Below are 72,089 nucleotides of genomic sequence, written 5' to 3'. Positions count from 1 at the left end.
GGAAAACAAATCCGGAAACATGATAACAAATTCGGAAACAGGAAAACAAATCCGGAAACATGATAACAAATCCGGAAACAGGAAAACAAATCAGGAAACACGATAACATCCAAAATCATGATAACAAATCTGGAAACATGATAACAAATCCGGAAACATGATAACAAATCCGGAAACACGATAACAAATCCGGAAACACGATAACATCCAAAAACACAATAACATCCAAAAACACGATAACAAAGCCGAAAACACGATAACAAATCCGGAAACATGATAACAAATCCGGAAACATGATAACAAATCCAAAAACTCGATAACAAATCTGGAAACACGATAACAAATCCGGAAACACGATAACAAATCCAAAAACTCCATAACAAATCCGGAAACACGATAACAAATCTGGAAACACGATAACAAATCCGGAAACACGATAACATCCAAAAACATGATAACAAATCCGAAAAACACGATAACAAATCCGGAAACAGGAAAACAAATCTGGAAACATGATAACAAATCCAGATAATTGGTAGGTTGAATACAGTAAATATCACTTTCGGGGTATTTTCCGACCTTCATACATTTTGAATATCTTTGTTATAGACTTATTTATTCAGGTGCACTTTGTTTCATGTTTAAAATGTATATCTAGTTGCAGAATAACTTGTTTGGTACAGAGAGCCAAGGAATTTAACATAGTGCCTCTCGGTCACACCCCATACACACTGTGTCCACTACATTTACATATGTTTGGACATATATATACTATTCACTATCACACACTCTGTATAAAGTCTAGTGAAAGACACACGAGTTAGTATAATAGACTTTATTGTTCTTTCAATAGTTTTGCAAAGACCTGCAGACAGATGGTTCAAAAGAAGATATATCAGGCTCCACCATGGAGGAACAGAACGAAGGATTGCTGAAGATTATAAAAGTGGAAAAATCTGAAGATGAAGGTTACCTCGGTAAGACGACAGAACACTAGAGATGTATGAATGATACGCCATATTGCCAAAAGTTTTGGGACACCCCTCCAGATCATTGAATTCAAGGGTTGGGCTCAGCCCCTTAGTTCCAGTGAAAGGAACTCTTAATGCTTCAGCTTCATACCAAGACATTTTGGACGGTTTCATGCTCTTTGTGGGAACAGTTTGGGGATGACCCCTTCCTGTTTCAACATGACTGTACACCAGTGACCAAAGCAAGGTCCATAAAGACATGGATAAGCGAGTTTGATGTGGAGGAATTTGACTGGCCTGTACAGAGTCCTGACCTCAACCCCATAGAACACCTTTGGTATGAAGCTGAAGCATTAAGAGTTCCTTTCACTGGAACTTAGGAGTCGAGCCCAACCCCTGAAAAACAACACCTGAATTCAATGATTTGGAGAGGTGTCCCAATACTTTTGGCAATATAGTGTATGTATAATCAATTAATTATCAAGAAATCTACATGTTTTCTATATTAAAATTTTTGGCCATATAGTGTATGTACCTGTCTATATTCTAACGATATTGTGGGATTTTTGTTTTTTTAAATTCCAGGTCAAGGGACATCCAGCTCTTTGGGGCATGACATCACTGAAGACCAACAGACGAAACATGTTAAAGAAGAGCCTGAAAATGATGATGAATATCTCTGTAAGACAAAACCCAATGTCGTACTTAGCATGTTTACATCTTTAATACTAATAGTAATTCAATACAAATTTATTGAGTCCTAGATCGGACAATTGAGATGGCTAGTACAGCCATTTTCCTGTGTTGATTTGCATATATGGTTACGGTCATTATCTTGTTAAACGATCTCCATCCTGGTGGAGGCAGCAAGGTGTGGGTTTTATATTCAGTCATTTTTCAAACCATTTTCACTCTTTGTTTCTTCAAGACTGTGAGGATTGCAAGTCCTTCTACATCAACAAGTGTGAGTTTCATGGTCCAGCTGTTTTCATTCCTGATACCCCTGTTCCACTGGGGGTCACCGATCGAGCCAGACTAACCCTTCCTCCTGGTCTGGAAGTTCGACAGTCTGATATTTCCTGTGCGGGCTTGGGCGTGTTTAATAAGGGAGATACTGTTCCAGTTGGTGTGTATTTCGGGCCATATGAGGGTGAGCTGGTGGACAGAAAGGAAGCCATGAACAGTGGCTACTCCTGGGTGGTGAGTAAGTTTTAATGTAGAAAAATTTATAGATTTCTTGATAATTATACATGATTATACATATACTATATTGCCAAAAGTATTGGGACACCCCTCCAGATCATTGAGTTCAGGTGTTGTTTTTCAGGGGTTGGGCTCGGCCCCTTAGTTCCAGTGAAAGGAACTCTTAATGCTTCAGCTTCATACCAAGACATTTTGGACATTTTCATGCTCTTTGTGGGAACATTTTGGGGATGACCCCTTCCTGTTCCAAGATGACTGTACATCAGTGACCAAAGCAAGGTTCATAAAGACATGGATGAGAGAGTTTGGTGTGGAGGAACTTGACTGGCCTGCACAGAGTCCTGACCTCAACCCCATAGAACACCTTTGGGATGAATTAGAGCGGAGACTGTGAGCCAGACCTTCTTGTCAAACATCAGTGCCTGACCTCACAAAAGCCCTTCTAGAAGAATGGTCAAAAATTCCCATAAACACACTCCTAAACATGTTGGAACAGGAAGGGGTCATCCCCAAACTGTCCCCACAAAGCATGAAATTGTACAAAATGTCTTGAAGCTGAAGCATTAAGAGTTCCTTTCACTGGAACTATGGGACTGAGCCCAACCCCTGAAAAACAACACCTGAATTAAATGATTTGGAGAAGTGTCCCAAAACGTTTGGCAATATGGTGTATTAATGAGATGATAAGATGATGTTTTATTTTTTAAATGTATTGGTAAATTTAAATCTTATGGTTCTCAGAGTGGCCCTAGGACTAGTAGACAGATCAGGCAAGGACCAACCACCAGCTTGATAAGGTCTAGGGAACTAGAACATATTGCACATGATGCGTTATTGCACGTGGTATGATGGTATGATTTCGCACATGATATGATATAAACGTAGGTTGTAATCATTGTGAAATTTTAACCCTTAGGGGTCGACGGCATTGTCGACGATGCCAATCACTTTTTTTCTCTTTGAAAATGTTCTTGTAAATGAAATTATATTGTAGCATCCCAGAAAAAAATGTGTACAAAAATGGTAGACGGTTGTCTTTCCAAAAAGTTTCTTGCCAAATAAATGTTTGTTATTAAATTAATGTTAAAAATAAAAAACAAAGGTATGTCAAATTCTCGTCTCCACACTCACCAGAGACCCGAGCCCGCACTTAGTGCTCCATTCACATGCAAGATTTATGTAAACGACTCTATTCAGATGTAAGTAAATGCTAACTGCTGTGTTGTTTGGGGGGAGTGACGTGCTGATGCCCGTGTCCAACAGAATAAACAGGGCTTGAAAGAAGAAACAAACAAAAAAAATCTTCAATATCGAGAATCTTCCCCCGAGAAAATGGCTTGTCGCATGAATCCGCAAGAAGCGCTTCAGGCTTTTTCTGAGTTAGAGGACAGTCATGAAGAAATTTCATCTGGACCAGAAGATTGTGACACTGATGAAGAGTTGTGTCATTTTGAAGAAAGAATTGATCCAGTCGAAGATGAGCTGAGTGATCAGTAAGTTGATTTTCTTATAACTACTGTCTTGTTTTTGCAATTTTGCATTGCATATATTTTGCAGCCACTTCCACTTGCTGTGGCCAGACAATAATGGCGTGTTTGTTTCGCAGTTACAGTGGCGAAGACGCATCTGGCCCGAAGCTCGGACCATCTGTAGAGTTGGATCATGAAACCCCAAGGTGTGTACAATTTCAAATAATTGTAAAGGAACATGCTTTTTTTGCTGTTTGTGTCCAGCATCGAATAATTATTTGACCGTGAATGTCTGGAATGTGGTTGTGAATTTATGACTGAAATAAAGCTGCTCACTTTGATGCGCGCTTTCACTTTGCAAAAGGCAGCATTTATTTAGCGAGTATATATTTGTGCTATGTTGTTTTGCTAAGCAGACAAAATGTAAAATCACTAATAGTACCACAGAAAAACAACATAGTACAAATATATACTCGCTAAATAAACGCTAAATAAAAGTGAAAGCGCGTGCCGATGTGAGCAGCTGTATTCCAGTCATCATATAGTCAGATCACCCAAAAAAAAATAAAAATAGCACAATGCACGTTGTCTGTGAATGGATGGAATGTGGTTGTGAATATGACTTTTAGCAAATGTTCTTTTTGCAAATGTAAAATGTTCTTGTGAACCTGCCAGCTATTAGCCCCATGGTTATTCAGTGCATTGGCAAGGCTGTTTTGTTTTGTTGGTCTGTTCTTGCGAAAAAGTGTCTGCAAATGGCTGCAATCTCGTCATAACATTCAACTATATATTTTTTATTCCATTTACAGGGATGCAACTCCAAGATGTATGAAAAGACATGGAGCTTCACCCCCTGCAAAGAAATGCCGCAGCTTCCTTGCTCCACAACCACCTTGGCCTTCTATTCTGTCCTGGAACTCTGAAGAACATGCTGACATGGATCCTCCTGACATGATGTTTAAGCCCACCCGGCCACCAGGAATGCAGCTAAGTTCAGTAGACTGCCACACACCACTGGACTTATTCAAGATGTTTGTCAGCAAGGAATCTGTAAAAACAATATGCAAGAACACCAACAAGCGTGCAGCCCGTCATATTGCTGAGGGGAGGAAATACAAATGGACAGATGTGACTGTGGAGGAGTTCTACAAATACATCGGACTTGTTTTTTACATGGCTATGGTGAAACTGGACCAAATAAGGGACTACTGGAGACAAAGATCAATTTTTTCCCAAGCCTTCCCAACAACAGTAATGAGCAGAGACAGATACAGGACAATTTCATGGAATGTACACATGAGTGATCCTGATGAGGACCTTGAAAACGACAGGAAGCGAGGAACATCGGCACACGACAAACTGTTCCGGGTGAAGCCTCTCATGACTGCAATCCAGCATGCATGCAAAGCGTTCTACCATCCTCGAAGGAACCTATCAGTGGATGAAAGGATGGTAGCAAGCAAGGCAAAGACAGGAATGACCCGGTACATGAAGGCAAAACCAACAAAGTGGGGATACAAGTTGTTTGTCCTTGCAGACTGTAGTAACAGATACACGGTGGATTTTGCTGTGTACACAGGAAAGAACACCTTTCCTTCTGGACAAGGACTTTCATATGACTCTGTTATGTCACTGGTAAATCGTCCCTTTTTGGGATCTGGGTACCATTTGTACATGGACAATTTCTACACCAGCCCAAAGCTTTTCAGAGACTTGTTCAGGCTGAATGTTGGTGCTTGTGGGACATACAGAGACCAAAGGAAGGAGTGTCCACGAACAACAACTAATGCCCTAACAAAGAAGTCTGAGAGAGGAGCATTCAGATGGATCAGAGATGGTTCATTGCTTTTTGTGAAGTGGATGGACACACGAGAGGTATCTGTCTGCTCCACAGTCCACAAAGCCTTCACTGGGGACATGGTACAGAGAAGAGTGAAGTCCAGAGATGGCATCTGGTCTACCATGACTTTTCCTTGCCCTTCTCCAATCTCTCAGTACAACAGGTACATGGGAGGTGTTGGCCTTTCTGATCAGCTCATTCAATACTATTCTGTGCAACATAAAACCATGAAATGGTACAGAAAGCTGTTTCTACATTTCCTGGACATTGCTGCTAGTAATGCCTACATTCTACAAAAAGAACTGTCTGCAGTTGCTCCTCAGAAGCCTCTGACCCATAAGTGCTTCATGGAGGAGCTTATTGTACAGCTGTGCAGTGCTTCCACTCAACATGCAACCCAAAACAGCTACCATCTTCCAGTTCCAGCAAACCCTGTGAACCCAGACGCCAGTAAAGTAGCATCATATGGCCGTAGGACTTGTGTGCTCTGCAGAATGGATGGCAGGAAGCAAAACACGCCTTGGAAATGCAAGACATGTGATGTTTCACTCTGTTTGCAGCTGACAAGGAACTGTTTTGAAGAGTGGCACAAAAAGGCTTGAAACTTGTTGTTCTGTCTTTTGAGTTTAGTTTAAAGATCCTTTACAGTGTCTGTCATGTTTTGTTGTGCCATGGTTGGTTCATTTCTGTGTGGCCTCTACCAGCTGAGTGGTTGAAATGAATAAAAAAATATGTTACATATATTTTTGCTGTGTAGTGTTTTTTGTGTGCATAAGAATTGCATTTCAGTGAAAATTTCAGAAACCATGCTTTATTTTTTGTTTCTCTCAACAAAACCTGGCCTCAGTGTACCCTGTTTTTGTATGAGGAATCTGAATGTATAGGTACGAACAGCTGAGACATCAATAGGAGTCCTGGGGAAACCTGGTGTCACCTGAGCCAGGTGTCAATAGGTCTTACATATTCATGAATAGTCATGGATTATTCAGTGAAACAGAGGCTCTGCTAAAAAAAAAGTTAGGCACATCAGTCACTTTACCCCAAATAAAAGGTCTTTCTGAGTGTTAGAATTTAGCTGTTTTTCTAGGGGCCACACCCAAGACATTCATGAACTCAGTCCTGTGTTCAAAACAATCTGCCAGGTTTGTTTATTCTCCATTATTCTCCACTGTTTTTCTGCTAGAGTTCAAAGTTGTATTTTCGTATATGTGTACTTTGACATAAGCTTAAAAGTCGCACATGAATCTAACATATTTACATCAGCCCCATTATGAAATCCCAGTTTGTGTTCTATGTAAATATGTATTAGCTACTACATTGGTAAAGATTTGAAATTTACACAAATTTAAGAAGAGCCCCGATTCACTGCAGGTCTTCAGAAAGGCCTCAGACCCTAGAGGGTTAATACTGTCAGTGTTCATTTGGTCAGCTCTGCCCCCTACTGTAAGAGTTTGATGGCCGCTGGTAGGACAGACCTCCTGTGGCGTTCTGTGGTTGTTTTATGTTATGTTTTAGTCCATGGTCATTTGCATTAATGTATAAAATAATATTTTTTGCAGATTTACAGGAGCAGGCAGTGTAACGAATATATAGATGCCAAGAAGGAGATCCATGCTAACTGGATGAGGTATAATTGTTGATTTTTCTATATAAACACTTATTTGATAGACTTGACCTGTCTTTCCCCTATTACTGATTACATCCATCATTCTCTCTCTCTCTCTCTCTCTCTTTTTCTCTTGACTTGTTTCTTTATTCTCTAAGGTATGTAAATTGTGCTCGTAAAGGTGAAGAGCAGAATCTTGTGGTGTTCCAGTACAGAGGAGGGATTCACTACCGTTGCTGTCAGCCCATCAAATCAGGACAGGAGCTCTTGGTGTGGTATGGAGAGGAGTACCCCAGAGATCACGACCTTGAATTCAACTGCCTCTGGAATAAAAAGTCCTCCATACATGGTTATGTCCATATATTGTGATTTTTTTAGCATTACTACTCACTACACCTAATGTGGTGATTATAACCCTCTCCTTTTCTAATCACATGCTTTAATTCAAGCAAGGTCCCGGTGTCTACATACTTTTCGTCATCTTTCATTTTTATTAATGTTTGTTCAGTTCCTAAAGCAGGAAAAGTCTCTAATACTTTTTTTCCTTCAATGTTCCAGAACTGAAAGATGGCCTGGCGCAAGTCTTCTCCTGTTCCTGGTGTCACCTTTCATATACGTCCCAAATTTATCTCCAGAAACACATCCGAAGAAGCCACTGTAAGGAGGATTTAATAGATTTTCCCACTCCAATTCAGAAAACACTTTCTGGCTCTCTTCAAGATCAAGAAGAAGCCCATCACTGTCCAGACTGCGGGAAGAGTTTTACTCAGCCGGGTGATTTCCAAACGCACCAGTGCTCCAACACGGAGGAAAACCTGTGTAATAGCTCATGGTGTGGAGAGAGTTTGACTCACCAGAATGATCACCAGCACATTCCTGTAGGAGAAAAAAATCTCCATCAGTGCTCTGGCTGTGAGAAGAGTTTTGCTTTCCTTAGCACCTTACAAATTCACCAGCTCCTTCACACTGGAGAGAAGCCGTATCCTTGCTCACAGTGTGGCAAGAGGTTTAGACGACAGAGCAATCTCCAAACACACCAGCGCATTCACACGGGAGTCAAGCCCTATCACTGTTCGCAGTGTAAGAAGAGTTTCAGACGGAAAAGCCATCTGAAAACCCACCAGCGCGTTCACACTGGAGAGAAGCCGTATCGCTGCTCGCAGTGCGGCAAGAGTTTCGCACACCAGAGTTCCCTCCAGACGCACCCCTGCGTCCACGAAAGAGAAAAGCCGTATCGGTGCGCACAGTGTGGGAAGAGTTTTACTCAACAGAATCATCTCGAGGCACACGAGCGCATCCACACTGGAGAAAAGCCGTACCGCTGTTTACAGTGTGGGAAGAGTTTTACCCGACAAAGTAATCTCCAAGCACACAAGCGTATTCACACCGGAGAAAAGCCGTACCATTGCTCACAGTGCGGCAAGAGATTTACCCGACAGGGGAACCTCCAGGCACACCAGCGCATTCACACGGGAGACAAGCCGTATCGCTGCTCGCAGTGTGGGAAGAGTTTTACCCGACAAAATCATCTCCAAACTCACCAGCTCATCCACACCGGAGACAAGCTCTATCAGTGCTCGGAATGTGGGAAGAGTTTTACTTTTCAGCGCAGCCTCGAAATACACCAGCGCACTCACACGGAAGAGAAGCCCTTTCGATGCTTACAGTGCGGGAAGAGTTTCGCTCACCAGAGCAATCTCTTACGGCACCAACACATTCACACGGGAGAGAAGCCCTTTCATTGCTCGGAGTGCGGCAAGAGTTTCACCTACCAGAGTAACTTACAGATACACCAGCGCATTCACACAGGAGAGAAGCCATATCACTGCTCGCAGTGCGGGAAGAGTTTTGCTCACCATTGTGCTTTCCACGTGCACCAGCGTCTTCACACGGGGGAAAAGCCTTTCCATTGCTTACAATGTGGAAAGAATTTTACTCATCAGAGTCACCTCCGACAGCATCAGCTCATCCACACGGGAGAGAAGCCCTACTGCTGCTCACAGTGCGGGAAGAGTTTCAGACGCCAGAGTAACCTGCATATACACCAGCGCATTCACACGGAGGAGAAGCCGCACTGCTGCCCGGAGTGCGGGAAACGCTTTACCCGAAAGAGCACCCTAAAAACGCACCGGCGCACTCACGGTGGCGAGAAGATTTACATCTGCTTACAGTGCGGGAAGAGCTTTCCTTATGAGAGTCATCTCCAAGTACACAAGCGCATCCATACTGGAGAGAAGCCCTATCACTGCTCGCAGTGCGGGAAGAGCTTCGCTCACCAGAGTCATCTCCAAGCTCACCAGCGCATTCACGCCCAAGAGAAACCGCATCAGTGCTTGCAGTGCGGCAAGAGCTTTAGCCGGAAAGGTACTCTGCAGCTACACCAGCGCATTCACACGGGAGAAAAGCCCTTTCACTGCTCACAGTGCAGAAAGAGTTTCAGACGACAGAGCCATCTGCAGATACACCAGCGCATTCACACGGGAGAGAAGCCGTATCACTGCTTGCAGTGTGGGAGGAGATTCCCACATTCAAGTACACTCAAGACGCACAAGTGTGTGAACGTGGAGCCGTCAGTAACTGTGGTCGTGTGAACACCAGATAACTTCCTGAGGTGGAGAATATCACCTGGGTTCCTGCGTGTGGGCTCGCATATCAAGATCTTCACAAAGTGTTCTCCTTCACCGTTCTCTCCATAGAACCTTTTGTCCACGCTTCTTCTGAATCTGCAGTAGGTCTAAAACAGAGAGAACCCAAACATTTATCTCTTACTTGTAGAACCCCGGTTACTAGCATTATATCTCACCTTTCCAAACCTCCATGTATGGAGAATATTACCTAGATAATAACACTGTTCATGTCTTCAGAACCTGGCTAACTGTCTGAAAGGTGTGAGAGGTCATGTGTAACATGTAGAAGAACATCCAGGCACTTTGTAAAGTGGAATTTTTCCATAAGGGCTGGATATTTGGTCAGCCTTTAGGCCTTATCACCTCTATCCAGTTCCTCAAGGTGCGTACTGTGTAATAACAAGGAACACTATGCAGTCTCATCCTCTGTGTTCACTGTAAGGTCAATCGATTGGTTAACAAACTTAGAGAATGTAGCACGGTCAGTTTCAGTGTTAGGGAGCTGGTCTCTGAGATCGCCATTAGACCAAGACCCTGGATGCTCTTTCATGAGCCAGTTATTACAACTATAATGTATGATGCCTCTGATTATCAGAGCTTGACACGGATGTTTAGGGTCTGGTCCACTGGGGCAGCCAAGTGCCTGCTCTGGACCTGAGAGTGGGTTTCTGTCTGTTTTAGAGTCCAACATGTGGTCAGTGAACCGTAGAAATGGGCTGGGACAACATGAAGATGTGACATGGCAGGTTCTCTGTGGCTGATTCCACATTTCTGAAACCTATACTTGTCAGAAGGCCCAATGAGCAACATGACAGGTTTCGAAGGGTTGATTTGTTCCTGCGCCAAGGCTGTGCTACCCGTTTTAAAGGTGATGATGCACTTTGCACAATAGTTGCACTAGCAGCTAGTCAAAAGGTCTCTGCTGCAGCCACGAAGCTGAGACCTCATTGGTTGAATGGAATTGGAATGAAATCCAAGCAGTTAGACTCCATCAATCGTAGGTATACTAGGTGTATCAAACCTCCATGGCATGCACAGTGGTGAAGAGTGTGGTATGATGAGAGAGGACCATGTGACCATGCTAGCAGTACATATTCACAGGCCTGTGGGTCGAACCGTAGACAGAGTGATGAAGGAAACCCCACCTGTGACACTTTATAGAGTAGTGCGGTGAATCGAACGATCTTAGCACGTTAAAGAGGAAACCCAGCTCAAGCTAGCAGGCAAGTTGATGATGGAAGATGATAGGAGTCTATAAAAAGCTCTACAAAGCAGAAGCACAGAAATACACCCTACTGCTGGTGAATTATTGTAAATACGATGACCAGCATCTTAGAAGAAACACATATTAGCCTTCGCAATCCCTGCTTATTAGCTTTCATGCTAAATGCAATGTCCAAATTGGCAGAAAATTGGGTGAAAATGTTATACTTTTAAGTGAATTAATATTTTAATAATAGAAAATGGAATAATAATTAAATAATACCACATAACTATTTTAATTACGAACATATTTGAATATATTTCATCCTTAATATTGGCATAGTTAAATGACTGAAAAATGACAAAACCTTATTATTTTTGAATAAATTATTTTTAAACTAAGACACATTTTTAATCCCAAAGATTTTAACAGCATTGCAGTATACTAAAGATGGCTATTGTGTTGGCCTGGCCTGGAGAGGCCAAAAAAAAAGGAGTTTGCAGGAGTTCTAGATACGCTGTCAGTAAAAACAAGGCTGTTCATTGTACTGGAGTTACAGTATGTGTACAAACCGCTCTTGTTAAAATGCAGTGAAACATATTCATAGAGTAAACTGAAGAGAATGACCGGTAGTGTTGTTCTTCTGGAGCTGTAGCCACTCTAAAGCAGCAACAATCAGCACTGAAATCGGTTTCATCCATCACTTCCTGGACACAAAGTCCAGATATAAACCGGACACAGCAGAACCTCAGCCTCATGTACTTATACAGAAACACTACTTCCTGAGTGCTCCTGTGTTTAAACTTGACTCTAAGATGAATTAAACCCTCATAATTCAGTTTATACACACATACACCAGATCAGGTATAACATTATGACCACTGTCAGGTGAAGTTAATAAGACTGATGATCTCCTCATCATGGCACCTGTTAGTGGGTGGGATATATTAGGCAGCAAGTCAACATTTTGTCTTCAAAGTTGATGTTAGAAGCAGGAAAAATGGACAAGCGTAAGGATTTGAGTGAGTTTGACCGAAAGGGCCAAATTGTGATGGCTAGACCACTGGATCAGAACATCTCCAAAACTGCAGCTCTTGTGGGGTGTTCCCGGTCTGCAGTGGTCAGTATCTATCAAAAGTGGTCCAAGGAAGGAACAGTGGTGAACCGGAGACAGGGTCATGGCCAGTCAAGGCTCATTGATGCACGTGGGGAGAGAAGGCTGACCCATGATCTGATCCAACAGACGAGCTACTGTTGATCAAATTGCTGAAGAAGTTAATGCTGGTTCTGATAGAAAGGGGTCAGAATACACAGTGCAGGACAGGTCAGGGCTGTTTTGACAGGACCAACACAATAGCAGGCAGGTGGTCATAATGTTATGCCTGATTGGGGAGGAATCGCTTTCGACCAATCAGAGCTATTCATTGCTTCATACACGTATAGGAAAAGTCTCACTGTTTTGTAGGACAACCTCCAGCACAATTTTCCAACTTGCACACACACACTCACTGTGACCTACAGATGTCAGTATTTTACTTCTATTCAGAGGAACACACTCGGCTTTGTGTGCTGCGCTGCCATAATGCTAGCTCAATTAAAGAGTTTCTGTGTAAGCTGTGTGTCTGGTTTTCTTCTTCCAGCTTAATAGTGTGTGTGTGTGTGTGTGTTAATTGTATTTTGTCGTGTGTGAGAGACGCTGTTCTTTAGTCTGTATCGTGTGTGTGCTTAGTTTGCTTTGTATATATTTTTTTGCAATGTTTGCTGTTGAGAATTAAAAGATGCGTCATATTTTTTTACACCATGTTATTTTTTTGGCTCCAATGACATTTTCCAGGCGAAATCACTCGGGGAGATCGACCCATGCTTAATTTTCCTCAAGGGAAACTCCAGTATGAACAGCACAGTTGTGTATCTTCCACCATCTTCCTTCCCCTGAGGACCACACCTCCTGAAGTTTGAGGGTGTGATTGGGACAGAAATCGTTTGTTTATCTTTAACACTATTTTCTCCCTATTTACTCCCCCCCCCCACACACTCACACTTTTTTTTGCACCAGTGGTCATTTTCAGAGTGTACCCTTTTGTTTTTACAGCAGCAGCAGGGACGAGTGTATTTAATACAGCAGCACAAAATCACCACATGGTGGCACTGATTTACCCAGCCATCCTACTGCGTCAAAAAAATTAGGAACACAATAAAAGTCTACATTTACAGAAACATTGTTTCATATATTGTATATTAATGTATTCATCATGCCAAGCTTTGCATAAAATTGTATACAAAAAATCCGTTTAAGCAGCGAAGATGCTGTAACCTTGGAAGAGAAATCATCATTACAATAGCCTTCCCTTCCCCCCAAACAGACGGATATATATTTGTGTCCAATTGAAACCACTGCTTCTGATACAGTTACCATAGTGATCAGGGCAGAAAATAATACTTTCCTTTCAGTATCGTCGAGCGTGTGTTTAACTGAGAGTGACAGGGACTCGACATTCCCGCATGTCTTTAATGATGTTGTGACATTTCATTGTTCCTCAAACTTCAGAGCTCACTATAGAACGTCCGTAAAAAGCAGGCGTATGAGCAGGAATGCGGCAATTTCTTCTTCTTAACCACTTCACCTCGTCAAGGTTGAAGTGAATGGGACGCCGGTCCGTGCGTTCACGACTTGAGACACAGCCAGTGAACTCGTTACTGTGATTTTAGGAGATGGAAGGAAACCCAGACACCCTGAAGAATACCACATGGACAATAGGAGGTTCCTGGAGCTGAAAGGGATGCAACTTCTGTGTATCACACATCACCATAGCAACTCTCAGAAGTCTCCCTTTTTCAGGAACAAAAAAACATTTTTCTTTTCCAGATAAAGAAAATCCTGAGTAAATTGTGTTATTAAAAATAATAAATAGTTCTGTAGAAGAACTGCACTTCAGTACAGCCGGACGAACCTGCAAACCAGCACAACTCTGCTGGCGCTTAAAGGGTTAAAGGGCTGTTTTCTTATTAGAGCACATTCCGAGTAGAGCTCTTTCCTGGAAGCTAAGAACCCTTAATTATCCTGTGAACACTTACTGGGCCTTTTTATGAGTGTACCTGAGAAGATTGATACCCGTTTTAAAGACAAAGAATGGTCAGAAACAACATGAATTTGGTTTTAGATTTTTTGTTAAAATTGCCTGATGTATTTTATATCATTTATTTATTAAGATAAGATGAAATATCGTTTTATGAAATCATTTTATTTTATTTATAAAATTCACTATTTTTCATTTCACATCAAAAGAACTTTGCTTTAAATAAATAAATAAATAAATAAAATAGTGGTAAAGTTTGGTGCCATAACATCTATCTTTCATAAATATAAATTTTATTTTCTATTTCGTTTTCATCAGAAAAATTCTCCCTTTCTCATATCATGTTTCACATACAAATAATCCTAACATTAAAAAAATGACATTTTCAGTCAATATAAAAATGAGACCATGATGTAATCTAACAGTTCCTGCATTTATACCGCGGTGCTCTGGACGAATTCTCAAATCTGATTGGTCAGAAAGCAGGCAGGTTCGTATTAAGTGCTTATTTTTAATAATGTATTGTTTTTATATAAACAGCTCATACACAGGGATGTGCATGGTGGATGCTTTACAGAATTGAAGATGAATAATGGACAGATTTAGAATACTGAGAAAAATGTGCAGTTTTTCATGTATGTTGTCGGGTGTCAGCGCTTTTTAAAAGTTTCTCAGCATGGAGAAAGTCTTCAGGACTCTTGGTAACATTGCAAGAGAGAGAGAGAGAGAGAGAGAGAGAGAAGAACTGAGAGCATGAAGCCTTTATTATCACCACACATACAGTACAATACTTTTCTTTGCGTATCCCAGCTGAGGAAGTTGGGGTCAGAGGGCAGGGGCAGCTATGTTACAGTGCCCCCTGGAGCAGAGAGGGTTAAGGACCTTGCTCAATTGCCTAACAGTGTAGCTTGATAGTGCTGGGGCTTGAACCCCAATCCTCTGATCAACAACCCAGAGCCTTAACCACTCGAGCCACCTAGAAAGAGCTGCGTGAGGGAATAAATGTATATCATTGTTACAAAGCAAGTGCTAACAGGAGTCTCCAGAACATTCCACAGCATAACTATAAACTCTTTATACTCAATGTGATCTTTATTAATAAACCACTCTGGTATTAGCAAAAATAACAAACAAGGTCATTTGCATATTTCTGTGATTAAGGGTATGTCGTCTCCTGGCGTCTTTTCACCATGATTTTTTTTCTTCTTATCTATTTTCCTTGGCAACGCCGTGCACAATACAGTATCTAGCAAGAGCATTCATTCTTTTCTGCACCTCACCCACATCTCCCCTTACACTGCCATTGAAAACCTTTGAACAGGAAGCAGTGTGGACTTCAACGCCTGCCTGGGGTTTGTTGTAGACCAGAGGTCATTTCCCGTGACCAGAAAACTGTTGTATGGAACCGAATAGACTCTGAAAAGAAGTGTTTTATTAGGAAGTGATGGCAGGAGGGATCAGGAGAAACACCTCGTATAAGATTTGGGAATCTCCATCCTTACCCTCACCAGAGTAAATGACCCGCTGTAGGTAGGATGAAAGGATCTTCACGAGGTGTTTGAAGGTCACCAATTAGCATTCTGCAATCTTCTAATAAACTACATGAAAGAAATTAAACGCATTCTGTCTCACTCTCGCTTTGATTGTTAACCCTGTAACCTTGGAATATATATCACCACTGCCTTCCCTTCCCCCAACTATTCACACACCCACCCACACACACACACACACAGCAGTCCCAATGAGGCCACGTTAACTGCTTCTGATATGGTTGCCATAGAGATAAGGCACCAGAGATCAAAAGAATAGTTCCTAATGGTCGGGGTGTGGGCAGTGGTTCACGAGTTTTAGAGCATTTTGGAGATGTTTTTTTGCTGAGTGTGTGAGTCTTGTGTTTTTAATTCTTTACGGGGAACGTTTTCCTAAATTTTTTTATTTTAGAATAATAGGTAGCTTTTGTATGTAACTGTGTATATTCTTTTGAAACATCATTCAAAGATATAGCACTGAATATGTATGAGTGATTTGTTTTCTTGTAGCACCATGTCCTCTTACACCACAGCAACTCAACAGCTATTACAGTTGATTTATTTATTTATTATTATTTGTAATTTTTTTAACCATTTATAGTTACTTTTAATGTTATGGGACGTCCATGAAACAAGTTAGTAAGACAAAAAGAAAAACTAACAAAACTACAGCTGTTACACAGCAAGCTAACAAAAATACATTTATATATGCTCATTATACCACATTTATATGCGCTTTATACCACATTTATATACGCTTTATACCACATTTATATGTGCTTTATACCACATTTATATGTGATTTATACCACATTTATATACGCTTTTATACCACATTTATATATACTTTATACCACATTTATATACACTTTATATACCACATTTATATATTAGCTTTATACCACATTTCTATATATTTCACACCTCATTGTTAGTAAAGTGCTGTTGATTGACTTTGCTAACAGCAGTTCGTTAACCAGGAATAAAAAGTAGACCTACAGTGAAAGCGTGTCTTTTGTTTGTTCTGTCAGATCACATAACGCTCATAAAAAGCTCCTTTCTGTACACTTTTACACTCACACGCCTGAGCGGCTAGTGCTTCTGTTCTACTACACTGATCATTAATACAACACATTGAAACAGAGTAGAATAGAGCGAGTAGCTTAGCAACAAGCTAGGCGGTTAACGTTAGCAATGATGTTCTAGAGTTGATGAGTTGATGATTACGGTCTTTAAACAGGGATTAGTTTGGTCAGTGTTACAGATTTAACCCAGTAGTGTGTCTGTACATTGACTGATCTCAGAGATCAGACATCTCAGGCTGTGTGATCCTGATGACATTCCTTAAACAGAGACCAGGAAAAATTCCTCGTACATGATCACCCACAGTACATGGAAATAAATCTGACTCTGACTCGGATGAAGACTAGCACAAGCTGAAACTGATAGTTGTGTGTTCTGTGTTTTTAATCAGCTGTAGGTGGGGAATTAGGATGGTCCGTGTAATCTAATACTAATAAATACTAATAACTAGACGAAGAAAAGGGACGAAACCTCATTATAACACATTTATATGCTCTATATATTTCATTTATATATGCTTTATACAACATTTATATGCACTTTATAAGACATTTATATGCTCTTTGTACCACATTTATATATACTTACATTGTGCTTTATACCACATTTATATATACGCTTTTCACAACATTTATATAAGCTTTATATATGTTCTTTATACCACATTTATATATGCGCATTATACCACATTTATATATGCTTTATATCACATTATATATACACTTTATATCACATTTATATATATGCTTTAAATCACATTCATATATACGCTTTATATCACATTTATATATACACTTTATATTACATGTATATATACACTTTATATTACATGTATATATACACTTTTTATCACATTTATATATGCTTTATACCACATTTATATATACACTTTATATCACATGTATATATACACTTTATATCACATGTATATATACACTTTATATTACATGTATATATACACTTTTTATCACATTTATATATGCTTTATACCACATTTATATATACACTTTATATCACATTTATATTTACACTTTATATCACATTTATATATACGCTTTATATCACATTTATATATACGCTTTATATCACATGTATATATACACTTTATATCACATTTATATATACACTTTATATCACATTTATATATACGCTTTATATCATGTATATATACACTTTATATCACATTTATATATACGCTTTATATCATGTATATATACGCTTTATATCACATTTATATATACGCTTTATATCACATTTATATATACGCTTTATATCACATGTATATATACACTTTATATCACATTTATATATACGCTTTATATCACATGTATATATACACTTTATATCACATTTATATATACACTTTATATCACATTTATATATACACTTTATATCACATTTATATATACACTTTATATCACATTTATATATATACGTTTTATATCACATTTATATATACACTTTATATCACATTTATATATACGCTTTATATCACATTTATATATATGCTTTATATCACATTTATATATACACTTTATATCACATTTATATATATACGTTTTATATCACATTTATATATACACTTTATATCACATTTATATGTACTTTATATCACATTTATATATACGCTTTATATCACATTTATATATACGCTTTATATCACATTTATATATACGCTTTATATCACATTTATATATACGCTTTATATCACATGTATATATACGCTTTATATCACATTTATATATACGCTTTATATCACATGTATATATACACTTTATATCACATTTATATATACGCTTTATATCACATTTATATATACGCTTTATATCACATTTATATATACGCTTTATATCACATGTATATATACACTTTATATCACATTTATATATATGCTTTATATCACATGTATATATACACTTTATATCACATTTATATATACACTTTATATCACATTTATATATATGCTTTATATCACATTTATATATACGCTTTATATCACATGTATATATACACTTTATATCACATTTATATATACACTTTATATCACATTTATATATACGCTTTATATCACATTTATATATACACTTTATATCACATTTATATATACACTTTATATCACATTTATATATACACTTTATATCACATTTATATATACACTTTATATCACATTTATATGTACTTTATATCACATTTATATATACACTTTATATCACATTTATATGTACTTTATATCACATTTATATATACGCTTTATATCACATGTATATATACACTTTATATCACATTTATATATACGCTTTATATCACATTTATATATACGCTTTATATCACATTTATATATACACTTTATATCACATTTATATGTACTTTATATCACATTTATATATACGCTTTATATCACATGTATATATACACTTTATATCACATTTATATATACGCTTTATATCACATGTATATATACACTTTATATCACATTTATATATACGCTTTATATCACATTTATATATATGCTTTATATCACATGTATATATACACTTTATATCACATTTATATATACACTTTATATCACATTTATATGTACTTTATATCACATTTATATATACGCTTTATATCATGTATATATACACTTTATATCACATTTATATATACGCTTTATATCACATTTATATATACGCTTTATATCACATTTATATATACACTTTATATCACATTTATATATACACTTTATATCACATTTATATATATATATGCTTTATATCACATTTATATATACGCTTTATATCACATGTATATATACACTTTATATCAGATTTCTATATGCTTTATATCACATTTATATATACACTTTATATCACATTTATATATATACGTTTTATATCACATTTATATATACACTTTATATCACATTTATATGTACTTTATATCACATTTATATATACGCTTTATATCACATGTATATATACACTTTATATCACATTTATATATACGCTTTATATCACATGTATATATACACTTTATATCACATTTATATATACGCTTTATATCACATTTATATATACGCTTTATATCACATTTATATATACGCTTTATATCACATTTATATATACACTTTATATCACATTTATATATATACGTTTTATATCACATTTATATATACACTTTATATCACATTTATATGTACTTTATATCACATTTATATATACGCTTTATATCACATGTATATATACACTTTATATCACATTTATATATACGCTTTATATCACATTTATATGTACTTTATATCACATTTATATATACGCTTTATATCATGTATATATACACTTTATATCACATTTATATATACGCTTTATATCATGTATATATACACTTTATATCACATTTATATATACGCTTTATATCATGTATATATACACTTTATATCACATTTATATATACACTTTATATCACATTTATATATACGCTTTATATCACATTTATATATACACTTTATATCACATTTATATATACACTTTATATCACATTTATATATATACTTTATATCACATTTATATATACGCTTTATATCATGTATATATACACTTTATATCACATTTATATATACGCTTTATATCACATTTATATATACGCTTTATATCACATTTATATATACACTTTATATCACATTTATATATACACTTTATATCACATTTATATATACACTTTATATCACATTTATATATACTTTATATCACATTTATATATACGCTTTATATCACATTTATATATATACTTTATATCACATTTATATATATGCTTTATATCACATTTATATATACACTTTATATCACATTTATATATACACTTTATATCACATTTATATATACACTTTATATCACATTTATATATATGCTTTATATCACATTTATATATACGCTTTATATCACATTTATATATACGCTTTATATCACATTTATATATATGCTTTATATCACATTTATATATACGCTTTATATCATATTTATATATATACTTTATATCACATTTATATATATATATACTTTATATCACATTTATATATATATATATACTTTATATCACATTTATATATATACTTTATATCACATTTATATATATATACACTTTATATCACATTTATATATACGCTTTATATCACATTTATATATATGCTTTATATCACATTTATATATATGCTTCAAATCACATTTATATATAGGCTTTATATCACATTTATATATATATATACTTTATATCACATTTATATATAAGCTTTATATCACATTTATATATATATATATATATATATACTTTATATCACATGTATATATACACTTTATATCACATTTATATATACACTTTATATTACATTTATATATATATACTTTATATCACATTTATATATACGCTTTATATCACATTTATATATATGCTTTATATCACATTTATATATACGCTTTATATCATATTTATATATACACTTTATATCACATTTATATATACACTTTATATTACATTTATATATATATACTTTATATCACATTTATATATACGCTTTATATCACATTTATATATATGCTTTATATCACATTTATATATACGCTTTATATCATATTTATATATATGCTTCATATCACATTTATATATAGGCTTTATATCACATTTATATATACGCTTTATATCACATTTATATATACGCTTTACATCACATTTATATATAAGCTTTATATCACATTTATATATATATATATATATATATATACTTTATATCACATGTATATATACACTTTATATCACATGTATATATACACTTTATATCACATTTATATATACACTTTATATTACATTTATATATATATACTTTATATCACATTTATATATAAGCTTTATATCACATTTATATATATATATATATATATATATATATATATATATATATATATATATATATACTTTATATCACATGTATATATTTATTATTTATTTATTATTTATTTATATATTCATGTATATAAAGTATATGCTTTATATCACATTTATATATACACTTTATATCACATTCATATATACGCTTTATGCCAGGGCATTGAAAATGGGTCATGGATGCAAAGAGGAGTGGGTCCAAATTCCTTGAGATGTGAGATGTGTGCAAACCTGGTGGCCAACTACAAGAAATGTCTGATGTCTGTGATTGCCAACAAGGGTTTGCCACCAAGTACTATCATGTTTTGCAAAGGGGTCAAATACTTATTTCACTCAATAAAATGCAAATCAATGTAGAACTGTTATGAAATGTGTTTTTCTGGATTTTTTTTGTTGTTATTCTACACTTTATATCACATTTATATATACGCTTTATATCATATTTATATATACGCTTTATATTACATTTATATATGCTTTATATCACATCGTTAGTAAACAGCTGTTGCCATTCAGGAAATTCGAATAGTTAGTGAACAGTTAGTGGGAGCCGATAAGAGAAATAAAAGGATGTTCTGCTGGAGGAGAAGAATCATCTTCAGGATCTTCACAGGGTCCAGAGTTGATGATTTTCCTGTCCCAGCTGGACACTGAGGGATTTATTGCTTCACTAATTGGCATTGCTTCTGACCAATCAGAGATAAGAAATGTAACATGGATTAAACTGTCCTCCATTTTTGACGGGTTTTGAAATGTGTGTGTGAGAGAGAGAGAGAGAGAGAGAGAGAGAGAGAGAGAGAGAGAGTGTGTGTGTGTGTTTTCACTGCACTGCTCCGGTTCCGCTCCTCCCGCGGTGTTGACGCGTGTCAGTCTTAGGGGCGCGGGGAAGGCGCGTGACGTCGCGCGACGTCAGGCTCGGTAGAAGGGGGAGCGGGGCGCGCGGACGGGCGGAATGGCGACGCGGTGCTGCAGCGCGAGATGTTCGGCGGAACGGAAAGGGTTCCGGCGCGAGCTCGACTCTTGGCGGCACAAACTCATCCACTGCGTCGGTAAGAGGAAACAAACACAAACAAACGAAAATAACGGAATGCATGCACGCGTGTATTTGTTTGGTTTTATTTTAATAAATAAATCGCAGTCTTTATAAAGTGGGTTAGAGAAGCGGCGTTGCGGCAGAGCGAGAATTACAACGGCGGCGGCTTAATTCTTTTTTGTGTGTGTGTGTGTGTGTGTGTGTATTAATGAGCTCGCGCGCTAACATGCTAACGTGCTAAGGTAACACTTTCCACAGCTCACAATAATCTTAAACGGATGACATGACTTTACATCACATTATGACAAGGTTCCAGTTCGGGTATAATGCTAAAGACAGAACGCTTGAATGTGTTGTTGTTGTTGTTATAACAGCGTTATAATAGCTTCATAACAACAGCAACTGAGGCGGCTAACGTCTTAACCCCTGTGTAAAGAGAGGGGGACAGACCGCTAGCAAAGAGCTAGCTCGCAAATAAAGGCCGCGGCTAGCTCGGGAGGTTTTATGTTAGCTAGCAAGCTAGCCTAACCGATAATTAGTGTTTTTTTTAGCATAGCTGATAGCACAGATTGTCAGGATTAGCATTAGTTAGCATTAGCAACACCCGGCTGTCCAGTGCTGGCTCCATTTTCTTTTGTCCTTCGGCTTTTTATCTTTTGATTCGTGTCCCGAATAATATCTATCTATCTATATATATATTTATGTCATTTTTAAGCACCAAAATGTCACTTTTAGTTCTCCCCAGCTAAGAATTAGGTCACAATCTGAGGTGTTTTAAAACATGAAGAGAGTGACAGGATTGTGAATTAATTTTTATTGCTCCTTTTTTCTCTGTTCATCAGTTATGCTAGCGTTATTACAGCAGGCTAAAGGCTAACAGCCTTGACAGCGGGTTATTATTTATTTAAAAAAAAAAAAAAAAAAAAAAAAAATATATATATATATATATATATATATATATATATATTTATATATATATAAATATATTATTTATATATATTTATATTTATTATAAATATATTATATATATATATATATATTAATATATAATCATTTCTGACATTAATCTAAAACTTTATACACCGTGTGGGTGTTTTTATATCTGAATAACGCCGTGTTGTTCTTTATATTTTGTTAATGTTGTCCTTTTTCACTCTTCATGAAGGAAATCGATACTAGAAAATATATGAATTTTATATAATTATATATATTAATATATCATATTATATATATATATGTTTTGTTTTATTTTATATGTTTTTTATGGTTGTTACAGCTTGAAATTTTATCACCAATCTGTAGTAAATGAAAGGAAAAATGAATTATTATGAAATCTTTATGCAAAAGTGACTCGGTATTTCATGGTATGTGTAACAAAAAAAAACCCAGACTTTTCTGTAAAATCTGATGCGTTATCAAATTATTATCATGATGTTGTTGTTGAAAGCTGATGAGAAACAGAGAGAGAGAGAGAGAGAGAGAGAACTGATTTGAGGAAATGCTTCACCCCAAACTGACCACCTCATAAAAATAGATAGCTGTTTGGTTTATATCCTTTCCTTGTGGTCAGTTTGATAGCCATGACATACGACAAAGTTATGGAAACGCTACAAGGTCACGCAAAAGAGACTACAACTGTGAAACCCTGGTGTTTATAGTTTATTATAGTAGCTTTAGATTCAGGTTCATGGTTCAAGTGAGTTACTTATTATAGACGGTTATAACATTCATCGTAAATAAGTCTGTGGAAAATGACATTTCGATAGACGATGTGCAAGGTGTTTTTATTTGCGCAAGTTCTCTTCTTCTTCATCTTCATCTTCTTCTTCTTCTTCTTCTTCTTCTCAAGCCCTATTCGGGTCAGATTAGTTTATCATAAGGAAGCCTGCTATACATTTTTTATGACACGTTTCCTCAGAGATGAAAAACCCTCGCATCCGGGCAGCAATAAATCTGACCACAGGATGAGAGGGGTTTCCATTTTCTACAAAACCTGGACGTCAGAAACACGCTGGTCAAAAAATATGGCTAGAGAAAGGACAGAAGATTTCAGTTTAGAGTGGACAATACAACATATATGAGCATACTTTTTTGCGGTTTGTAACTCAGGACTTGTTTATCTGGAGGAGGGGAACCGAAACGTGTGCTTCTCGATTAAATACGTACATATAGTATTAGCGGTCAGATATCTGGGGTTTTTTCCCCCAAACATGAAGCGTGATCTGTGGAGAAACTTGCGGACATCCAGATTTAAATTATTAGCCCATCACTAAGTACAGTAAAAATCTTCTGCAATTTAGCCTGTAGTATTCACGGAGGAGGATGGAGACAAACACAACATTTGGACGTAAATAGCTTCACGTGAAAACAGGAAATTATCCCAATTAATGAATCCCATCCGAATAGGGCTTAAGAGCATCTCTAACACATTGACATGCCTCAGTGTTTATTGTTGCACAGCTGGCATCTCTCATTTAGTTAGCTCTATAAATACGCTCTACTTAACACTTTGTTTCATGCCTGTTGACGAGACAAGGCCAGTTGCACGCGGTTACACGACTCGGATGCTTAAAAACGATCCAAAGCATTCGTACATGCTTCTTGTGTGCATGCTACATGTTTTTTGTATAAGCTAAATTTCAATGGACTTTAATGGAATGTTTATTTAAAAAACACCCAGGTTTCCACGGCAATCTGAAATTATGAATTGATCTAGTGTGTGTGTGTGTGTGTGTGTTGGGGGGGTCATTTCTAGCTAACTTTGTTTTGTGGAACATTAGTATTGTCAAGATTAACGCATGTTGAGTAATATAAAAATATATATTTTTGTTTAAAAGGATGAGATGCTTGGTTCAGAAACAAAGATGTCTACTGAAATCTATATAATCATCCATTATAGTGCAGTTAGTGTTTTTTTTTTTTATAAAGACACACACACACACACACACACTGAAGAACAGACCTGCCGACAGTCTGAAACTCACTAACACACACTTCATGTCATCTGTGTTGTAGTGGGTGTGTGTGTGTTTTTTTTTCTTCTGCTATTGTGTTTCTCAGGTATAATTGTTACTGTGGTTACGCATAGCTAGTTCATTTACACAGGGCGTGTGTGGCTTACTCGTTAGCGCCGGGTAATGTCTTAAAGCACAGGTGTCGTGCTTAAAATATCACTTTCTGCTTTATTGTATTCTATGTATTATAATAGTAATGTATGTGTGTGTGTTTCAGGGTTTGAGAGCATACTGGAAGGAATCTATGGGCCGAGGCTGTTGCAGGATCTCAGCATTTTCATCAGTGAGTTATTCTTTATATATTCAATATTACGTATTAAAGGCATTAGAACAAAAGAGCTCTGTCTGTTAAAAATGCTCTCGTCCACTTCATTGTCCAGATTCTTCTTCTTCTCCTCTGCTTAAAGTCTGTTTCAATGAAGAACTGAGATTTTAGACCTGAGGAGCAGTTAAAAATGTACATGGCAAAAAAAAAAAAAAAAAAGTAGCTTATACGTCTAATCCATAGCATTAATTGTGTTTCTCCGACTCTGCCATCTGTACATTAAAGCCAGAGCCGCTCCGCTCCCCACTGCTAACGAGTCAGCGGTCAGACTTTTGAGTTTGAGTGCTGACTGATCTCCTTCCTGCTACACCCCCCCCCCCCCTCCTCCTCCTCCTCTTCTTCTTGTTCAAATGACCTATGTGATCTATGCAGAGTTTTTTTTTCTTCTTTTCACTGCAAATTGACAAGGGCGCTAACATGCTACAGAAACGCAGCAACAAATTGTAATTCTGCTCAGGGGGACGAGTCTCGCCTTTGCTATTTTTAACGTCGGCGAGTGTGTCTCTGTGGGTGTGTGTTTGCTTCTCAGATTGTGAGCCTGAAGCCACTGCCGATTGGTCGACCGATGCGCGCTGCTCCTTCTGTAACTTACAGCTCGAAAAAATCAGTGTAAGTGTGTGGTAAAGGTTTACACAGTCCTGTGTCCTAATCCTGTGTGGTTTCTGTGTTGTCATTGATGCAGATCTCATCCTTACCTGGCTGTGCTTCAAACTTAACTGATAGCTTTTTGAACATTCTTTGTTTTGATTCTCTATCCTTAATTCTCGTCCATGAAGATTTCTCAGCGTTTATTCAAGTTTAGTGAACCCTATCTCTGTCTGTTCTTGGAACAGGACCGCTTGCCTGACTCGCCCCCCCATGCCGAAACCCCTCCTCAGGGCATCAACACCTCAGACACACTCCAGTGCCAAGCAGACCAATTTCTGCATGCAGTCTTACACAAGAAAGGTAATAGACACTATCCCACACACACACACACTCTCATGCCTCAGGCGTCGGCTTTATGATACACAATCACCGCGAGAGCCGTGTAATTCAGATATAGACGATGCAGAGGGAGCGATGAAGAATAATGTACTGAATGTTATAGTTTAACGCGTAACTGAATACCAAGACATGTAATTCTTATGCGTTGAAGCTAAACATCCGTCTGAGCATCTCTTGTTGGTTGGTGAAGGTATAAAACGTATGCCTGTGACAAAGGGAAAGACAATGTGGAAGGTGGAACTTGAGGGTCAATGTGATTAACTTGGCGATGGAGGAAAAAAAGTGCAGGTCCACTTGGTACAGAACATGTGCAAGGCAAGAACAGGTCATTAGTGGCCATTTCCAGCCACAGTAGGGATTTTGAGCTTGAAGTGACTGCCAGCTCTCAGTCTTCTCGTCTGGAGCTTGACAACTCATATTTTTAATAGCAGACATAAAAATAACTCGAGTTGTCATGGCAATGAAATAATAATATCCCTTGCTAGCCCTTCATGTCACAGACTCTTGGCTCAAAGACTAGCAATTTTTTTTTAAATGTTGCAGCCGAGAAAGAACGTTGCGTTGGGAATGCACGGAACAAGTCGAGATGAGGCAGGACCTCCAAAGCCGGCACACTGAAAAAGAGCTCAGTGATCTCAGGATGTGTTTAAATATAGAATGAGTGACCCCCAGACTGTGACCATATGAAACCCAGACCGAGTCACATCCAGAGTGATAAAGGGTGTGGGACAACAAGGAGCTGATGCAGTCAAGGAACCGAGATCCAGCTCTTGGCATGAGACAGGGTTGAGAACCCAGATATTGCATAGTGGACAGGACTGTAAATTCTAGGGTCAAGGCATTATCAGTGTCTCACACCGGGGAATTATCCCCAGCTGAAAGCAGGGCCTGTGACCTGGCAGAAGGACGGGGACTACTGATTGACTGTGGTGAATAAGTAGGTCCATGTCCATCTGTAGTGAGTGACCTTATGGAAGGACAAGGATCTGTGAAGGACCTGGGAAAGGACCAGAAGCAATAAGAAACTGAGAGTAGGACCTGGGACCTGTGGGTCACACTGGAAAGACTGGGATTCGTGATTGACCTTGAGGAAGGATTCTGTGTGTGACTCTGGGTAGGACCAGTGACCCTGAAGAAACATCAGTGTTTGTGAGTAACTGTGCATAAGGACTAGTAGCTATGAGTGACCATGCAGAATGACCTGAATCTGTGAGTGACCGTGGGGAAGACCTGGATTCTGTAAGTGACCATGGGTAAGGACCAGGGTCCTAAAGTTATACTTGGGAAGAGATATCACGAGTGAGTGACTCCTGAGTAGAACCAAGACTTCTTACTGACCCTGGGGAAAGACTGTAACTTTATTGTGACCCTAGTAAAGGTTTAAGACCTGTTAGTGGCCTTATTGTCCATGAATTATACTGGAGAGGGCCTGGGAGTGACACCTGCCAATTGACCGTTGCCCATGAGTGAAAACAGGGAGGGATCAGGGCCTTTTCGAATCACAGACACGTAGGAAAAAAGCAAGAGGATCACGTGTAGAGAAAGACTGAACCCGATCAAAGACTGGGAAAACACTGAAAAAGGATCCATTGTAGGAGCCGAGAAAGACATCAAGGTCAGATGGAGCAGACTCAAAGAGACAGAATAGAGACAAAAACTAAGCAAGGTGCATGACAGGAAGTGGTCTAGGAGCAAGAGCAGCAGAGCAAAGATACGGGCATGGTTAAGAACAGACACTGACAGTAGTGGACGCATGGTCTGAGCTGAAAAAGGAAACAATGAAGCTTCTGGTTCTACTACGTCAGAAGGCTGAGACTACATGGCTGAAAGGCAGGGCTAGATTCAGTGGACAGACATTCCAGTTAGTGGTAGTTCTTGGGTTAGTACTGGGTCACTGCCCAGCACAGGTGGCTACACCATAGTTATTGAGGAAGTAGGCATCTCAGAAGATGCTAATGATAAAAACAGTACAGTTTCTCCATCACTAGGTACGTTCTTGCAGGAGCATGTAAATGAAATGTGTTTGTCAAGGTCTAATAGAGTGAGATACACTATATTGCCAAAAGTTTTTGGACACCCCTCCAAATCATTGAATTCAGGTGTTGTTTTTCAGGGTTTGGGCTCGGCCCCTTAGTTCCAGTGAAGGGAACTCTTAATGCTTCAGCTTCATACCAAGACATTTTGGATGATTTCATGCTTTGTGGGAACAGTTTGTGTTCCACCATGACTATACACCAGTGCACAAAGCAAGCTCCATAAAGACATGGATGAGTGAGTTTGGTGTGGAGGAACTTGACTGTCCTGCACAGAGTCCTGACCTCAACCCCATAGAACACCTTTGGGATGAATTAAAGTGGAGACTGTGAGACAGACCTTCTCGTCCAACATCAGTGCCTGACCTCACAAATGCACTTCTTCTTGAGGAATGGTTGAAAATTCCCATAAACACACTCCTAAACCTTGTGGAAAGCCTCCCCAGAAGAGTTGAAGCTGTTATAGCTGCAGAGGGCGGGACAACTCCATATTACATTCATGTGCATGTAAAGGCAGATGTCCCAAAACTTTTGGCAATAGTGTTATAAAGGTTTGTTTCTCACAGTCCTGAACTGAACGCAGTTAAATAGGAGCCACACCTCTCAAATTTCTTGAACTTGTGCACCTTCTGGTGGGTGTGACAGAGCATGAAAAACAAATGTCAACACCGCTCGTAATATCTTGCTGTTAAGAGTCTTAAATCTAAAAATTGTTAATTGGTATACCATACTATATTATCCAGAATTCCCTGAGAGCTGCGACCCCATTATTCCGTTGGCTGCGCAGGAGTTGATGAGGAAGATGATTCGCCAGTTCGCCGTTGAATATGCGCATAAAATCCAAACAACCGAAAGCCAGAACGCCATCACACAAACTGAGCCAGATGGACCACTGGACCTGACACTCAGCCGCAACACACAGTGTGCACAACAAGGTGACCAGTACACACACAGACGCGCTTAAAAATGTCCGAGTTCGAACAGCATGTCATTAAATCACCTGCAGCAGTCCCACTCGTTTTGTTAGTGATTAATCTAAAAGCACACACAAATTAGTTCTGGTTGTTTAAGATCTTATTAAATCAGAGCCTGAGTGTCTTAATGATGTTGTTTTCTTGTCTTAGCAGACGGCGTTCTCGACCTCTCAAAGAAAAACACACCGTCTCTGAACACGCTCGTGCAGCAAAGACTATCAGGGTAAGTCAATTAACACTAATAGATGTTCGACTGCTTGTGTGTGTGTGTGTGTGTGTGTGTGCGCGAGTGATTTAGTGCTCTAATTATGTCTTTAATATTGTGCACATTTTTGAACTCTTTAAACTGAGTGTGTTAATCAGGTGTGTGTTAATTCAGAGAGTGTTGTGTTGCACTGAAGGGTTGACTCTTTTCTCACTTGTTGGACGGTAACGTCACGTGTGTGTGTTAGGGCTTCAGAGGGCTGGACAGACAAAACTTATCGCTTTATTTCCGTTTACTCGTTATAATTTTCAGACTAAAGATAAAAAGGAGCAAAACTCACACACAGACATACACACACACACACACAGACGCAAACATACACACACGAACACATTTCCATACACATTTTTTGTACAGCCCAAAGTGAGGCTGTGTGTTAAACACACAAATAAGAAGCGAGTGATGTTACCAAAGACAAGGCGGTAAAGGAGTGGACCCTGAGTGCTTCCTGTCGTTCGTCAGCTCACTCGTGCGTTTCTCGTCCCTCCCACCCACCAGGAGACCAATCAGAGATGAGCGTCTGGGCCGCAGCACTCAGTTTGCTGACGGTTTGCTCTCGAAAGCCGTGAAGGATGTTCGCTCCGGTGCGCTGGACCTTCACAAAGCTGCCATATTATACGGAATACCTCAGAACACACTACGCCTCCACGCGGATCACACACACTCCGGCGCCGTGCCTCTCGCGCTCGCCAACCACAACGGAGTGACACCGTCCCGCACGGCTCTGCACACAGGTGAGACCAAAACGGCAACGTCCTGGACGCGGCCCCGGTCCGACCAGTCGGAACGTGGTAAGCCGTCAGCGGAGAGTGCGGCGGCGGCATCGCTCCTTCATCGGCTGGTGTGCGAGCTGAGAGAACGCAGCGACGCATGTAACACTCCGGCAGGGGGCTCTGCGCTGCTCCGCATCCCTCAGGTGCGTTCGGGCGTAACGACTCCGCCCTCTGACCTCAGCGGCCTTGTTGACGCCGTTTACCTCAACAGCAAGACCTCAGATCGTGTCAAGATCCTCCTCCCCAAACACAGCGACTGTAGCTCCACCTTCGAGTCCCGTCCGCTGCAGGGGGACGTCCCCCCACCGTGTGTGTGCACCCGGAGCGCAGGTGGGAGTGCGAGCGCAGACGAATGTGTGGAGGACAGCGAGCGGCGCGACAAACAGCCGCGGAAGAAGCGTGGGCGCTACCGCCAGTATGACCACGACATCCTGGAGGAGGCTATAGCCATGGTGATGGGCGGGAAGATGACGGTGTCGAAGGCGCAAAGTGTGTACGGCGTGCCGCACAGCACGCTCGAGTACAAAGTGAAGGAACGTATGGGGACACTGAAGACTCCGCCTAAAAAGAAGCTCCGCCCACCGGAACCAGGAACCTCAGGGACAACGCTGAACGCCTCGAAACGGTTTTAAACCTCAGTACTGCGATTAACCTCACTACTGCCTGCACACACACACACACACACCTCATTAACTCACACATACACAAACATATACACACAAACGCCTCGTACAAGCTAAACCGTCAGGAACTCTAATGACATAAACTTGAATCTACATATTCTTTACACATTACACATTACACACAAACACACACACACGCACACGCCTTTATTCAGGGTTTCACTGTGCAGATCTGTAAGATATAAACTGTTCTATTTAAACTGCAAAGCACTGTTCTGTTCGAACTGAAGGATTCATTCAGGTCTGATTTTTAGGGAAGCTAATCTGCTAATGCTAATCGACATGACGCTAACACCTGCACAGTGATAGGTGTTCATCGCTCAGAGATTGTATTTAATTGTGTAAATTATTTATTTCCCCAAAAACGAGCTCTTTTAACACAGTGTGTGTATCTGCTGTTCAGGAAAAACAAAAGACAAAACTTGGGGAAGGTAACACATTTTTAGCATAACACACACACACACACGGTGTAACATGCACTTAGTTTAGCGTAACACACTCAAGATTAGTGTAACACTCCTTTTAATGTAACAGTGTAACACATTATCGCTTTAGTTTTACACTCGATTTAGGATTACACACAATTTAGTGCAACACAAATGGTTCAGTGTAACATACACCTGGTTTTGTGTAACACACACATGGTTTAGTGTAACACACTCACACAGTTTAGTGTACCGTACACACTGTTTACTGTAACATTCACTTTAGTGTAACACACACACACACATACACAGAGTTTTGTGTAACACACACACATTTTAGTATAACACTGTTTATTGTAACACACACACACACACACTTCAGTGTAACACACACTGTTTAGTGTAACACACAGTTTATTGTAACACACTCTGTTTAGTGTAACACACTCTGTTTAGTGTAACACACTCTGTTTAGTGTAACACACAGTTTAGTGTAACACACTCTGTTTAGTGTAACACACTCTGTTCAGTGTAACACACAGTTTAGTGTAACACACTCTGTTCAGTGTAACACACAGTTTAGTGTAACACACTCTGTTTAGTGTAACACACAGTTTAGTGTAACACACTCTGTTTAGTGTAACACACTCTGTTCAGTGTAACACACAGTTTAGTGTAACACACTCTGTTTAGTGTAACAGACACGGTTTAGTGTAACACACTCTGTTTAGTGTAACACACTCTGTTCAGTGTAACACACAGTTTAGTGTAACACACTCTGTTTAGTGTAACAGACACGGTTTAGTGTAACACACTCTGTTTAGTGTAGCACACTCTCAGTTTAGTGTAACACACAGTTCAGTGTAATACACACTTTTTAGTGTAACACACACTTTTTAGTGTAACACACCCAGTTTAGTGTAACACACACTCTTTTTAGTGTAACACACTCTTTTTAGTGTAACACACCCAGTTTAGTTTTAGACACACGCAGTTAGTGTTAGTGGATCGTACTCTCACGGTTTATGTAACACACACATTAGTATAACATACACACCGTTTAATGCAATACACACACACACAGTTTATGTAACACAAATAATTAGTGCAACACCCCTTAGCTCAGTACAACACAATTTTGTATAGCGCACTAATTCAAGGGTAATACACTCAGGTTGGTGTAACAAATTAAGTTAACACCTTGGTGTGTGTGTGTATTGCATTAAACGCGATTGTAGGCAAATTGTGTGTAATCCACACTTAGTTTAGCGCTACACACTTTTATGTCATCGAAACATAGAGAAATGTGTGTGTGTATCACATGTAACAGCCAGTGTAGTAAAGCGCAGACTGGGATTAGTTTAACACACACTCAGTTTCAGGAGGTGTGTGTATTGCGTGTCTGAAAGTTTTGGAAGAGGTGTGTGTCTGTGTGTGTGACTCACGCTCAGTTTAGATAGGTGTGTGTGTGTGTTGTGAAAGTGAAAGAATCACATTCAGTGATCATTAACACGGTTTAATTTCTTTGGACTAATAAGTGATGATGTCATCAGTAGCGATGCATCAGTCAGGTGATTGTTTAGGGTTAGATAGACGCAGGCCACACCGGTCATGCTAATGATGCCACGCTAAGAATTCCTTTAACAATGGTCATTTAGGCGTAAGATTTTGTTTTTAATTAACGCTGTTAGGTGTGAATCAGATTGCTCTGTGTGTGTGTGTGTGTGTGTGCAGGTGTGTGTGTGTGATTTTCTTATTAGGTTAATATTAATTTTAGCACTGATCATCACTGGAAAACCTCACTGGTACAATAACTGCTGCCGTAAAAACCTCACTGAGATCATTAACACTGGGATCGTACTGGGATCATTATTATCCTCTCCAAAAAACCTCACTGAGATCATTAACACCCCTGTCAAACCTCACTAATATAATTAACACCACCGCCAAACCTCGCTCAGATAATTAACACTGCTGTCAAACCTCACTAATATAATTAACACCACAGCAAAATCTCACTGAGATCCTTCACACCACTGCAAAACCTTCACTGAGATCCTTCACACCACTGCAAAACCTTCACTGAGATCCTACACACCACTGCAAAACCTTCACTGAGATCCTACACACCACTGCAAAACCTTCACTGAGATCCTTCACACCACTGCAAAACCTTCACTGAGATCCTTCACACCACTGCAAAACCTTCACTGAGATCCTACACACCACTGCAAAACCTTCACTGAGATCCTACACACCACTGCAAAACCTTCACTGAGATCCTTCACACCACTGCAAAACCTTCACTGAGATCCTACACACCACTGCAAAACCTTCACTGAGATCCTACACACCACTGCAAAACCTTCACTGAGATCCTACACACCACTGCAAAACCTTCACTGAGATCCTACACACCACTGCAAAACCTTCACTGAGATCCTACACACCACTGCAAAACCTTCACTGAGATCCTTCACACCACTGCAAAACCTTCACTGAGATCCTACACACCACTGCAAAACCTTCACTGGGGCAATTAACATCACTGCGCAACCCTAACTAGGGCAAGTAACACCACTGCAAAATCCTCCCTGGGGCAATTAACACCACTGCAAAACCCTCACTGGGGCAATTAACACCACTGCAAAACCCTCACTGGGGCAATTAACACCACTGCAAAACTCTCACTGGGGCTATTAACACCACTGCAACACCCTCATTTGGATAATTAGCTTGACTGCATACCCTTGCTAGGACAATTAACACTGTAGAATTTAATTGGTATAAATAAGACCAGTGAAGAATTTAACTGGGATCATTACCACCACTGTAGAATCTTATTGGGATAATTAACACCATTGTAGACGTTAAATGGGATCATTAACACCACTGTAGAATCTTACTGGGATAATTAACACCATTGTAGATGTTAACTGGGATCATTAACACCACTGTAGAATCTTACTGGGATAATTAACACCATTGTAGACGTTAACTGGGATCATTAACACCACTGTAGAATCTTATTGGGATAATTAACACCATTGTTGGACTTAACTGGGGTAATTAACACCACTGTAGAGCCTAACTGGGATTATTAACACCATTGTTTGACCTAACTGGGATAAGTAATACCAGTGTAGGACCTAATTGGGATCATTAACAGTTGTTGGTCAGAATTGGGATAATTAAGACCACTGTAGAACCCAACTGTGATCATTAACACCACTGAAAAACCTCTCTAGTACAATTAACATTACTCTAGAACATTAACACTACTGTTAAAGCTCACTCTGTAAAAACTTGTTGAGATCATTAACACCACTGTAAAACCTCTGGGATTATTAACATCCCTGCCAAACCTTGCTGGAATAATTATCACCATCGTAAACCTCACTGGAAAAATGAACACTGCCGTAAAACCTCACTCTGACAATTAACGTCTCGTTATAGTCTGTAATTAACACGATTGTAAAACCTCGGTGGGAATAATAACACCTCCATAACTAACTAACACCACTGTAAAACCTCAGTCAGACAATTAACACCTCTATAACCAACCTCGATCAGATAATTAACACCACCATAAAACCTCAGTCAGACAATTAACACCTCTATAACCAACCTCGATCAGATAATTAACACCACCATAAAACCTGTCAGACAATTAACACCTCTATAACCAACCTCGATCAGATAATTAACACCACTGTAAAACCTCAGACAATTAACACCTCTATAACCAACCTCGATCAGATCACCAACACCACTGTAAAACCTCAATCGGACGATTAACACCACCAGAAAACCTCACTTGGATAGCTAACACCACTGTGTGTGATGAGTAACACAGCAGCAGAACTTTACTGAGATAAGCACTTCATTAAAACCTCAGAAAGACTGCAGTAGTGCTGTAATTAACACTGCATTCAAATCTGAGCTAATTAACACTGCATTAAAATTACTGGGATAAATAATGATGCAGTTAAAGTCTTAGCAAAGCTAATAACCACTACAGTCAGCACCTCATCGGGACTGTTAACACTGCAGAATGCATTAAACACCTCATTTGGGGAATTAACACTAGCCGCAAATCCGCACTTAGGTAATTAACACTGTTAAACACCTCATTTGAGTAAATAGCCACAAACCCGCAGTCAGATAATTAACACTGTGTTAAACACCCAATTTGGGTAGTTAACACTGTAGCCACTAGCCGCAAATCCACACTTAGGTAATTAACACAGCGTTAAACACCTTGTTTGGGGAATTAGCTGCAAACCCGCACCTAGATAATTAACACCGTGTTAAACACCTAATTTGGGTAGTTAACACTAGCCACAAACCCACACCTAGATAATTAACACTGTGTTAAACACTTCATTTAGGTAGTTAACACTGTAGCCACTAGCCGCAAACCCGCACCTAGATAATTAACACTGTGTTAAACACTTCATTTGGGTAGTTAACACTGTAGCCACTAGCCGCAAACCCGCACCTAGATAATTAACACTGTGTTAAACACTTCATTTGGGTAGTTAACATTGTAGCCACTAGCCACAAACCCACACTACGCAGTTAAAGCGTACAGAGATCCATGATGATGCAGTAACCCCCCCTTCCCCCTCAGTGGGAGACTAAACACCGCAGTAAACCTCACCGAGATAATTAACACTCCAGTTAAACCTCATGTAATTAACGCTGCTGAGTTCACGTTCATGTTGACGTGATTGTGATTTTCTGCTGTAACCAAATGAACCGTTCAGGGCGACCTCACTCCGCACAACGCTGCTGTACTGACGTCTGTAACACACCACTTAACAGTGTGTGTGTGTGCAAAAGTGTGTGTGTGTGTGCAAAAGTGTGTGTGTGTGTGTGTTTTATTCAGGGCTAATCTGCAGCGCTGCTTTCTTGTCTCATGTGTCTTTATTGTTAGTTCTCAAAGATAGCATTCATGTATTTAACACTGTAATATTACATACTGTATACACACACACACACTTTACACACTTGGCTGTGGTGTGTTCACTGCATGAACATTTTTACTCTTTCTATTACAAGTTTTAATTGTGAACGAGCTCGAGGGATGAGATTCGGTTGCACTTTACGCAAGCTACACACACACATACACACACACACACACACACACACACACCTGTGTTTTAATGCTAAACAGTTTTTTTAAAAAAGTGCAGCCGCAAAAATGAAATGTGAATTTTGTGATTCAGGAATGCGCTGTTAATGATGTGTTCGTGTTTGTGTTCGTGAGAATCGTGCGTTTTACGTTATTTATGAAGAAAGCCGCTCTGCCATGTAAACTGAATGTCACGACATGGGTGCCTGTTATTAACGCTTCATCTCAAACACCAACAGCTTTATAAGTGTGTAATTAACACTAGGTATGGGTGTTAATGTCGTCGGGACAGGCACTGCGTTCATTTAAGAGCAGATGATCTTTTCTTTGTGATTTTATCTTTTTCCTCTCTCCATCTCGAACACGCTGAGGCGTGTTCTAATCAGCGGGGGGTGTGCCGATAATCGGTCATACGACCTTGATAGATAGATATCGTGATAATATCGTTATCGTGGGGTATCGACTCAGCCGTGAGGAAGGACGCCTTTCCTTTCGCAATCCCATAATTCCTTCGGGTGGATCCGAAATCTATCGGGTGCTGAGTGTCAACTATTATATAAATAAAAGCGATAACGATATAATATCGCATCGTCGGGCTTCTTTTAAATGAAAGCCTGTCTTTTAACTGAAACGAAGTATCGGCAACGTCCTTAAATCTGATTTGTTTTGGGGTTTTTTTTAATGATTAATCAGATGTTATTTCAGAAGTCTGTGCTTTAAAAAAAAATCCTCTTTATTTCGCCTTTATATCCTCTTTTATATTTTCAACTCGGCTTTTTAACGTGTTAACGATGTTTTTTTTGTTTTTTTTTTCTGTTTTTTGGACCACATTAATGTAAACGTCGTTTCAGTAAAAAACGATGAATTCAGGTAAAGAAACCAAATTTGATTCTTGAGTTTGGTTAATGTAGCCATAAAAAGTAAAAATCCTCAGGGTGTGAGAGAGTACAGAGACCAGAGTTAATAATAATCCTGCCCGCTTCATTATTATTATTATTATTATAATTATTTTTATTTGTGTGTGTGTGTGTGTGTATAGTAATTTAATAATAATTTAATTTCAGTGTTGTTTTAATAATTATTTTTTAATTTTTGTGCAATTAAAACATTTCAGATTTTTTTTTAGTAGATAGTAGATTAATTTAATTTTTTCAAAGTTTTGTAATTTAATAATTGTTTTGTTTTTTGTTTGTTTGTTTTTTTTTACACTCAGGGCTTGAAATTAACCAACCATTAACCAATTATAATGCAAAAAACAAAAAACAAAAAAAGTCTCCTGGCCACAGCACAAAACTCCGTCTCTAGTTCTCCTGATGACTGAAATGAAGTGTTATTATTACTCTTACTGTACGTTGTTGTATTTATTCTCTCTGCAGTGAAACCGTTTCCTTTTCTTTTCTTTTTTGTTTTGTTTTGGTTTTTTTCCCGGGAATTCTTGAACTTTTATATCCTTGGGTAGAATCCCGAACATTTCCGGGGAATATTCCAGTGTTTTTTTTTTTCTACACATGCAACGTGCGATTCCGGGCAGGAATTCTGACATGTTTCTCAAGACTGAGTAAACAAAATCTTAGGGATTTTTTCCACGCTTTTTTGTTTTTTTCTTTGCCATTTGAGCTCGAGCCTGTCGGATCACGTTTTTTTTTGGGATCCGGAAATCCGTAACCTGCTCTGTATCAGGCGTAGAAGTCCTACTCCTGTGATGTCATGTAAAGATATGATTATGGCACTAGAGGAAACAATACTTCGATGTAAAAACAAACCTGCGGGCCCGTAATCAGCGGATCGATAAAAACGCACTTGGAGTCCAAGGGAAACGTGTCAAAATTCGTCATCAGTAATCACACCTAGACTACAGGCACAGACACCAGGGATCCAACTCTTCTTTTAAACACCATCGTATTCACCTCACGCCGCTGCACCGCTCATTCCGCCACGTCTTTTCCGTTCCGCTAATGGCGCTCATAACGCGGCGGATCATTTCTCACCTGCAGCCGCCTCGACGGCGAGTCCTGCGTCCGGATAGCTGCCGCCGAGAGTCGCCGTTACCGCTACGTTAATTCCCAGCCCCGCGATATCGGTCGCGACGCGACTTTTACATTTTAGCATGAGTGATCCTTCACGGTGTTTTCATCCAAAAACAACAACGTAAAGGGTTTAGTACTCAGAAAGCGAACCTGCAGTCGGATGAGGGGACGATGATTAGGTGATGTTTAAATCAGGAACACGCAAGTTAGCGCCGGTGTGATCGGGTTTGTTTGGTTTGTTCTGTTTATTTATTTTCCTTCCTGCACTTGGATTTGAATCCGATTTTTCCTCTTTCAGTGTCTGTGTATAATTTCCGTGTTAATCAGGAGCAGACTTTACTGTGTTGAGCTTTAGCGTGTTTGAATTTGTGTTGAAGCACTTCATCGTTTTTTAAATGTGAACCGTGTTCTGCATGCTTTTATTCTAGCTCTTTATAAAAGTTCTATTTCTCTAATTGTGATGATTAATTATTAATTGCATTATTATTATTATTATTATGATTATCATCATTATTATTATTATTATTATGATTAATCAGAGAAGGGCTTTTCGCTCAGCGAGTCCACTGAACACTCCCGAAAAATCTTTAACATTTAATTTATAAAGCTGATAAATAATTCTGATTGATTGATGTTAATGTGTAATGCTCGCTTTGATTTGAAATCGTTTTAAAATAAAATAAAAAAAGTCTTTTCAAAAATGCTATGACAATAAAGTGCATTAAAATCTTTTGTGTATTTTTATGTGCTGGTTCATGAACATGGCAATAGTATTTGCGCTGTGTGTGTGTGTGTGTGTGTGTGAGGACAAATCATGCCAGATAAACTCTGATTCTCAAAGAGATTGTTTTTTATTCTGAATATTTTCCTCCCTGTGTTTTCGATGCGTCTCCCGATTACATAGTTGTGCTCAGGTTGCTATGGTGACGGGAAAGACTTCTGTTAAATACAGTCCGAGGGAAAAACGTGGACATTTTTATCAGGTTTCTGAAAGATTTACGATAAGATGAGGTTAATGATGTTAATAAAACTCTAAAGATTTACAGATAATGGAAAACATGTACATGAATATATTTAAGATAGAAGAATTTCCGAATAGACACGGCTGCACAAATCCTCACGCCGTGTCGTTTTCTGTCCTGGCTTTAACACTGTTATTGTAATAATGTATGAGATGGTACGAGGAAGAACTGGGATCAAAATAAACAGGAAATGGAAGAGGTGTCAGAAATTAAAATGTCTCGTTGGACTTGTTATTTTAACATAGTTTTTATCAATTTAATTTTTGTTACTCGCATTGGAAACAAACACTAACGTATGCTAGAGTCTCTTTTCATACTAGAGACAGCTTCATGGAACACAACGAGAGAATACTTAATAGTTAGAACAGTCAGACTGGCCAAGACAGGAAATTATACACAGATCAGATCCCTGAAGGTATGCTGTGGTATCTGGCACCAAGATGTTACTAGCATATCCTTTAAATTCTGTAAGTTGCGAGGCATAGACCTGTCGAGGTCAGATCTTGCAACTTACAGGAATTAAAGGATACTTTTGATAGATACTGCCCACTGCAGACTGGGAACACCCCACAAGAGCTGCAGTTTTGGAGATGCTCTGATCCAGTGGTCTAGCCATCACAATTTGGCCCTTTTGGTCAAACTCGCTCAAATCCTTACACTTGTCCATTTTTCCTGCTTCTAACATCAACTTTGAGGACAAAATGTTGACTTGCTGCCTAATATATCCCACCCATTAACAGGTGCCATGATGAGGAGATCATCAGTCTTATTCACTTCACCAGTCAGGGGTCATAATGTCATGGCTGATTGGTGTATACTGCTTTAACAGCTAGATTTTCTTTAACAAAAGAAAAAAAAACGAAATGAAATTATAGAGTGTAACATTAAGTGCACATCACGCACAGCTGGACCACTCAGTAACCAAAACAGGTAACCTTTACAGTTCAGTAACTGTCTGATTTTCTTTCTACAGTAGATTAAATCATAAATCCTCGAGCTAGACCACTACACAAATGGACATTCTAGCACTGACAGGTGAAGTGAATTACTTCCTCCATTTTCAGAAATCTCATGCCTATAAGGTTAAGGTTACGTATTTGCAGGGTAAAAGTGTCCCCAAAGGCTTCTAATGTGCATAAAGTCTGAAATAAAGGCTGGTTTGATCCAGTTCAAGTCACCTTAATGTTGCAAAGGAATAGAAAAGAAAAAGAGATAGAATAAATATATGTTGGATTTGTGCTACATGGAGAAAATAGAGAAAATCTTGCTGCCCTGAGTCTGAGTGATGAGTAATGATGTGTCCCTCATTTACCTGTAGCTGTTTGGAGACAAAGGAAGAAGAAAGCAAGACAAAGGAGATAGAAGAACGACAGCAGCGGAGAGGTACGGTACTGGAGGAAGTGATGACATCGCTTTGTTCACACCACAAAGTCCTGCTGTTGCACATCCTGCAGGAAATGACGTCGTTCCTGCCAAAGGATGAATGCGGGCCGGCGGTGATGCAGAGGGATGTGCGTGGGACAGTCGGGGCTCTGAGGAGCAAGTACGGTGGTCATTGCTGTCACGCCGATGAATCGCTGTGTGTGTTGAGTAGCCGTGTATCGAGCGGGTGTGTGTGCTCGTGTCGACTCGGGGTGTGTGCAATGCATTCTGTGTGTCTGTGTATGAAGAGTTGTAGCGGTTTCTCCTGTCGGAGCGTCATGCTCGGCTGTGCCGGCTGCTGCGCTCGCTCCCGGACGCTGGTGTGCCAGCACACGCACTGCAGTGACATCACGCACGTTGCTCGTACAGGTAGCGACACACACTCGTGCTGCCACAGTCCGTCCCCTCCCCCGCTGTCTCCTCCTCCACTGTCCCCGAAACCGCAGGACACAGAGAGTGCTTGCGATCCGGACATGCCCACGCTGAACACACACACCCTGAATACACAGCCTCCACCTCTCCTTCCTCACAACGCACACACCGATCAAATGCTGATGCCCGAGACCCACGGCAAGCCCGAACACTTTATAGACTTAATGGACAAGTTCACTGACACGCTGATGGAGGCGTCGGAGCGAGAGTGGAGTGTGCACACGCACACTGGTGACAGTGTGAAATCTTGTGACGACACACACCTGACTGAGATCATCACTACCGTCTTACACAGCAGCAGTGAGAAAGACTACAACCTGAAGGAGCTCTTTGAGCAACACCTCGCCTCTGAGAAACGTTCCCCTCAAACGCGCTCACAGAGGCGGCAAGAAGTGATGCAGGCCATCAGCAGGTCACAAGACCAAGCCGCAACACGCAGGCAGAGCCTACAGATCAAACGCGACCTTGCACGACTTGAACCCGACGTTTCTAGGAAGAAGAAGAGGAAGACACACCTGATTACCCATGGCACACACAATCAGATACCAGTCACACCCATCTCACACACTCAAAACCCAGACACGCCCATCTCACACGATCTGAGTCCAGACACGCCCATCTCACATGCTCCGAGTCCAGACACACCCACATCAAACATTCAGAGCCTGGACACACCCATCTCACATGCTCAGAGCCCAGACATGCCCACATCACACACTCAGAGCCCAGACACGCCCATATTAAACTCTAAGAGCCCAGACATGCGCATCTCACCTGCTCAGAGCCCAAACATGCCAATATCGAACTCTCAGAGCATTAACATATCCACTTTACACCGTCAGAGCCCAGGCACGCCCATCTCACACGCTCAGAGCTCAGACACACCCATCTCACATGCTCAGAGCTTAGACACACCCATGTCAAACTCTCAGATCTCAGACACGCCCATCTCAAACTTTCAGTGCCCAAATATACCCATCTCACACACTCAGAACCCAAAAATGCCCATCTCAAAAATTCAGAGCCCGGCTGTCTCATATGGTCAGAACCCGAATACACCTATCTCATGTTCTCAGAGCCCAGACACACCCATATCACAAGATCAGAGCCCAGGCACACCCATCTCACATGCTCAGATTTCAGACACGTCCATCTTGCACACCCAGAGCCCAGACATGGCCACCTTACATGACCAGGACCCAGAAACGCCAATCTCGCACACTCAGAGCCCAGACATGGCCATCTCACATGACCAGGACCCAGAAATGCCAATCTCGCACTCTCAGAGTCCAGACACGGCCACCTCACATGACCAGAACCCAGAAAAGCCAATCTCACACACTCAGAGCCCAGACACGGCCGTCTCACACGACCGGGACACAGAAACGCTGTGCTCACACACTCAGAGCCCAGACACACCCAATTTGCACACTCAGAACTCAGACAAGTCCAGCTCGCATGCTCGGAACTCAGACACTCCCAGCTCACACACTCAGAGCCCAGACACGCCCAGCTCGCACGCTCGGAACTCAGAGACGCCCATCTCTCACACTCAGAGCCCAGACACGGCCAGCTCGCACACTCAGAGCCCAGAAACGGCCAGCTCGCACACTCAGAGCCAAGACACAGCCAGCTCGCACACTCAGAGCCCAGACACGGCCAGCTCGCACATTCAGAGCCCAGACATGACCAGCTCGCACACTCAGAGCCCAGACACGGCCAGCTCGCACATTCAGAGCCCAGACATGACCAGCTCGCACACTCAGAGCCCAGACACGCCCAGCTCGCACACTCAGAGCCCAGACATGGCCAGCTCGCACATTCAGAGCCCAGACACGGCCAGCTCGCACTCTCAGAGCCCAGACATGGCCAGCTCGCACACTCAGAGCCCAGACATGGCCAGCTCGCACACTCAGAGCCCAGACATGGCCAGCTCGCACATTCAGAGCCCAGACACGGCCAGCTCGCACACTCAGAGCCCAGACACGGCCAGCTCGCACACTCAGAGCCCAGACATGCCCAACTCGCACACTGAGAACACAGACACAGTCAGCTTTCATATTAAGAACCCAGACACGGTCAGCTTGCACAATCAGAGACCAGACATGCCCAGCTCACACAATCAGAGTCCAGAAACACCCAGCTCACACAATCAGAGTCTAGAAGCACCCAGCTCACATAATCAAAGCCCAGAAATGCCCAGCTCACATAATCAAAGCCCAGAAACACCCAGTTCGCATAATCAAAGCCCAGAAACGCTCAGCTTGCACAATCAGAGCCCAGAGAAAGCAGAGGCCTGTGGTAATGTGAGGTCACGGCGGAATATTGTCCGCCCTCAACGCTTATCTTCATATGTCACTGAGCCACGGAAGATGTTTTACGCTGCTTGTCGCTCTGCAAAAAATAACAGTACCCTCATGCATGGCACTGACACACCTGAATCCCCACCCAGTGCTGTGCCGGGACAAATCAAAACTCCACCTGTTTCACCTAACAGGATAAAAGTCTGTAAGGATGAGAACAGTCCACAGCCTCATGCCGAACGTCAACTAAGAGTAAAGACACGCCGTTCCAAAGAAGTCACACGATCCCCAAGTCCTGTTGTCACTGACTTAACAGATGTTGATGATGTTAAATATGCCAGTCCCATAAAACTCATGCTGGTGTCAACTATTAAAGACGAAGATGGTGTTAAGTACAAACTCAGAGCTGCACAAACACACAGTGATGAAGAATCGTTCGATCCATGTGTGGAGGCATCGTGGGCACCAAACACACTCAGAGAGCAAGCCAAGGATAAAACTGTCCAGAAAATGAGCAATGAGTGCACTGAAAAGCTCTCTGCAGAAGAGTTTTCTAACACAGAGGCTCTGAGGGAGTGCAATAACAGCGTTAATGAAGCTGAAACATCTATTAAGAGGCGTCCCGGACGGCCCAAAAAGTTAAAAGCTCCAACGGAGAAAGCAGTGAAGCGTCCGATCGGCCGACCACGTAAATGCAAACCAGTGAACACAAATACAGTTCCCACAGAGGACACCGAAAAACAAGGAGTGGAAGATGCCCCGAGCGGAGAGGACGGCAATAAAAACCTGAAGATCACTATTACTTATGGGAGGCGGAAAGCACGGAGGATGGTGAGCGAGGGACAGGTTCCTGCAGAACAAAGCAAAGGCAGAACACAAAGCAGCAATGCTGAAAAGCCTACACAGTTCACACAGGTACAAGGCAGCATGAATAAAGATCAGTTTAGCTTAGTAATGCCTGTGGAGGACAGGAAAAGTCTCACACATTCAATCATGTGTCCAAAGCAGAGTGACGGCATAGGGTCAAGGAGACCAGGACGACCAGCTAAGGTCAAAATCTCAGGGATTTCCGTTACTGTTACCACGGTTTCGCCACAGCAGCGCAAAATCCACATGAAGCGAGATATAAGAGGACCGGCAATACAGCGACGGGCACTATTTACTGAACTGGAACCGAATAAAGAGCAGGAGACAATCACTGAGGACGGACAAGCCTCTGTTAGACACTCAGTCAGAGAAAGAAGACCTTCCATCCATCTGCTGCAGTGTGTCGCTATGTCACGCTCGAACATACCAACACCCAGATCACGCAAACTGCCGATGCACAAATCTGATGAAACTCAGCAAGAGACACAACAGCATGAACCTAATGATGCTAATGACACCACGACCAGGCCAAACACTTCTCCACAGGATGCTGTCAGTTTCTCAGCAGCGTCAGTTGAGTCCCTCTTTGATGCAAATCTACAGTGGTGGCCAACATCAGCCTCACCTGAGACCTTAAAGGATGAGATGAACAAGCGGCTCAAGGTGATGAAAGAAACATGGGTCTCAGACACATCAGATGTAGCCACATCAGATGAGGACAAAAGCTCTGCTCCAAGTTCGTCTGCAGTGAGGATGTTGTTTGAGAGAGACTGCAGCATGGAGACTCTTTGCTCCTGGTTCATGCAAACAACCGAGACTCAGTCTCTTGCCATTGTAAAGAAGGCCAACAACCGAAACCCATGTGAAGTTTTTCAGTACAGCTCAGCCCAGGCGAGCGATAGACCAAATGTTTGCTCGAGTCCACAGGCAGAGCGGCTCAAAAAATGCATCAAGAAATTTGCCACAATTGTCCCTAAAAGTCCAATGAAGCTCCGGCGAGCACAGGCGAAGGTCCCTGGCACACAAAAATGTCTCATCGAGCAACATGTACTGAACACAACCGCTAACAATAGTGAAAAATCACAGCAGTGTGGAGCGTGGCACCTTTATAGAACCACGCTAGATCGAGCAAGATCACGATTCAAATACAGGACCAAGAACACTGACGTAGACTATAAAAGCCTTAATGAGCAGGAGGAGAGTGGAATTCAGCCTAGGAGTGTGTCTGAAAACGGTCTGCTGAACACACTACAGAGCGAGTCTCGCAGGACATCAGCTCAGCAAAAGCAGATCACTGCTAATGCCTGGAGTCCACACACACTGAGGGAGTGCAAAGTGTTTCTGAGGAAGCTGAACTCTGCTAACACACGCTCAATGTCTGAGGAGTCTAACGACTGCTCAGTGAGGTTCAGCGTCTCGCCTGCTGGAGGTGTTTCAGTACAACATCGGGAGCAAGGGGTCAGAAAGAGCATTAAACCAGAGAAGACCAGTAACTCGGGCACCTCCACACGGCAGCAGAGTAAGGTAAACAGGAAGCGCAGACACTCCTGCACAAATCTCTCACCCCCATCACCGAAACGGCAACGCAGCAGCAGAGGAGTGATGGCAGCCAAGTGGTCAGACTTTATACTCGGTGAGTGTTTTGCACCCCACATGACCGTTAACCTAATTTTCACTTTACTATATGGTATCACTACTTTACATCCTGACCAGTCCATTATACTACATCATACCCATGCAATCCTGACTATTCCATTACACCACTGGACCACAATGCTGACTCTATACCATTACACCACTGGATCACAACCCTGACTCTATTCCATTACACCACTGGATCACAACCCTGACTCTATACCATTACACCACTAGATCACAACCCTGACTCTATACCATTACACCACTGGATCATACCACTGACTCTATACCATTACACCATTGGATCATACCACTGACTCTATACCATTACACCACTGGATCATACCACTGACTCTATACCATTACACCACTGGATCATACCACTGACTCTATACCATTACACCACTGGATCATACCACTGACTCTATACCATTACACCACTGGATCATACCACTGACTCTATACCATTACACCACTGGATCATACCACTGACTCTATACCATTACACCACTGGATCACAACCCTGACTCTACACTGTTACACCACTGGATCACAACCCTGACTCTACACTATTACACCACTGCACCACCACCTCTACTGACACTATGCCATTACACCACTGCATCACTCCCCTGACTACACCACTGTTGGGAGTTTAACTACAGTTCCATTCAGTCCATGATCATCTTCCTATGAAACCCTGTGTCTGTGTGTCCTGCTCCCTTACACCTGACCTCTCTGTCTCACAGGTCCGGCCAGATAGCGGCGTCGCTCCCTCACACACTCTGTGCCTTTAAAAAAACGATGAGCCAGGGAAACAAGAAGTGTTACGACATGTACACAAAACCCGGCAAGCATCACGTAGCAACAAACTTTATGAAACTTGCACTATTTTACTGCATTATTTCTTGATTTTCTCTTTATATCTAAGAGACGCTGTGTTGGAACTGTTGTTTTTTTGTTTAAATGTGTTTATATTGTTTGTTGGAGAGCGAGTGCACTCAATGTGATCTCTAAACACGGAAACGAGTTCGAGCCAACTCACTGTTTATCATTTAACATCTGATACACTGCACTCTCAGAAAGAAAACTGCATTAATCAGTCTATCGTTCAGAAAGAAACCGTATTTAATTTTCATATTGCACTTACCTTTAATTTTATTATAGAAAGCTAAGCATGGTTCTTTTTTTTCCATGTCCTTCAGGCTTTATTCTTTGACAAAAGCACACCCTGAAATATAACAAGGGTCCTTTAGACCACCATGTGCTGCTTTCTGAACCGGAGAAACTTTTATTTTCTTCCCAAACATGCTGCCTGCTAAGAGAGTGAAACTCTTCAGAGGGAGGATCGTCGAAAGATCCTTAGTCCTTTAGTGTGTGAGTTTTGTGCAACGTTGTGAATCTCTGAGCTCAAAATGAATCTCAGGGAACACATCAAATCTTCACTTGAGTCATGATTTGATTAGATTCTTTTTATGAACACTAAAAAGCTCAGATTTGATCGGAGGAGCTTTGTGGAAAAGTACAGGATTGAAGCAGCTCATGCATCTTCACTGTAAGACCAATACAAATTTACACTCTTTATATTTGATATGATCTAAAATCTACCAGTGATCTTTTCTCTGTGTTGGACTCTTTAAGCATTAAGACATGTATTTGGTCAAGCATTATGCACCACAAGTTACCTTCTTTATCTTTTTTATACACACACACACAGGTCTGTCTATCACACAGTCCATCAGTGCCTCCGCATTTCATTAAGGCAGGCAGCATGTTCGAGGAAGAGATGAAGTCCGTTGTAGGAAACCACGTGTCTTGGACAAATCTTGAGTGGAAGCCTCCTCGAGCCGAGGTTTTTACTTTGTCCCCCCCTTCGAAAGGGGAAAATGTGAGCCGAGGTCCCTTTTACGTTCTCCCAAGAAAACACGGCAAAGGAAAATAGTTAAACTATTTTAGTTTAGTTTAGTTTAGTTAAACTAAACACGTACAAAAGCTAAAGTCCGTATGAAACGTTTTTTGTCCCCTTTTAAATTCTGAAAAATCGTGACATGAGTCTAATATTGACATATGCCCATGTCCAATTTTTCCATCCCATACTGAAGCTTCTTTTGGTGTGCGCGCGTGTGGCTTCTACCTCCTCGGTTTTACTGCTAAACATGCTAACGTTTAGAATGCTAAAAGTACTTTCAGTTCTGAGTTTTCTCATCCGTTCACACCTTCGTTTAAACTACACCAGGGGTTCACCACTTAATCTGTCCACTGCCTCTGTATCGTCTGCTATTATTATTATTATTATTATTATTTCCACAGACAGGAATTTCCCTGCACTGAGAAAACATCAGTTGTCGAATTCCGTCGATAAACGTGTCGGTGTTGTTATATATATTGATCTTTACGTTCTAATAATATAGAGTGAGGATGAGGCGGATATGAGAAAGCAATGGTCTTATTGAGTTTCCAAATTTCAGGAGCAATACGGTAAAAAAAGTTTGTATTCTCCAAGTGCCATCGTCGGATCCTTGTTTAAAGAAACACAGAAGTTATCGATATTCTGTGTCTGGAAAGCCGTTCTCTCTTCTAGACGACTCGATCCTGTAAATCTGTCCGAGCCCGTTGTTTAAAAAGCAGACGCATCCCTTTCGATCTCAACGAAGTGAACTGCACTAGTTTATCCATTTCCCTCTCTCCTCTTTTATAGTGCACTAGTGTGTGTTAAACGCCTTTAAATAAACGTGTGAATGTGTTTTTTACGGCTTATACGTCAATCCGTAAGCAAGCATTAAAACCTTCTTTTCCGTAGCTCTATGGTTGTGTTGGTGTTCTCGTAAATATCGTTTTGGAGTTTGTTGTTGTTTTTTGTTTTGTTTTAGGAGGGAAGCGTCGGTTACAGTGAGAGCTGAAAGTATCCACATGGTGCTAAACACTGTACAGAGACATAAATATACACACTTTATCTTTTCTAATGTGATTTGAACATGTAACAGAATGTCCTGTCACTAGACCAATAAAGGTGCTTCTTTAAAAATAAATAAATAAATAAATAAATAAAATGGCTGGGGGTTTTTTTTCCATTGAAATAAAAACAAGGTGGTATGTGATGGAGAGAAAATGATTTATTAAAGAGTAAAACATTTTAAAAAATAAAACATTTAAACTGGGGTTTTGCGAGCCGAGTGAGTTTTGCTGATGTTATAATAATATAGCGCTTTAGCTCTGTCTCTCTCTCTGTCTTTCACTGTAAAGGTCAAAACTTGAACGCGGGAGAACAGAGACAACGTTACACACTGCAGAGATGATGAATAATAGAGAAGAATGAACACAGTACAGCAGTGCAGTGTGGAGAGGGGAAAAAAAAGAAAAAGCACAGCAAGTAAGCCGTATGAGCAGTCTGGGTCATATCCATGTGGTTATGAATCATTACGATAGCTGTATTAATAAGTCATGAATATTTATGAGTGATAATGGCTTATATAGAGGTGATATCCCTGGTGTATATTAATGTTAAACACATATACACACTGAAGAGTGTAGAGACTAAACACTATTTTGTTGGTGTTAAGTCTCCTCGGTGGTTCAGCGTGGCATAAATATTGATCGTGGACGTCGTCTCTTAAGCGTAACACACACACATACACACACACGGGCGAGATCAGGTGTGTTTGGAGATGTTTCGACGAACCCTGACCTACGCACTGGCTTCGTAATTCATCAGCGCCGTCAGATCCTGCTTGGTTTTATCCAGAGCTGCTGTTTTAGCGCGCCGACTCGGACGCGCCATCGGAGCCTCTGTGTTTTCTGGGACGTTCTCCTCATCACTACACACACACACAAATGTTCAGTTAGATACCAGAGTAAGCATACACCGATCAGGCATAACATTATAACCAGTGTCAGGTGCCGTGAATAACACTGATGAGTGGGTGGGATATATTAGGCAGCAAGTGAACATTTTGTCCTCAAAGTTGATAGCAGTAAAGTAGAAGCAGGAAAAATGGACAAGTGTAAGGATTTGAGCTTTGAGTTTGATGAAGGACCAAATTGTGATGGCTAGACCACTGGATCAGAGCATCTCCAAAACTGCAGCTCTTGTGGGGTGTTCCCGGTCTGCAGTGGTCAGTGTCTATCAAAAGTGGTCCAAGGAAGGAACAGTGGTGAACCGGAGACAGGGTCATGGGCAGTCAAGGCTCATTGATGTACGAGGTGAGCAAAGGCAGGACCGTGTGATCCGATCCAACGGAAGAGCTACTAAGTTAACGTTGGATCTGATAGAAAGGGGTCAAAATACACAGTGCATGATGGGTCAGGGCTGTTTTGGCGGCAAAAGAGGGACCAACACAATATTAGGCGGGTGGTCATAATATTATGCCTTGTCGGTGTGCGCTGTGTATCTGTTTGTGTGCGCACAGATGAATCCCACCTTTCGTCAGAAGACTCCTTCACCCTAGCCTGTTTTTTTGCACTCCGTGCCGTCGTGGTTTTCTTCTGACCTGCACAAGCACAGAGAGATGCATAAAGCACACGAGGAAGAATGTGACAAATAAATAAATATATAAATAAACATGAGGAGCAGGTTCGCTAGCACACCTCTTTTGGTTCGTACAGGTTTGCAGTCGTCTCCATTCACGAGTTCTGTAACGAGGAAAGGCATTCGTTTTAAACATTAAAAGGGTAAAAGAGGTATAAAGGGAAGGTTGGGATAGCGTGATCATGACAGAATCAGGTAAACACTCCGACAAAAGTGTCACACAGGGTCATAAGTGTGTGTGTGTATTGTACCGCTGGCGTTTTCATCCAGAGCATTCAGCACTGTGTCCTGAACGTGTGTGACACGAACACACTGATCTCCTTTAAGACGAGCAAGCACTTTCTCCAAGGCTTTCACGCAGTGCTTATCCTTCACCTCCTACACACACACAGAAACATAAGTACAAACACGTAAAGGTTTCTATGGATGCAGGGGGAAAAAATCTGTGCTTTGTGCAATTGCACACACATGGAGAAATTTATCTGGTGCATGTAAAACTATTGTGTGTGTGTGTGTGTGTGTGTGTGTGTGTTGTACTGTATGTACATCCACCTAAATATCATTGCCTTTACATCATGTAGGAATTACAGTATTTATGAGACGCCCCAGAAATCCCACTCAAAGATCCATTTTTGGACTCGGAAATTGGTTGTTTCTATGGTAACAAAGGCTGCCTCAATGTATACACCAATAGCCATGATATAGTTAGCGTTCTGTAAAAGGCTCAGGTTTACACTTTCCATACAGGTTTTTTCTCACAGCAACATACATATTGTACATTAAATGTGCAGAGAAAAGACTAGCCTGCTTACGCTATTATCTATAATCAGATGCTAAACATTGTGTTGCTAAAATAAAGCACTGTAGAATCTTACTGATTAGCAGGACTGAAATATCCAGACTCTCACTCTTTGACTGAAACTAAGGGGCAGAGCCCAACCCCTGAATTCAATGATTAGGAGGGGTGTCCCAAAACTTTTGGCAATATAGTATATGATTTCTTAGAGTCATGGCCTGTAATGTGGGATGTCTGTGGGAATGAAGATTCTGCAGTGATGTGCGTGTTGTCCTCTACACTCTAGAGGGAGTGTTACCTGCAGGATGGAGGTAAGGAGCTGCTGCAGTTCATTGTTAGGGGGTCCCGGGTCGGTGCTGATCTCTAAAGTGCCGAGGGTTTTGCAGTACAGACGCACCTCAGGAGCAGAAGTGTCTCGTAGAATCTCGTTACACACTCGGACAGCTAGAGAGTCGTGCACGCTCGCTCCCTGTAACCCGCAGAGAGAAGAGAACACACTTAGCCACCCTCCTGTAACACGACCCTCTGTGTATGGATCAAGTTTATTGTGGAGATGAAGTTAGTGCACGTACTTGAGTTTGAGCGCTGGAGCGCGTGAGCTCTATGAAGAGCTCGGCGACATTACTGGTGTCTATCTCAGAGAGCGGAGACGTGGCCGGAGCGTTGAATAACGTCCGCATGGTGGGCATGAAGCTCTCTTCTACACACTCCTGATGACTCCTGAAGGATTTACGAAGATAGCGATGCTTTAAATTCAAACACAAAATACAAATACAAAAGTGCCTTAAGTGTTCCCTATTAAGCCACACCCCCAAACTATGAGAGCTTTCTGAATGGACCATAGGGAATATTTTTTTGTTATAAAGTTCCTGATGTTTACACGGTGTGTGTGTACCTGTGTGAGCGTGTGTACCTGTGTGAGTGTGTGTAGAGCTGCAGAAACACTCCGATGCAGTGTCTCAGTTTCTGGTCCTCCTCAGTCAGTGGGTTGTACCAGAGCAGAATGAGGCGAGTGAGGAGCTTCACGCTCACGATCCTGCCACAGTACAGCAGCTTACACACACACTCCACCGTCTCCGTGCGTAGCTCACAGATCTAACAACACAATTTTACAGAAACCAGTCATGGGTGTAGTGCTCAATGGCTTGAGAAGGTATGCTAATTAAGACCAGAACCTTATATCATGATCAGACACATGAGCTATTAACTAACACACACACATACACACACTCATACACACCTCACTATCCAAGAACTCAGCCAGCAGCTTCAGAATACTCTGTATAGGATTATCCTCCTCTTCGACTGGACGATCAGCTTGTCCTTCACTGCCACCTGGCCAGTCAGTGGTTTGCGTTTGCTGGGAGGCGGGGCTATCACGGAGGATGTCTAGACCATTCAAGAGCAGCTGATCGACAACAGCTCTGAGAGCGCTGATCCTGATCTTTGGCTCGTCCAACTGGGTGATCTATAAACACACACACACACACACACACACAGGGAGACTCATACAGAGCAAATAAGTTTGGCTTTCGGATTTTCTGACTGTGAAGTGACTTATATGAATGTGCACATGTGTGTGTGTTACCTGCAGCAGGAGCACCAGGTGCATCTTGGCAAGGTCTTTGCTGTGGAGAGCCGCAGTGCCCAAACACACTACAGCCATGTTCCTCACTGCGGCGTTTGAGTTGGACACGCACGGCAGCACCTACATCACACACAACTGTCTATTACATGATAAAACACATCTTTGTCTCTGTGTGTGTGTGTGAGTGCAGGTGTGTTTACCAGGGAATCTAGGAGGCCATTGAGGGTGGGACAGATTCCTCGGTTGATGTTCATCTGTTTCAGTGCTTCGGCACACATCGTCAAACACTTCAGCAACGTCTCCGGATCATTCTAAACACACACACATACACACAGATTTCTGTGAAGCCAGGAAGCAGATGATTAACGTAGCTAGCTAGCTCCAAAGCTTTCATTCACGCGGTTACATTCTGATTGTTGGCACAGGCTTTAGCATGCAGTCAGCTCCAGCGTGAGGATTACTTTCCAAACAGATCAAGATGAAGAGTATCTGCTGGGGGATGGACGTTTTTCGTGGGCTTTAAATAATTCACAGTTGATCCCGTCCCTGTAGATCATTTCCAGCTAGAAAGCAGCTTATTGGGTTAGCTAGGAAGAAGCTTAATGATAGCTTTGATTAAAAAAAAAGCTCATAATAGCTCTACCTTGATAAAGTTTAGAGTTGAAATATCGGAGAGTTCTAGACCTGAAACCAAGAACTGACCACACACACATGCAAACACACCTTAACTTAGATTTAATACTACATGCTGAATGATCATAATACTGTATTTAAAAAGTGAAAGCCAATAAATGATGTGTGTGTGTACCTTTTCTGCGTGCTGCTCTTTAGCAGGTTCAGCGTGCGTGTTCTCCTGTGCTAACTGGTTCTTCAGCTCTTCCAGCTCGGTGATGGAGTTCTTCAACTCGGCAGCGCGACTGAAATCCTGAGCGCTGATGCAGTTTTCCAGCTGTTGTTTACACTCCATTATACACACCCTCACCTCTGCCAGCTACAGACAGACAAGAGAGAGAACTTGGGTCAGAAATGACAGAAAGTACCAGAAACAATGGAACATCAGCAAGAAGATAATGCTAAGAATGGCATTTTGAGCTTGTATTCTGTAGAGCAGACATCAGCAAGCTAATCAGCATTTGTGTAAAGACTCACCCTGACTTGTCTCTTGCGTTTCTCGTTCTCGTCCTCGGTTTGCGTGACAGGCACGATCGGCTCCCTCACGTCGGAGATGATCTCGGCTACCTGCTCGTCACACGCACATGTTTATCTCGCTTGAAATGATCAGAAGAATGAAATAAAAGCGTACAGAATTATTCATCACGTACCGCTGCGATGCGCTGCTGATCATCGTGGATGATCCTCATGAGCCTCTGCACCAGCTGACTGATCAGAGAGAGGGGTGTGTTCGGCAGCACCAGCATCTCCTTCAGGACTGAGAGCACACGTTTTCTGGTGAAAGAAAGACGGGTAGAGAGAGTGTTTGTAGATGTAGGAAATTCATTTCACTTTACATTTACAGTATTTGGTATACGCCCTTATTCCAGAGCAAATTACATTTTTATCTTAATTTACACAACTGAGCAATTGTGGGTTAAGGGGCCTTGCAGTGGAAGCTTGGTGGAGCTGGGATTTGAACTCACAACCTTCTGGTCAGTAGTCCAACACCTTAACCCCACTAAGTTACCACAACCCCAAATTCTTGATATATAAAATAATTTGTGATCAAACCAATTTCTTAGTAGCATGAATCGTCTGTAATCCTATACGATGAATGTGGACGTAATCATTCAAATCGAGAGCTGCATGATGGTACTATCATGTGTATAACAGGTTTATTACCTTCCTCCCTCCTCTGCAGTGTCCAAGCAGTCCACCAGCTGGATGAGTTGCTGTGTGATGAACTCCTTCATCATCACAGACTCCAGCTGAGTCAGATCAGCTCTGTCATCATCACACATGGCTGGAAGGGTCTTCATATAACTACACACAGAACAGAAACACATAACTTTACTGTCTGTGTGTGGGTGTGTATACAAATATTTTTACAGCCTGTGTGAGGCGTGTTTGAACAGGAGAGCCATCCTGAAGTACAACGCTGTGTGTATTTACCTGTACAGGTACTCGGCGAACAGAGCGGGCTCGGGTAAGAGTTTGTCGAGAAGCTCCTCCCCCTCATCTCCTTTACTCTTCACAAACTCACAAAGTGCACGCCAGTACAGTATGTTCTCACAAGTCAGGGCATCTAACGGGATCACCTTTCTACACACACACACACACACACACACACATACTTGGTGCTAGAATGGTGCTAGAAATGTTAAACATTATGCTAAAGCACTGTGATGTTCTCTGATCAGCATCCTCCTCTTCACCTGTCGTCCAGGTTAGCTGCATTCAGAAGGTCCTCGGGGGTCGTTGCCATAGAGAAGTGGGCATGTAGTGTGGACACTGCGGTGTCGGGACAGTTCTCGACGTCCAGTCTGTGTAGTAACTGCAGAACATCTCCCTCGAGGAGGCGGAGCCAGGAGGGAAGGAGGGTCTGCTTCACCACTTCCTTTACTGAGGCTAAACACACACACAATTACAACTCACTGATACACCTATATGTCTTATGTGAACAATCTGGTGGCTCATATCCATGAGTATCTATTCTTGAGCCTTAATGATGCACGCAAGCACACACACATACACACACACACAAGACTTACCTGCAGAGTCGTTGAGTCCTTGCTGCAGCAGAGTGACTCTCTGAGCGATGGTCAAAGCTCGGATATGCACTTTCTCAGCAAGCACCTGACACATAAATAAAATAGTCATTATATAAAGCTCAATATAATCATCATTCATGACTATTTGTTCTCTAAACTATTTTGTCCATGTTGTATGTACTGTGTGTGTGTTTACCTGATAGGCCAGTTTGCGGACTTTCTCTTTAACATCTCGAGTACGTCTGTAGATTTTGGGGAGTGTGAGAGTGGAGGGTGCGATGCAGGACAGGACTGCTCTTCTCACCTCAGGGTTCGAGTCATTCTCCAACAGCAGCATGTAGGCTTTAAACACACACACACACAAAATAATGAGTCTTGACATTAAAGCTCCTTTATACGTGGCTGAAACTTGCTGACTAAATTGCATGTTAACTGGATAGAAGCTACATCACTAACAATATTCTACAGAACATACAAACTGAGTGATAGATCTGTAATGGCTGAGTGGACGCTGTAACGGCGTGTGTACCTTTGACTGTGGGACAGTCAGGGTTCTCAGGATCCTGCAGGCGGGCCATGGCGAGCGCGGCCTGTATCCTGACATTGGGGTATTTATCTGTGACGCGGATCAACATGGCCTCGTGGATCCGTACACACAGCACATCGTCTATCTGCGCATTCTCACTCAGACTGCCCAGCAGCTTGTTCACCAGCTGACACACCCGGAACCGCACCGCGTGGCTACTCACCCCATGACACTGGACACGACAGACAAAATGTATTCAAGGTTCACAATATTCATATCAGAGTTTGAATCATGTTCACAGAACCCTCTGCTGGAGATTACCTCCAACAGAAAATTGAACAGGAGGTTCAGAAATGTATCCTCCTCGTCCTCATCCTCGTCGATGGGCATCTCGAAGCTGGCAGCAAACTTCACCACAAAATCAATGACACTTTCCACCGCCGGCTCTCGGGTGTACACGATCAGGGCGTATTTTAAGCAGCGCAGAAACTCCTCGTGGAACTCTGCCTTATCCTTTAACTACACATCACAAACCATACACAGAGTCAACAACAGACAAAGTACAAATATATACAAAACTCTACAAAATCAATTTGACCTACATGAACTCAGGATCAATATGTAATCTAACAAAGTTTACCTTATCGTACATGCTCTTCAGACTGGCCACCAGCTTGGCCTTGTTGTTGTGAGCTTTCTGAGCTCGCTGGAAAGTTTCACGGATCTCTATTTGAGAATCAGCAGTCATGTTGATGCTCCTGAAACACACAGACACATGAATGAGCAACAATCGAATCAATTCGGAAAAGAATCGATTCATTTCAGTGCGCTGATTCACATGAATCGACTCACAGAAAACAATCGTCTTGCACGTCACTATTTAACAGCGATCGATCGACATAAAACAATAAACTAACTTCAGTTGTTTGTAGTTTTTCTGTTTATTTGAATAATAAAACGTAAAAATCGAACAAAAAAGCGAGTTCACATTTCTAATTTTAAGGAAGAGCTCCGTTAGCCAAATAGCTAACAGTTTAAACCAGCGATGGGGGGAAAACAAAGCAAATTTGACAAGCTTCACCGTGTTAATGTTACATAGCCACGGTCAAAATAATCATTTACACTTTACAAAATTATCCAGCGACATAAGAAATACTCCATAAATCATAATAATCAGAAAAAAAAGGAAAAACAAGACATACTTTGCGCTGCTGCTTCTCTTCCGAAAAAAAGTTCCGTCTTCAACCGCCAGTTTTCAAATTCAATTCTCGCGGTATTTACTATTTAGTGCGTTTCCTGAGAACGAGACTAGCCTGGCGCATGCGTAGTAAGCCTCTGACCTACGTCAAAACGTCCGACATATTGGATGGGTTTAGATTCAACGGTAAGCCTGTGCATCTGCTTTAAGTTCCACCAATTTCCATTTAATTAATTTTGTTGCAAACGTCATAGCTTCGTCATCGCAAGGAATTTAGATATTTATGCATTTCGACTAGCTGGAAAGTGCAATAAATGATTCCAAAAAGTGTGTTGGATTTGCAGTAAGAGATAACGTTGGACTTAAGCAATTACTTCAGAAATTCCATATAATATAACATGATGTGTTTTACTGTTAATTATTAGGCTAACCTGTGCGTTGAAAGGGGTTGAAAGTATGTGTCTGTGTGTGTGTGTGTGTGTGTGTGTGTGTGCGTGTCTGTGTGTGTGTAAAATGCATTAGCACTCGCCAGTACTACTACTACTTCTGTCATAAAACCCCCCCAAAATGATCATAAACACACTTCACTCCACTTTCTCAAAAACTACAAATGTGAATTTGTTTACATTTATTCATCTCAAATAAATCAAGAAAGAATTTGTGAGTGTAGTGTCTTCTCTATCCAGCAGGGGGCAGCAAAAGTATTTTGTTTTTAAAAAATCCGACCTGTTATTTCACACTGTGTCCAGCAGAGGGCGACAAATGATCCACTAAATATTTTTACATTGCTGTATCTAAACTAATCTGTAGTTTAGTCAGAATCCGGTGTCTAGTGAAGAAATATCTCAAAATATGTTCAAATAAATTGCTTGTATTATTTCTACAGTTAATCAAGCATGCAATTTACGTATTTTAGTTCATAAACATGTGATTTAAATGTGGAATATTTCGATAATATATTTAGTAGCTTCCTATTTATTTGTGTGTCATGGTAATAGATTCATCATTTTTTATTTACTGGTATTTCTCTGTATTTATTTCTCTCTATAACATGGAATAACATTGATTTAAGAAGTGCTACATACAGAAGGGGAATAAAGGCATGGTTATAAGCTGTTGGAGAAATGGAAAACTTCTTCCCTTTTCTAATGTGTTCGATCATGTGGAGAATCTGAATGTCATATGGAAAAGTTATAGGAAATGTATCCACCTTCTGACCAATCAGAACGAAGAATTCTGAATCTGGGCGTGGTTTTGTATTTAAACAAAAACAACAGAACATGTTGTGACATCATTAATAAGCTCCATAGCTCTGAACCAATCATCTTCAATATGCAAATTCACAGTGATCATTCTCTCTCTCTCTCTCTCTCTCTCTCTCTCTCTCTCAACCTGTCTCTCACCTTTTATAATCTCCTTCTATCATTCCTTCTCTCTTTCTCTCTTCTTTCATTCTCTTTCCTTTTGTCTTCTTTTACTCTCTCTCTCTTTCTCTCTCTCCTTTCATTCTCTCTTCCTTTACTCTCCCTCTCGCGTTTTCTCTTCTTTCATTCTCTCTTTCTCTTCTTTCATTCGCTCTCTTTCACTCTCTTCTTTCCATTCATTCTTTCACTCTATCTCTTTCTCTCTTCTTTTTTTCTCTCTCTCTTCTCTTCTTTCATTCTCTCTCTTTCTCTCTTCTTTCCATTCGTTCTCTCCCTTTTTATTATCTTTCCTTCACTCTCCTTTCATTCTCTCTCTTTCATTCTCCCCTTTCTCTCTTCTTTCATTCTCTCTCTATCTTTCTTTCATTCTCTCTCCTTCTCCCTTCTTCTATTGTTTCTCTTTCTCTCTCCTTTCATTCTCTCTCCTTCTCTCTTCTTTCATTCTCTCCTTTCATTCTCTCTCCTTCTCTCTTCATCCATTGTCTCTCCTTATTTCATGTTGTGATGTCATTAAGCTCCACAGCTCTGCACCAATCATGTTCTTTGTCAGGTGTGATGAAGGTGGTCACATGACCTTCGTGTAACAAACAATAAGCATTTAGTACAGTGTGTATGTATTGAGGCTGATGCACTGGTTAGTGTATGGAGTACAGGCTTTAGTATTTCCACTCGTTTGGCTCAGAGCATCGCCCCCTGCTGGTGTGGAGAGGAAGCTCCTTTCACACTGGTGGAAAATCCACGTGTCTCTGTGGTTGAAGTGCACCATGGGTGCCTGGGCAAGTTCTCGCTCTTTGACCTCCACATGGTATGTCTCGGACCTCAGCCATTTAATACACACACACACACACACACACACACACACACACACATACACAGTGAGTGACTAATATTTGCCACTTGTCCTAATATACTCAGCCTGGGAAAAGTGTGTGTGTGTGTGTGTCCATGTGAGTGGGTGGCTTTGTTGATGGAAAGGGTGTGAGATTTTTATTCCACAGTGGAGATCAAGAATAAACGGTCATCCTGTCGGCCCTGACCCCCCACTGACCAATCGGCTTCTGGGATTTACACTTCATCAACATTGCACACATATGTGTGTGTGTGTGTGTGTGTATGTGTGTGTGTCTGTGTGTGTGTATGTGTGTGTGTCTGTGTGTGTGTATGTGTGTGTGTCTGTGTGTGTGTCTGTGTGTGTGTGTATGTATGTGGGTGTGTGTGTGTGTGGGTGTCTGTGCATGTGTGTGTATGTATGTGGGTGTGTGTGTGTGTGTGTCTGTGTGTGTGTGTATGTATGTGTGTGTGTGTGTGTGTGTGTGTGTGACCCATCAGCAGGGATAAGAATAAGTGTTTTATGACAGTGTGTGTTTAATGTGTGTGTGTCTGTGTGTCTGTGTGTGTGTCTGTGTGTGTGTGTATGTATGTGGGTGTGTGTGTGTGTCTGTGTGTGTGTGTATGTATGTGTGTGTGTGTGTGTCTGTGTGTGTGTGTGTGTCTGTGTGTGTGTGTATGTATGTGGGTGTGTGTGTGTGTATGTATGTGTGTGTGTGTGTGTCTGTGTGTGTGTGTATGTATGTGGGTGTGTGTGTGTGTGTGTCTGTGTGTGTGTGTATGTATGTGTGTGTGTGTGTGTGTGTGACCCATCAGCAGGGATAAGAATAAGTGTTTTATGACAGTGTGTGTTTAATGTGTGTGTGTCTGTGTGTCTGTGTGTGTGTCTGTGTGTATGTATGTGGGTGTGTGTGTGTGTCTGTGTGTGTGTGTATGTATGTGTGTGTGTGTGTGTCTGTGTGTGTGTGTCTGTGTGTGTGTGTATGTATGTGTGTGTGTGTGTGTGTATGTATGTGGGTGTGTGTGTGGGTGGGTGTCCGTGTGTGTGTGTGTATGTATGTGGGTGTGTGTGTGTATGTATGTGTGTGTGTGTGTCTGTGTGTGTGTGTATGTATGTGGGTGTGTGTGTGTGTGTGTGACCCATCAGCAGGGATAAGAATAAGTGTTTTATGACAGTGTGTGTTTAATGTGTGTGTGTCTGTGTGTGTGTGTATGTATGTGTGTGTGTGTGTGTGTGGGTGTCCGTGTGTGTGTGTGTATGTATGTGGGTGTGTGTGTGTATGTATGTGTGTGTGTGTGTGTCTGTGTGTGTGTGTATGTATGTGGGTGTGTGTGTGTGTGACCCATCAGCAGGGATAAGAATAAGTGTTTTATGACAGTGTGTGTTTAATGTGTGTGTGTCTGCTGACAGCAGGGTGATGAATGTGTCTGAAATTAGAGCTATCTCTCTATTACACACACACACACACACACACACACACAGGAATGCCGTTAGGAAAAGATTCACTTCACGATTTTAAATAAAAAAAATGTTTGAATCTAGTTTAGCATAGTTAGTTAGCTAGGATTGGAGACTGACTGGTCAGAGCGTTGTCATGGTAACAGGTCGAGGTGCATGCCGTCAGCAGGAACGTGATGAAGAGCGAGTTCTTTTACAGCGCATGTGAAGGAGCTAACTTTCACACAGCGAGCAGGTCTCTGAGGATCAATCACATCTGGGTTCAGGGGAGCGATCTGTTTCTCTAAAACCTCAGAGATTCCCGTAAGAACACTAAACAGGCGTGAAGGCTAGCGTCTGAGACGGAGCCAGTTCATCCCGGTCACTGTAATCAAGGAAGATGAATATGTTAATGATTAAATGAAACACTTTCACTGAGAACACACACACATCTGGATCTGCTTAATAACTGAGAGGGAGAGAGAGAGAGAGAGAGAGAGGGTGTGATGGAGAGGGAGAGAGGAGAGAGAGAGAGAGAGGGTGTGATGGAGAGAGAGAGAGAGAGAAGAGAGAGGGAGATAGAGGGTGTGATGGAGAAAGGGGGGGTGATGGAGAGAGGGAGAGAGAGAGGGGTAAAGAGGGTGATGGAGAGAGAGAGGGAGATAGAGGGAGATGGACAGAGAGGGGTAAACAGGGTGATGGAGAGAGAGAGGGAGGGAGATGGAGAGAGACAGGGAAAGAGGGTGATGGAGAGGGAGAGAGGGAGATGGAGAGAGAGAGAGAGAGAGATGGTGATGGAGAGAGAGAGAGGGAGAGAATGAGTAAGAGAGAGAGAGAGAGAGAGAGAGAGGAAGAGTGATGGTGAAAAACAGACAGACAGAGAGAGAGAGAGTCAGAAAGATGAGTGCAGGTGTCTGATTAGTTCTTTTCATCCATCTTTTCATCCATCCTTACAGAAAGTCCCCTGACATCAACAGTAGTGGAGTTCATTACCTAGAACTAATCAGAATAAATCCAGCTGTTTCCTGAAGGTTCCTCTATCAGTAGTTTATGGTACTGTAAAGAATTCACCATGGATGTGAAAGTGCCTTCAGAAGACCTCCAGGATAAAGTTGTAGAAAGGCACTAGTTAGGAGAAGGATACTAAAAGATTTCTATGTCTTTAGTGATCCCTCAGAGAACTGTTCAGAGCGTGGCACCACCAGCACATTGCCCAGATCAGGCTGTCCATCCAAAGTGGATGACCGAGCCTGGAGGACATCGATAAGAGAAACTACCAGGAGGCCAAAGGCAACTTTCTAGGACTTACAAGGCTTTATTGCTAGGTCTGGTCAGTCAGTGCATGTGACCACTATCTCCCAAGCTTTACACAGAGCTGGGCTGTATGACAGGGTGGCATGAAAGAAGCCTTTCCTAGAAAAGTGTCTCACTCACACATTTGGAAGAGTCTGATGCCTTCTGGCAAAAGGTACTAAGGTCTGATGAGACCAAAATTGATCTTTTTGGACTGACCTCCATGCGTTATGTTTGGCAAAAAGCAAACACAGCACACCTCCCAAAACACTGTGAACCATGGTGGTGGCAGCAGTATGTTGTGGAGGTGTTTCTCTTCAGCTGGGACTGGACAATTGGTCAGGATTGAAGGGAAAATGGACGCTGCCAAGTACATCCAAATTCTTGAGGAAAAACCTGCATCCCTCTGCTGGACAGCTGAAGATGGGCAGGTCCTTCACCGTCCAACACGACAATGACCCTGACAACAACGAAATGGCTTAAGGATAAGAACGTGAATGTCCTCGAGTGGCCGAGTCAAAGCCCTGACCTAAATCCAAGAGAAAATCTGTGGATGGATTTGAAGAGCCATCACCACTCACCACTCATCTGACTGACCTTCAGCAATTCTGCAAGGAAGAATGGTCAAATATTCCCCAGTCATCGTGTGCTAAGCTAAAGCTAGTACAGACGTATCTAAAAACACTGATGGCTGTAATTAAAGCAAGAGGTGGCTCTGTGGAGTATTACATCAGGTCATGTTTTTCTTTCCTGGGTTTGATGTCGTAAGACCAACACTGTACACAAAGATAGAAAAGTTATTTGGAACGGGTTCGATTTCAGGCTGCAGGACAAATAAATAACTATTTCCAATGGGTATGATGATTTTCTGTAGGCACTGTACATCATCACTCCATCTATCTCTCTCTTTCTGTCACTTTCTCCTTCACTTCTCTCTCTCTCTCTCTCTCTTTAAAACTATTTCTCCCCTTTTATACTCTCATTGTCTCCTTCATTCTCTCTCTCTTTCATTCTCTCCCATTTTCTCTTCTTTCATTCTCTCTCTTCTTCCTCTTGCCTTTTCTCTCTTTTTATTTCTTCTTCCACTTCTTTTGTCTCTTTTCCTCTCTCTCTTTTACACTTTCTTTCATTTGCCCCCCCCCCACTTCATTCTCCCCAACTGTGTTCATTTTTTTCCTCATGATGTGTCTTGTATTAACACACTGTTGAATATGTATTCATCACTCTGTGTGTGTGTGTGTGTGTGTGTTTTGGCTATGAAACCAGTGGTCTAATTTTACACACACACACACACACACACACACACACACACACACACACAGTTACAATTTATCAGGTCCTTTCCTAGCACTATCAACATAATCACATTCAAATCAATCACAGAGAGGATCAGCAGTCACCTAACACTAACATTTAATTTCACACTCACACACTCGTTTATCAGCTCACTTCATCTCTCTCTCTCTCTCTCTCTCTCTCTCTGTCTCTCTCTCCGTCTGTCTGTCTGTCTCTCTCTCTCTCTCTCTCTGTCTGTCTCTCTCTCTCTCTCCATCTGTCTTTCTCTCTCTCTCTCTCTCTCTCTCTCTCTATCTATCTATCTATCTATCTATCTATCTATCTATCTATCTATCTCTCTCTCTCTCTCTCTCTCTCTCTAACACAGCAGGTGTTAAGACGCAGTCACACTGGACATTTCTGTGGCTGATGTTCCACCAGAGGATCCTCTAATCAGCGTGAACAGAATGTCCGTCCCTGACCGAAACGTCTCCTCTTTTACACGCGAGGTCACGTCATCGAGAAAGCGAAGGCGACTCACACAGACATTACAGCGAGGAGGTGCTAATTTTAGCAGAGATTTTGTCCTGACTGATTTATTCCGTTATAAAACGAGGCGACGTTTCTCACGCAGTCCAGATGTTGGGTTTTTTTCCCCTGTGTTGTTTATTACTGCTCCTGACTGGGTTAGCTAGCTTGCTAGTAATCAACTTGTAGCAAGCAGAGTAGATGTGGACACTGTGATATTTACATTTATGTTTCTGGCAGAAGCCCAAATTTATCTCACTTTATACAATGGAGCAACTGAGGGTTAAGGGCCTTGCTCAGGGGCCCAGCAGTGACAGCTTGGATTCATAATAACAACCTTCAGATCAGTAACCCCAACACCTCAACCACTAAGCTAACACATCTATCTATATACACCGATTAACCATAACATTATGACCAGTGTCAGGTGAAGTGAATAAGACTGAGTATCTCCTCATCATGGCACCTGTTAGTGGGTGGGATATATTAGGCAGCAAGTCAACATTTTGTCCTCAAAGTTGATGTTAGAAGCAGGAAAAATGGACAAGTGTAAGGATTTGAGCTTTGAGTTTGATGAAGGACCAAATTGTGATGGCTAGACCACTGGATCAGAGCATCTCCAAAACTGCAGCTCTTGTGGGGTGTTCCCAGTCTGCAGTGGTCAGCATCTATCAAAAGTGGTCCAAGGAAGAAACAGTGGTGAACCGGTGACAGGGTCATGGGCGGTCAAGGCTCATTGATGGACGTGGGGAATGAAGGCTGGACCATGTGGTCTGATCCAACAGAAGAGCTACAAGGTTAATGTTGGTTCTGATAGAATGGTGTCAGAATACACAGTGCAGGATGGGTCAGGGCTGTTGTGGCAGCAACAGGGGGACCAACACAATATTAGGCAGGTTACATCTTGGTGCCAGATCACACAGCACACCTTCAGGGATCTAGTGGAGTCCATGCCTCGAAGGGCAGAAAAAATGAGGACCAACACAATATCGGGCAGGTGGTCTTAATGTTATGCCTGATCGGTGTATGATATCTATATGTATCTAGAATTTCTCAGAACGTACACCAAGGTGTTCACATATTTTTGAGCATGTAGTGCACTTCTATCAGCTGAGGTAAAAGTTTAAACCCGAGCCTCATCTTCGTCTGTTTGGAAATAATCAGCGGTTCATTTGCTCATTCTGTTCTCACGTCTGCCGTCACGTGTAAACGCTCCTCTCTGTTTTGATGATGACGTTTTGACAGACGTCCGGTTTCTGATTACAGACTAAATTTATTCCAGAAACTTGCAAATGCAATGCCGGTCTCTCTCTTTCCTTTATCCAGAAAGATCTAGAAACTTGGTGAGGAAACCTTGGTGAGGTTTCTGTTCTGTCCTGTTTGTTCTTTGGTGAAAGTTTGCTACTTTGCTAAGTTCAGGAGCTCCGTGTCCGTTAGTAAAAATTCTCTGACCGAACACAGACCAACACGTGACGTCCAGCCTGACGGTGTTGGTTCCTCTGACTTGTGTTCAGGTGAGAGAGTGAGCAGAGGGGAGTGATGAGCACGGCCAGTCGTCACCACGGCAACCTCCCAGACAGCAACCATCGCCACAGCAACACTCACTTTGATCTTCTGGAATCCCGAGAAAGCAATCTTTAACCCCCCCCCCCCCCCTCTCTCTCACACACACACACACACACACACACACACTGTTACAGATTTGAGATTAACGTGTGTTATTCGGATTATTTTACCTAAATGTTTACGTTCAAATTTTACATTCCAACTGCCAGTTGATGATGTCATAATATATTTTTTTATGGCAACTGACCAATCAGCAGCTTGACTTAATTTCACCCTCACAAGAATCCTAACACACACTAATGGAAATTGCGCACTTTCTTTCTTTCTTTCTTTCTTTCTTACTTTCTTTCTTTCTTTCTTTCACTTTTTGTTCCTTTTTTCTTTCAAATAGACAGATGGCTGGACAAATAGATGGATGGATATCAACCCACCCCTCTCTCTCACACACACACACACACACACACACACGCACACACACACTCTCTTTTTCCCTCTCTGACTGACACACACACACACACACACGATTTGATGGGTTGAATTTCACACAGTCATGATTTGTCTCCAACACACAATCTCTCTCTTTTTATCATCAGTCACCGAGTCCTGTCTTTTGCTGTGTGTGTGTGTGTGTGTGTGTGTTTGACTGATTACATTGCATTGGTGTGATATTTAAATGAGTGCAGTGAGAGTATTAGCCACTCTGACAGCATGAATTAGGAGAACTGTCAGTAAACATATACACACTCTAACAGACACATACATCTCATCTGCAGTAAATACAGTTATTTCCTTGCACCGTGTGTGTGTGTGTGTGTGTGAGAGCGAGAGAGAGATCTGTCACATTAAATTAGAGTCTCCTGCGGTATATCCTGTGCAAGAAGAAACCTCAGGATGAATAAAGACTAGTCTGGTCTGCAGTGTGAATCATGGGTTATTCTGGTTCATAGACCTCATGATGGCTGAAGTACAAGTTTCTAGATCTCAGGTTGGCAGAAATTTTAGCTACTAGACCTCAGGATAGCAGAAGTACGAAGTTTTAGACCTCAGGATGGCAGAATTATGAGCTTCTAGATCTCAGAATGGAAGAAGTATGAGCTTCTAGACCTCAGGTTGGGAAAAGTGAGCTTCTAGACCTCAGAATGGGAGAAGTATGAGCTTCTAGACCTCAGGATGGGAGAAGAATGAGCTTCTAGACCTCAGAATGGGAGAAGTACGAGCTTCTAGACCTCAGGATGGTAGAAGAACGAGCTTCTTGACCTCAGGATGGGAGACGAACGAGCTTCTAGACCTCAGGTTGGGAGAAGTACGAGCTTCTAGACCTCAGGATGGGAGAAGAACAAGGTGTTAGACCTCAGGATGGCAGAACTACAAGGTGTTAGACCTCAGGATGGCAGAACTACAAGGTGTTAGACCTCAGGATGGCAGAACTACAAGGTGTTAGACCTCAGGATGGCAGAACTACAAGGTGTTAGACCTCAGGATGGCAGAACTACAAGGTGTTAGACCTCAGGATGGCAGAACTACAAGGTGTTAGACCTCAGGATGGCAGAACTACAAGGTGTTAGACCTCAGGATGGCAGAACTACAAGGTGTTAGACCTCAGGATGGCAGAAGTATGAGTTTTAAGACCTCAGGATGGCTGAAGAATGAGCTTCTAGACTTCAGGATGGCAGAAGTATGAGCTTTTAGATCTTAGGATCTTATGGATCTCAGGATGGCAGCTGCTTGTAGACTTTGGCACATCCAGGACTAGACACTTCTAGACATAAGGATGACAGGAATACGGCTTGGAGATCTCAGGATGGTAGAAGTAGAAGCTTGTAAGTATAGCAGCAGTTGGTGTCAGTGTGGCAGGAGTAAGAACTTGTAAGAGCTGAACATGACGATACCAGAAGATGTTGAACAGAGGGTGAGATCAGGAGAAGAGTTATGCTGTAATAACAGAGTTATACTGTAATAACTGCTTATAATATGGTCATGTAATTAGCATTAGTTCATAATATTTACAATGAAAACACACATCAGGTTATTGCTGGATGAATGTATGAAGGATAACATAACTGTAGATCTCTCTCTCCCTCCCTCCGTGTGTGTGTGTGTGTGCTCTGCTATGCTAACTCTTTGCTACACCACATTGTTAGGAGGCTTTTGTTCTTGTGTTTGAGTGACGTGTGTGTGTGTGTGTGTGTAAGATAGAGAGAGAGAGAGAGAGAGAGAGAGAGAAAGAACATGTGTGTGTTCTATTTGAAGTTGAGTGTGATTAATAACAGCACTCTGCCCTTTTACGTAGCAAACTTGTGATTGGTGTGTGTGTGTGTGTGTGTACTGTAAAAGCCTTGTGTGTTTTCAAACTGTGTGTTTTTGGCCTCTGATCATAATTACTGCTCTGTCATAAGAGAGGGAGAGAGAGGTTTTATGTGTGTGTGTGTGTGTGTGTGTGTGTGTGTGTGTGTGAAAAACAAAGGGCCGATCAGATCTGAGGAAAAGCACCTGATACTGATTCTCTACACATTCTCATAAAATCCTCCTTCATCTCTCTCTCTCTCTGTCTCTCTCTCTCTCTCTCACACACTCTCTCTGTCTCTCACTCTCTGTCTCTCAGCCATTATGGAGTGGCTGTAATGAATTCAGCTTTAAGATGACGGAATATATGAGAAAGGAAAGAGAGAGACCGCATTGTATTTGTAATTCTGACCTTTACTCTGTGATTAGTGTGTCTGTTTTGTGTGGGTTTTTTTGAGATTCAGACCTGATTAAAGGTCAGTGTGAGAGAGACTCAGACAGACAGACAGACAGCAGACAAAGGACTGTGTCTGACAGACAGACATCAGAATTTTGTCAAGTAGACAGACAGACAGACAGACAGACAGACATCAGAATTGTGTCAAGTAGACAGACAGACAGACGGACAGACAAAAGGACTGCATCTGACAGTCAGACAGACAGACAGACAGACATCAGGATTATGCCAAATAGACAAACAGACAAACAGATAGACAAAGACATGGACTGTGTGAGACATACAGTAGACATCTGGTCTGTGTGAGAGAGACTGGCAGACAGAAAGAAAAAAGGGTCTTGTGAGACAGAGAAAAGGACATTTAGTCAGACTGTGTAAGACATAAAGACAGACAGACAGTAAAAAGACAGACATACAAACATGAAGACAGACAGATAGAAGCACAGATAGACACCAGGACTATTGAGACAGACAGACAGACAGATAGATAGAAGCACAGATAGACGCCAAGACTATTGAGACAGACAGACAGACAGATAGATAGAAGCACAGATAGATGCCAGGACTATTGAGACAGACAGACAGACATGCAGACAGACAGACAGTATGTTGATGTCACTGAAGTGACTGCTCCTAGTGCTCGCTAGTTATGAAGATACAGTTTATTATCAGTTTATTACGCATTATAAATGTTAGTACAGGAACTCCTAATAAGGAAATAACAGTGTGTATTTCTATGGATTAGCATGACTAGCTATGATTAGCATGACTAGCTATGATTAGCATGATTAGCTACAGTTTGAATGAATTAAAGAGCGGAGAGTTTCAGAAAGAGACAAAAACCAGAGACTCTGCTCTTCTGTTTTCATTAAATATGAAGCTTTATGTCAAATCCAAACACGTCATATTATTTATATTTTTGTTCTGTGATGCCATTTCTGATTTATCATTGTGTGTGTGTGTGTGTGTGTGTGTTTGTGTGTGTGTGTGTGTGTGTGTGTTGCCTTGTTGATGCTGATTATTTGTGACATTAATGTCAGGTAGATTCACAAGGTCACACTTCAAACTGCAAATCTGTGAACTTGTGAAAATCAGTCCTAATAGACACGCACACACACACACACGCACACACACACACACACACACACACACTGAGCGGTAATTAGCCGTGTGATGAACAGCTGTTATGAATCTGCACAGCGAACGCTAACAGCACTGATGTTCAGGTTGTTCACACAGAACACCATTTAACACACACACACACACACACACACACAGAGATAGTGATTTACAGTGACAGAAGATGTTCTTAGAAAACTGGACACATACACACAGAGGGTGGACATGTCCTGAGGTTAACAGAGTGTGTGTGCTGTCTTTGGGCCTTGATACACACCAGGATTCACTCAGAGTAAAGGACAATGCTGTCATACGCACACACACACACACACACACACAAACAGAATTATGGCTAGACTGGAGGTGGGTTTGAAGTGTGTGATGTGAAAGGTGATCAGATGTGACAGCTGTGCAGACAAAGCGCACATCACTGTGTGTGTGTGTGTGTGTGTGTGTGTGTGTGTGTGAGACTGGTGCACTCAGATCCATTTTATTTCTGATTATACCATGGACGTGGAAAATCAGGTGTGCATTCTTATATTGGGATGTGTCTAAAAATAAAAAAGTCTCTCTCTCTGTCTGTCTACCTGTCTCTCCTGTCTGTCTACCTCTCTCTCTCTCCTGTCTGTCTACCTGTCTCTCTCCTGTCTGTCTACCTGTCTCTCTCCTGTCTGTCTACCTGTCTCTCTCTGCTGTCAGTTTACCTGTCTGTCTGTCTCTCCTCTCTGTCTACCTGTCTCTCTCTGCTGTCTGTCTACCTGTCTCTCTCCTGTCTGTCTACCTGTCTCTCTCCTGTCTGTCTACCTGTCTCTCTCTGCTGTCAGTTTACCTGTCTGTCTGTCTCTCCTCTCTGTCTACCTGTCTCTCTCTGCTGTCTGTCTACCTGTCTCTCTCCTGTCTGACTACCTGTCTCTTTCTGTTGTCTGTCTACCTGTCTGTCTGTCTACCTGTCTCTCTCTCCTGTCTTTCTACCTGTCTCTCTCTGTCTGTTTACCTGTCTGTCTCTCCTGTCTGTCTACCTGTCTCTCTGTCCTGTCTGTCTGCATGGGTCTGGATTGTACAGCTCTGACTTGTCTCTCAGCAGTGCCGACTCACTGACATTCTGTGTTTATTTCTCTGACACACACACACAGACAGGCACACACTCACACACACACACACACACACACACATCTGGAGTGGAGGACACCAGCCAAAGTGTGTGTGTGTGTCGTGTGTGTGTGTGTCTGTTTTATGTCGTACTATTTCTTTGTTTTAACAGGCATTCACATTCTATCTGTCTCCATCACACACACACACACACACACACACGTATGCTTTCTCTGTCTGCCTTCCTCTGTCTCACTCTCTGGGAATTAAAGCTTGTGCTACTGCAGGCGCACGCACGGATGTGTGTGTGTGTGTGTGTGTTGATCAGCACTGTCAGATCAGATCAGACACAAGGAATATGACACAGAACACCTACAGGAATATAACCTCTCTCTTACACACACACACACACACACACTTATTCTTCCACTCTATGATCTTGTTAAAACAAGAAGAATAATCAGAGGTGGCATGACCAGGTCGTGTATTTTCTCTTGTCCAGAGGTCCTATACAAACACACACACACACACACACACACAGAGAAACTTTATCATCTGTGTAAGT

The 72,089-nt window shown here is 41.3% G+C and overlaps 3 protein-coding genes across 7 annotated transcripts in view; 2 read left to right on the top strand and 1 right to left on the bottom strand.

Moving 5' to 3' along the window:
• Positions 1–13,442, top strand: part of LOC131349174 (zinc finger protein 271-like) — a 15,446-nt gene extending 2,004 nt beyond the window's left edge. The window contains exons 3-8 of one of the 3 annotated variants that reach the window (XM_058384602.1): positions 854–977; positions 1,557–1,652; positions 1,900–2,171; positions 7,043–7,110; positions 7,248–7,438; positions 7,648–13,442. In XM_058384602.1, the coding sequence (XP_058240585.1) occupies positions 854–977; positions 1,557–1,652; positions 1,900–2,171; positions 7,043–7,110; positions 7,248–7,438; positions 7,648–9,680 (2,784 nt within the window). In that variant the 3' untranslated portion in view covers positions 9,681–13,442. Of the gene's footprint in view, positions 1–853; positions 978–1,556; positions 1,653–1,899; positions 2,172–3,437; positions 3,668–3,780; positions 3,850–4,452; positions 6,227–7,042; positions 7,111–7,247; positions 7,439–7,647 lie in introns of those variants that run through there. The other 2 variants (XM_058384601.1, XM_058384603.1) reach the window with 2 other exon arrangements.
• An 8,953-nt stretch (positions 13,443–22,395) lies between these two features.
• On the top strand, positions 22,396–49,936 carry lcorl (ligand dependent nuclear receptor corepressor-like). Of its 2 annotated transcripts, none has more exons than XM_058384589.1 (8): positions 22,396–22,575; positions 25,791–25,856; positions 26,428–26,507; positions 26,732–26,846; positions 29,662–29,853; positions 30,043–30,115; positions 41,543–46,881; positions 47,636–49,936. In XM_058384589.1, the coding sequence occupies exons 1-8, from the start codon at positions 22,479–22,481 to the stop codon at positions 47,647–47,649; spliced, it is 5,976 nt and encodes a 1,991-aa protein (XP_058240572.1). In that variant the 5' UTR covers positions 22,396–22,478; the 3' UTR covers positions 47,650–49,936. The 2 variants fall into 2 exon arrangements, with proteins under 2 accessions (XP_058240572.1, XP_058240573.1); XM_058384590.1 differs by having other exon boundaries at positions 22,397–22,575; positions 30,046–30,115.
• A 48-nt stretch (positions 49,937–49,984) lies between these two features.
• ncapg (non-SMC condensin I complex, subunit G) lies at positions 49,985–58,309 on the bottom strand. 2 transcript variants are annotated; one of them, XM_058384595.1, is made up of 23 exons: positions 58,229–58,309; positions 57,667–57,784; positions 57,348–57,545; positions 57,030–57,258; positions 56,697–56,842; positions 56,501–56,585; positions 56,165–56,357; positions 55,902–56,051; positions 55,632–55,772; positions 55,118–55,241; positions 54,945–55,034; positions 54,604–54,786; positions 54,439–54,492; positions 53,996–54,106; positions 53,796–53,915; positions 53,448–53,675; positions 53,121–53,302; positions 52,780–52,927; positions 52,506–52,676; positions 51,663–51,789; positions 51,471–51,515; positions 51,304–51,373; positions 49,985–50,701 (listed from the first exon to the last, which is right to left on the bottom strand). In XM_058384595.1, exons 2-23 carry the CDS (start codon positions 57,772–57,774, stop codon positions 50,572–50,574), a joined length of 3,033 nt encoding a protein of 1,010 aa, XP_058240578.1. In that variant the 5' UTR covers positions 57,775–57,784; positions 58,229–58,309; the 3' UTR covers positions 49,985–50,571. The 2 variants fall into 2 exon arrangements, with proteins under 2 accessions (XP_058240578.1, XP_058240580.1); XM_058384597.1 differs by lacking the exon at positions 54,439–54,492.
• Positions 58,310–72,089: the final 13,780 nt, after the last annotated feature.

This window comes from Hemibagrus wyckioides, linkage group LG29 (genome assembly GCF_019097595.1).
Source record: "Hemibagrus wyckioides isolate EC202008001 linkage group LG29, SWU_Hwy_1.0, whole genome shotgun sequence".
NCBI classification, from domain to species: Eukaryota; Metazoa; Chordata; class Actinopteri; order Siluriformes; family Bagridae; genus Hemibagrus; species Hemibagrus wyckioides.
This window is presented reverse-complemented; position numbering and strand designations above follow the sequence as displayed.

Bases quoted from the DNA above. Each gene is read 5' to 3' on its own strand.
- lcorl (XM_058384589.1), top strand. From the start codon at position 22,479: ATGGCGACGCGGTGCTGCAGCGCGAGATGTTCGGCGGAACGGAAAGGG. The intron at 26,508-26,731 runs GTAAGTGTGTGG...TTCTTGGAACAG, and splicing joins TACAGCTCGAAAAAATCAGT to GACCGCTTGCCTGACTCGCC. The intron at 29,854-30,042 runs GTGACCAGTACA...TTCTTGTCTTAG, and splicing joins CACACAGTGTGCACAACAAG to CAGACGGCGTTCTCGACCTC.
- ncapg (XM_058384595.1), bottom strand. From the start codon at position 57,774: ATGACTGCTGATTCTCAAATAGAGATCCGTGAAACTTTCCAGCGAGCT. The intron at 53,916-53,995 runs GTAAACACACCT...TGTGTGATGTAG, and splicing joins ATGGCCTCCTAGATTCCCTG to GTGCTGCCGTGCGTGTCCAA. The intron at 52,677-52,779 runs GTACGTGCACTA...TGCGGGTTACAG, and splicing joins GCTCCAGCGCTCAAACTCAA to GGAGCGAGCGTGCACGACTC.